Raw genomic sequence first — 72089 nt, forward strand, 5'->3', positions numbered from 1 at the left:
CTGCCCAGCCTAACCTGGGGCTTTCCCTGAGCCCTACTCATCGCCCAGGACCCCATTTCAAGCCCCACCCAGGCCCTCTGTCCCTGACGGAGCCATTCTGTGGGCATGCTGTGCTCTGCCTGCCTCTGCCTTATTTCCTGGCTAGGTTTTGGACCCATTTTGCCAGACACTTCTCTCCAGCCCTGCCTCACAAACAGGCACAGCTCATAAATAAAACCGGGGAGGGGGATTTTCCCCCTTGACCTTGCAGCAGGGCACCGACGGGCAGGGCAGGCGCCGGCCTTACTGCTGCCTCTACGGGGGATGCTCCCGGGATGCGCCCTCTGCCCGCCTCTCCCCGCGGAGAGCCGCGGAGGCAGAGCGGGGGGCGGGACGGGCCTCGGCTCCTCGGGGAGCAGCTGCCCCCCACTCCCCGACAGCCGAAACATATCGGTGTGCTCCCTCCCCCTCTCCCTCTTTATTTTTTTCCTCGATTACGCAATTTAACGGTAAACGCTGCTTGCTTCACCCGTGCGGTGCAGCCGCCACTCAGCTGCCCGTTATCGTGAGATGCCGCGGGCGGAGGTGTGTGGGGGGGTCCCGCCTGCCCGCCCGCCCTCTCTCCCTCCCCCAGCTGCGGCAGGGCGCAGCCAGCCCCGCACCGCGCCTGAGGGGGGGTGGGATGCTGCAGTTGGGCAGGTGTGGCATGGCGAGCTGTTGCGCCCCGCAGCTGCGGAGCGAGGGTTAAACCACCGGGGAAAAAAAAAAAAAACCAACCAAAAAAAAAACAAAAAAAAAAAACCCCAAAACCCCAACACCAAAAACCCCAAGAAGATGTGGAGGAGAATTAAGGCGGGGGGGGAAGGGAAGGGAAAAAAAAAAAAAAGGAAAAGGCTGAAGCGTAGGCTGGCATGTGAAGGTTTGCACGAAAATCTGGGGAGTTGTCCCTGCAGTCACCATCGGAACTCGCCGTGGCCGTGCTCGCTCCCTCCCTCCCTGCCCGCCGGGGAGTCTGTGTGACTGCGGGGGGACACCGGGGGCTCCCGTCGCGGTGCCCGCCCGTGCCTCAGCCCCGCGTCTCCCCCGGCGGCTCGGGCCGACTCGCCCCCTCGCCCCGGCAGCGGCCGGGATGCTCGGCGCGGCCACAGGCTGCAGCGTGCGGTGCGTGGAACGCATAACCCCCTAACGCATTTTATGTCCCCATCGCTTTCCCATGTGGGAATGTGCGGGAAGCGGGACTCCTCGCCTCGCACATCGCACCGCACATCAGGTCCCTGCAGCAAAACATCCTTGCCGCCGCCTCCCCCACCCTCGCCACATGTCCTGCGCCCTTTTCGGTCCCTCTGTACCGAAAACGCAGACGGGAATTATCCGTATCACGGGCCAGCTATGCGTCTCTCTCTCGGCTCTTGTCCCCACATGAACGGGAAACAGGTTTCATTGTCCCTGATGGAAGATGGTGCTGCCGGCTTTGAAGCCGCGGCGTAGTCGGATCGCTACCGTTCGCGCCCCTCGGCCGGAGTGTCCCCGAGGAGATGTCGCCACCGCAGGTCGCGGCTCCCAGGGGGGCCACTTCGTTCCACAGGACTTCCCAGGCAGCGGGACCACTGGGGGCGGTCACCCGCCCGGGAACCAGCGCCCTGCCCGCCAGCCTCGGCCCGCCAGCCGATCGGGGAGCAGAGGGCGCCCCAGCTCCGCGCATCAGCCGCCACCACCGCCACCGCCGGGCTCCCGCAGCGCGGAGCGGGCGCGGAGAGGCGGGCAGGGCGCGCCCGGCTCCGCCGCAGCCGAGCCGTACCCGGCGGCGTGGTTTTAAAAAGAGGGCGGTGGGCAGGTGCGGGCAGTGCCCTTAGTCGTGGCGGAGGGTGCAAAGGTGCCGTGGCGGCCCCAGGGACGCTTTTGAACAGGGGTAGAGCTGGAGGGATATGCCAGACCTGAAGCCCCAGAGACGTTCGGGCCAGCTCTTCAGCTGCGGGAGCGCCCGGGAGAGAGGAATTCTCCTGAGAAATGGGTTGCTTTCCTCTATATCTTTTTTTTTGTCTTTTGTGTTTAACGTGCAGAATGTCTCCTTAAGCCTGCCAAAAGCATAAACGCCCGGTATTTTTCAATCTCTTCCGCCCGTGCCGCCCCTCTCCGCCGGGGGAGCGGGCTTCCGCGCTCCCCGAAAGGGCTGCACCTGTGGGCGGGCAGCCCGACTTGCCCGCTCCCTCCGCCGCGCAGCTTCCCAGCTCCGCCGGGGCCGGACCCGCCGGCACAGCCATCCCTGCCACGGCGCGGGTGCGGAGGGCGGCGGAGCTCCCCGCACCTCGGCGTGGTGTGCCGCCCCGCGCCGCGCCCGCTCTCCTTGGAGCACGAAGGCTTCTCCTTTCCCCGTCCCCTCCTCGACGGGATCCTCCCTGAGATAAATTTTTTTTTGGGGAGGGGGTAAGGTTGCGAGGTGCGTTTGCGGACCCCCGAGCAACATCCCCCCCCCCGCCCCGTAGCCCGCAAGGCTAATATTTAAAACCTTGGGTCTGTGCGCCCCCTAAGCGTGAACGTCGCGCAGCGCATCTCCCGTCTGCAAGCGCGCAAAAATAAATAAATAAGTGCGTGTGGCTTTTGAACTGCCCACAGACTGTCACAGAGAAGGGGGGGTGGGGTGGGGGGGGAGGGAGGGAAAGAGGGAGGGGGAGAGAGTGAGAAATGCAGAGGCAGCAGCCGCGGTAGCGGCGGCATTGCTCCAGCAGGCACTAGTCACTCCGGTCCCGGCGAGCGAGCAGGGGAGAGCCACAGCACTCAGATCAAGCCGAGCGGGCTCTGGGCTACCTGGGACTCTCTTTGTGACACCCCAGCACACAAACACACAGAGGGGGAGAGAGGAAAAACATAAAAAGGTAAGAAGCTGTATATCTCACTTATGCCATTTACCTAGCAGACCCCGAGAGCTTTGCATTTTATATATATATATATATATCTATCTTATTCCCCCACCACCACCCTTCCCCGTGGTGTCTCAGATGCGGGGAAAGAAGATGTGCGTTTGAATCGGAAAGAGTGGGGAGAGCGGAGCGGACTGGGAGCCGCCTCCCTGGGCACATTTTGGGAGTATCGCTGCGAGGAGCTCGATTCCTCGAGAGGGAGAGCGCCTAGGAGAGGCATCGAGGCAAAAAAAAAAAAAAAAAAAAAGACTGAAGGCTACTCCGTGAAATTTAAATACCCGATATAAGGCTTTCTGGGGGGAGGATGGCGGGGGGGAGGGGGGAGTAAAGGATGGGTGTGGTGGGGAAAACAGTGGTTTATGCCCCATTTCTTTTTGCTGCCTTGAGTCTGTTTCCAAAGGGAGGCTGCTTAAAGAAAATAATAAGAATTTTATTTTATTTTTTTTTTTTTTTTAAAATGATTTCCCAAAGCTCTCTACGAAATGAAGCGCTCGGAGAAGAAAACGCACCACGCTGGGAAGATGGCAGGGAGGGGTGGGGGGGGCGGTGGTGGTGCAGGGAGGTGCCGGGGGGCCCCCCGGCCCCCCGGCACCTCCCTGCACCACCACCGCCCCCCCCACCCCTCCCCTCCCCCCTTGCCATCTTCCCAGCCTGATGCTTGCCCGGGGGGCTCGGCGGGGCGGCGCGTGCCCATTGTGGCGGGCAACAATGGGATTGTTCTCGGCGAGGCAGTGAAGGAGCGGTGCTGCCTTCCCGGTCACGCGTGCGTGGATTGTCATCCCTGCTCTTGGCGGGGCGTTATGACAAGGGCTTGTGGCTTTTTTTTTTTTTGGGGGGGGGGGGGGGGGGGGGGGGGGGGGGCTCGGCTGACCGAGTCCTGCCTGGGAAAGGGGCTATGGACCGGTCGTCAAAATAGGCAGGGGACCGCCGCTTGCCGTCCCCCCCAACGCCCCCCCCCCGTGCTGCTCCGCTCACAGCTCCCGGCGCCCCGATGCGCTGATTTCATGAATATTCATCGAATGCCGCCCCCCTCTTTCCCACAGATCCCCCCTTCCCCCCCCGCTTTTTTCCGTTTCCCCCCCCCAAAGCAAGCTACACCTCCCTACCACCTTTTTTTTTTTTTTCTTTCTCCTCGCGACCCGCCTAGCTGTGTCGCCTCTCCCCACGCACACGCGTGTCTTTCAAACGCGCTTCCCGCAAGGAACTTTCCCCCCGTGTCTCAGCTGGGCGTGGCGGCTCACGCAGCGGGGGGACGACACACGCAGGCGGGGGACCCACCCTCCCGCCATGCCGGGTGGGCTCCCCACGGGGGCGCGGTGCCGCGGGTGGGGGGGGATTGAATGAAGCCCCACCGCCTCTGCCCGCGCCTTTGTCTCTGCCCGGCGCATGCGCGGAGGCGGGGATGGGGCTGGGGCCGGCGGCGGAACAAAGGCGCCGCGATGAGACCCCCGGACCGCCCCCCCCCCCGGCCTTGCCGGGGCTTCACCCGCGGCGGCGAATGGCGGCAGCGCCGACACCCTTCACTCCCGCACTGCGCCCGGCTTCGCTTTGGCATCTTGGTACGGTGCGCGGTTGCGGAGCGGACCCGTGTGTCGTGTGTGCCCGTCCCACCCGCCCCGCGCACCCCCTCACCCCGCCGAGACAAAATCCGGCATTTGGGAAGGGGGAAAGGGAAGGCGGTGCTGCCCTCGCCCCCTGCCCGCAGCAGATTTCGGGTGTCCGCAGAGCTCCCCCGCCCCAGGCTCCATTCCCCACCCGTTTGGGGCGGGTGGCGCAGAAAAGGGGGAGCAGGGGGGTCCTCGACAGCAGGGCGGGTGCAGCGGGGCCATCTGTGGGTCCCTTTGGGTGCCGCAGCTGGATGCCCTGTGGAGCGGCCACGCCGCGGGGACGTGCTCCCTCCCCGGGGAGACACTCGTGCTCTGCGTGTCCGGGCGGTCTCCTGAAGCATCCCCCGCAGCCGAGGGGAAGCCAGCTTTCAAGAGGAAGATTGGGCCTTTTTTTTTTTCTTTTTTTTTTTTTTTTTCCCCTTTTTATGTGTGTGTGTGTGTGTGTGTGTGTGTGTGTGTGTTAGTGCGACATCTTGAAATCTCTTTTGTTCGAATTGTTGCATCCCGATGCTGGCATCGGTGCTCGTTCCTCCTCCGCCCCTTTTCCTCCTCAGAGGATGCTCTTGTCCAAAATTAGGAGATGGGTTTCTCTTTGGGGTGAGCGTGCTTAAGCCTGTTGGAAATGGATAATTCTGTAGCTGATGACTGTTGGTTTCTGAGCAGACAACTGGTGTATTTGTTAAGCTGGAGTTGAAGAAGACAAAATAATATTGCAAGTGGGCTCCTAAACAGAGGATGGCAGTGGGTTTTATTGCTTCCCCTTTAGGGTGATGAGCATTTGCTGGAAAGCCTACACCCCAACGCCCCTCTCATGGTGATTACTTGGTATTTCAAGTGTTTTCAATTAAGGCCCCTTCTGAAGAAGCGCTGACATCAGAGCCCTAAAGTCTGCCTTGCTGTCACCTCTCTGCTTGCCAGATGCTTGTCAGGCACCACCTAGACCTGTGGCCAGGCTTCAAACACTGAGGTTTTTTTTTTTTTTTCCCGGCATAGCTGCTCCCCATTAAGCACAGGAACAGTGAGAGCCTGGGGTGGGTAGTGCCATACCAGGGGAAGATGCGGCATCTGCTGCTACGGCTGTCTCCAGTGGAGATACCTTGACCCTCACAATCCTTTTGTCTTCAGGGGGTTTCTGAGAAATTTAGGCAGACCTGCCAAGCTTTGTGGGGGAAGGGAAGAACTAAGGGCATGACCAAAGGTTTTTTTGCTTGTTGTCTCACAGAACTTCATATGAGGGAGAAGCTTTGTTCTGTGATCTTCCTACCAACTGGATTGTACGCAGTGAATATTTTCTTTATGTCTGGCTGTTGTAGTTTCACTGGAGAGCGCCAGCTCTGGTCTGTGGATGGAATAAACCCAGAGCGTAGGGAAATTCATGGTGGCTCTGTCTATTCTTGTATGCTTCATGTATGAAATAGCTGATTGTGTAATTCAGGGAAATTGTACATAGCTGCCAAAAAGCAATCATGCAGCAGTTTTTTCTGTTGATATGAACCTCCAAGCATACCTAATCCATTTAAAATAAAATCAGCCTTAAAAGGTAAAACTGGTAAAATTACTGTTCCGGTTATTGCACGAAGAAATGATCATGCTTTTTTTTTTTTTCTTCTTCTTCTTCTATTTTTTCTTTTCTTGCCTCTCTTTCCATGCTTCTTTGCATTCAAAATGCAACATCCACTGAAACAACCTGGTAATAAAGGATTGATTTATTCCGGAAAGTGGCATACCTTTGGAGCATACCTTTTCTCTGAGACTATAGGGTGTGCATACTCTATCTCTAGTCCTTAAGTACTTGTGTATTTTGGTCTTTTCATATTAAGTCTGTGGAATAAATTGTGTTTTCCAAGTGAAGCTTCTTGTGTTTGTGCTGTGTTCCACTGGTAGCTTTGCCCCATGCAGTGAACCATGAAGTCCTTCAGCAGAGCCTCCTGTGTACAGGACAGCTTCCATCTGAACAATGCTAAATTCTTCCCTTGTGCAGGCGTCTGCCCAGGCCCCAATGGGATACACTGAGGGACAGAAGCTCATTGCAGGGCAGGAACAGGCCTTCCCGTGAAATCTTGAGAGAGTTCTGTGTGGCTACATTTTCAAGCATTCAGCTACCATTGAGCTACTAAATATTTGGAAACTGGCCTTTGAAAGTTGATTTTTCACTAATTTTGAAAGCAAGAATTTCCAAGTATTTCTTTTTGTCCCCTCCATCTGCAAGAAGAGGATGCTACATTTGTATCTACACATTTATGCGCAAAACTCTGGTCTTGATTTAGGTCTGTAGGTGCAAATGTCGTGTCCTTGGCCTCACTGTAAATTTAATGGTTAAAATCTGAGTTCTTTGACTAAGAAAACTGGATGCTATTCAAATATAATGAAGAGTTACCAACTGATATTCAAGGCCCTACCTTCTTTCCTACAAGGGTAGTAAAAGTAGGCCATTTTGACGTACTGTACAGGTGTATTGAGACAGCTTCAAAACTAAAGAAAGAAAACAGAGGAGGGGCTTGAGTTGCTTCTTCAGTATCAATCAGGAATGACAAGAATGAGGTAACAACTAGAGAAATCAAAGAAATTCCTGAAAGCATTAAAGACTTGAAAATAGAAACCATATGCAGCATAATAGAGGTTTCATACATTAGTAAGAAACACTTTGAAGATTAAAAAAATGCAGGGGGACGAAGGGGGGAAACACCTCATGCTGAATGGAAAGGACTTTAAAGTCTTCTCTACGGCATCTTGTATCTCCCAGCTGTCTGTCTTAAAAGTGTGATGCCGGCTAAGCTTCTTACTTCAAGATGGAGAAACACGGTTAGTATAAAAATGTGGCTATTGGTTGTTTGATATGAAAATTCATAAGTTTAAAATAGAAACTGATTGATAGCAATGTGATTCCTCAAACATGAAAGATTACTGACTTGCCAGAATCTGAAAATAAGATCCTTTGACTTTCTTCGGCACACCAATAAATGTAAAGAGATACTGATTTGTAACACATGTGGAACGGTCAGGTTTTGCCTGGGAGCAAGATGTGTAGTAATTCCCTCTTAAGTATGGTTAATGGAATTTAACTCTGAGGAAACAGTTTTATTAATAAAAACCTTCTGTCTTAGGATATAAATCAGAGGCCGATCTCTTTTGATGTGTTTGGTATTGTGTTCTGCAGAATAAAAATTAAATAGGCTGTAGAGTTGATCTCACTTGCGGGTTATAGACTGCCAAGTACCTCACCAGTGCTGCAGTGTTGGGAAAGCCACATGCTTTTTAGTCACATGTTGCATAGTTTAGATTTTAGCCTGGTAAGTAGTGCCACATATGATTATGATCTGCTGATCCAGGGATTTATTTATTTTTTTTTTTACCCTGTAGGAATTTGAATGTCTTCTCAAAAGATTTAATTTTATGTACACTGCCCTATCAGTTGTTCAGAGCAGCATGCACTTGGTGCTTAATGTAAACCATAGGACTGATGGTAGGAGCTTCATTTTGATTAGAGACTTGCTGTCCTTACGAAGGATACAACACTGAACGTGTAATCAAATTGGGCCTTAACTACCTACCTTTTGCTACTTATAAAGGTATGTTGATGGCTGCTTGCTAATGAAGTCATGATGGTGGTTGTAGAGCTGACGCATTGGCACGAAGAGGATGTGAATGCAATGTTGAAGCATAACCTTTTACTCCAGGCAAAAGCCTAGTAACTGTAACAGCAAAGCTTCCCATAAGACTAATTCTAACGGCAGAAATCTATGCCGTCACGACTTTACATGACAAATGGAAGCCACTTCTGTACAAGTAGTAAAATCAGGGGGCTACTAGCCATCTCCTGTTTCAATAGTCCTTAAATACTCAGTTTATTTTCTGCTATTACTGTTTTCCTTATGCGATCAGTTGGTGAAGGAGGGGCTCATATTCAAAATTACAGCTTGATGTTATTAACTGTTTAAGGATGAAGTAGAAGATGATCACATAGCAGGATGTTGTAGGTGTGCATCTGCTAGACAAATTTAAGATGATTGCTGAACTATGGAGAAGAAATGAAGCAAAGTTAGACAAAACAAAGAATAGATCAACAATAGCAGAACTGATACATGTCCCTCTCATCTACCTACTTTAGAAAAGCAAACACAAAACAAGTGCAAATGAGGATGCAAAAAATGGTGAAAACCCAGTTGCAAACATGTAATCAACATGGGAGAGTAAAACCATGAGAAACCCTTTGGTACATCTGTTTGTCCAAGATAGACTGGAGCCCGAGAATTGTTACATCAGCTTCCTGCAATCATCCTTCCTCAAAGCGGTGGAGTGCGTCATTCCGGGAGAAAGAAAACAAAAACAAAACCCAAAACAGGCTAGAGGTGGTATAAAACTAGGAGTCTGGAAAAGGATAGGGTGAAACCTGTCACCACTAGATGTAGTGCTCAGATGGTTTCAGCATTTCCCATTCATACGCAAAGTTTCCTGTCGCTTGTATTTTGGCCAGCACTGGTAGATGCATGATTGACTTCTGCTACTAATTGTGCTGAGCTGGTGGGAGGAAGCAAATTCAGTGAGCTCTGAGGTGGTGAAAACAGCTTTTCGGGGTTTCTTGCTGTCGCCACAAAAGCTGAGGCAAACGGGGAAGATGTGCTCGCTGCTCTAACCAACAGGTTTCCGAACCAGATGGGCTGAGAGAGTGGGGCTCGTTCTCCTCCAGCAGTGTTGCTCAGCCCTGTCTGCAAACTCTGCACCAGCGAACGTACAACCCGCGCTGGGAATAGCTGGTCTCACTGAAGAGTGGGTGAAAGCTGCCTGTTCATTCTTGCTTTCCTTTTCAGATCTGCAAGCCCTGCGAAGCAAGGGAGACAACAGCTTCCCAGAGCGTAAAAATGAAAGTCTGGCCACGTTTTCCAGGCTTTTCCACTCCATACTTTGCTTGAGATGGAGTAGAACGTGCTGTTGGTTTGTAACTTTGTTTCGCTAGAAGCTTTCACTAGGAGCATGTGAGGCCTCTGTAGTGTATCCGAGTGCTCAGGATAGCCCCGCCGCCTATTAATTCAAGTGCAGAAATTAGCAGACTAAAGCAAATATGGAAACGTGGAAACTCTTTCCCTATTTGCAGTCCATACGTGCTCTGCATAACTCAAACATTAATAGCGAAGAGCATCCTGATGCCTCTAGAAAGCTACATATGGATTATGAGATTTCAAGGAGAGTGACAAGTTGTCCATGCAGACAGCTTTTTCTGATGGATCTGGTGTCATTGGCAGGAAAGAATTTTGGCAAGACGGATATATCCATTCTCTGTTATTGTATGCTGTTCCCTTTTCTAATTTCCTAACCTCAGAGATCTCCACTTTGAAGAAAACCATCCCACAGTGCGGAGGTAACAGCAGAACCCCTTTTAAGCTGCTTTTGACCATCTGACATTCCACCAGTATTGTACATTTTAATGATTTCCTCAGTGCTAATTTCCCTAGGTGATATTTAGAGGAACATTCAGCTTTCTGCGTAGTGGCCCATGCTTTGCATCCAGTTGCCTTGAACTGATGACATTGCCTTAATGAATGGTACTTTTAGAACTAAGTAAGAGCTGCCATGTGCACTGAAAAATAATAGCTCACCCGAGTGTACTATTTTCCTGTGCATGCAATATTGAATAAAAGCTTCAACAGAGCTCAAGAAAACTAATATCACAGTATTTTTTTATAAGCACTAGAATAATTATTAGGCCACTGAAAGTTCAGCTGTTATCCTCTTCTGTGCATGAATCAGTGACTGACAGATTCATGAACAAATTATTGGTGGGGATGGCAAGAGCAATGTAGCACTCCTCATGGTGTCTCAATCCTGACTGAACAATACACTGTATTGGCAATCTGCTGCAACACAAAATGTCTTGAAAGTGGACTTCAGTGTTGAGGTGGCTTCTGTTACCAAGGGTTCAAACTGTACTGCAATTCACCTACAGGTGTTTTTGTAAACATCTCTTGAAACAATGCTGTCACCAAGGCATTGTGGAGAAAAGCAAACAGTAAACAAATGACAAATATAATGGATCCCCTGTGCTTGAAGCAGGATAAATATTGTGTCTTCAAATACTTGCCGTCTCTATTCTAACTTGGAGTTGACACATGGAGGATGGTGTTGAGGGAAAAAGACTGGCTCTGCACACTCTCCCACAGCTATTGACCGTGTGAGGCAAGAGACTGAACATCCAAGTCCTTCACCATCTGCCACACAGAGGTGATAGGGAGTGAAGGAAGTTCTGCACTGACAGATTTGTGGTTCAGAAAAACAGTCTGTCCAGGAGTTTGCTGTGAAACACTGGCAGTAAATTTACAGTCTGAGAATAGAAATATTTATCTCGGCAGCTTTTTTTTTCCTTTCTACTTCAACCCAAAATTTCTTTGGCATGCTCGCTCGTGGTTAAAGAAGCCATTCAACACACTTCTTGATATAAACTTTGTATTCTAACATGTTCGGATATACCTTATTATCTCTGTGCATATTTGTAAATACGTCACAGCAAAAAAAAAAATATCTGGTGTCTTCAAGCTAGTCCTTACTCATTTTTCAGCCAACTCTGACTCTGTATCCTTCCTTGCCATGCCACACCTCTGTAGGTCATTTATCTTTACTTCAATTAAATTATCACAACTGGTTATATTGCCGTTCCCCTTGGTTATACTCTCTAGAAGTTTGTATTTTTTAGCTGTGAACTAACTCAACCTATTTCAGAAAACACCTTATTAATCACACATTAACATGTACTATGTGCATTAGAAAGTATTCAGCACACAGTAAGATTTATGTCCTAAGCTTAAATGTGTACTATCATTCCTGTGTAATACAAAGCAGGGATATCAAAACAGAATCATTTATTGCAAAACTTTGATTCAAAACTCTGAAATTAGTGTTACGAGACCCCAACTGTTTGCACGGATGTGGCTCCCAAATCTAGATGTTTACTAAAGTGAGATCATATCAACATGAGAACTTGATCTTAAGCAAAGTTTTATGCAAATCCTGTAACAATATGGAAATCTTGGAGCTCTGGCAGCCAAAAACATTCAACACTTTTACCTTCTTGAAGAAATATTAATGTGATTTCTCCTGCTGCTGACTGAAAGGGAACAGAATTTTTTCCTTTTTACATGGTGTTTCAGATTTAAGTAAAACTGACACTTGTCTAAATGAAAAAAACCAACCCCAAGCCTGTATGTGATAGCTTGTATTGTCAGTCTTACTTTCAGGAAGAACTAGATGTGTTTGATTCCTGTAGGACATTAAACAAATTGCTGTAAGATCATAATTAAACTACATTAGCAAGTTGCAAAACCTTCAAAAACACACTTTAAGGGGAAACATTTGCTATTATAATAGACAAAGCTTGTCTGTCTAGCTGTGGCTTTGCTGGGCTGCATATACTGGCTGCATAAAGGCCGGTAGCTGTCACAGTCATACTGGCCTGAGCTGCTCTCATAGAGAAACACTTCTCTGGATCCACTTCTAATTGCTTGAGATTTTCATTGTGACCAAATAAAGCACAACATCTATAAATGATGGAGAAAACAACGTGTTTGCTGTGCAAATTCATTATGAATGCCATCAAAATGAGTGCCATGTTCAGGCCAAATGAGTTCATGATGGCAAATATATATGCCACTTTTTTCTGAAGTACAAGTTTGTAACTACAGATAGAATGAAGACACAAAATAGCCTTTGGTCACTGTGGAGTGTCCCCAGAAACTGACATGGATTGATTTAGATCATCTCTGGTACATTGAGGTCCCAAATAAGACCAAAAAACTCAAAGGAAATGATTTTCATTAGAATTACAACTAGTCATCTCAGTTAGTTAACTCCTTAAATAGAGAAAACTTACAGTGCTGAGAGAATCAAAATAATAGATAAAAGCTTTATTCACAGCATGATCTCTGCCCTTGAGACCTTGCAATTTTCAAATACTAATGTTGGTTTCAAGTAAGCAGTGGTTTTCTGCATTGCAGCAAATTTCCACTATCCTCCCTGGTCCCAAACTTCCTTTTCAACACCTTTGGGGTCTGACTGTGGGTCTGCTACATGCTCCTTGCAGCAATTTTTCATTTTTCTTCCTGAGCTGCAGGTTCCCAGCTTGAATCTCTCGCCTGTCTCACCCTGCTGTTCTCCAGAAACCTTCTCTCCTCTGAGCAGCCTCAGGGACTCCTCCAGGGAAGGAGCTCCTCTGGCCATTCGGTCTTCTTAAAACAAACAAAGAAACTGAGACCATCCAAGGAGCCTTCTGTGCTGTCTTGCAAGCACAATAGCTTTGGTGGGACTGCATCCACGGGGCGTACACGATGGGAAGTGCCAGTCATTGGCTGCTGTGCTAACGATGTTTGTTGACTCCTTGCACTGGAAAGGAGACCAAATAGCTAACTTAATTATTACAAGTGCCCTGTTTTATCTTAATTAATCTAGCCATATGATTCTGGTTCCCTGATCTAATTAGCTAGGGAGATAGTTAAATATAACTTCATGCATCTAGGCGCATTTTGCTATTCGTGGTTAAATCTGCTCGTGGCTCCTAAGAGACTATATTTCAAAGTTATGGAGTCACAGCTGGGAATACCTCCCAGCTGCCCTTCATTTGAAATAGAAAATACAGAGTTCATCTTAATTAACATAGTGGAATAATCTTTTATGTTAACAATACACCTCATAATTTACAATTATGTTAAAGCCTTTAATGGAAACAAGGAGTCGTCTTTCTCTGTTCTGCCACTAAGGACTAGCAGGTAACTGTGTTGTACACAAGAAATGGGACTTCCGCTGTTCAAGTAGATAAATGTAACTTTAGATTGTATGTGGGAAATACTTGCCCTTTGCTCTGTAACAGATGGAAGATGGCTGGTAACCTGAGTTAAAATAATTGGAATAATTTGAAATGGATAAATCATAGTAAAAATTCCTTGTTCATGAAGGCATTTGTAATAAAGACCGTATGTGGTAACCATAAAGAACATATGATCAGAATTATAATAAAGAAGACTTTGTTGGCCAGAGAGGGACAACAAGAGTAACAGAGATTCACTTCTTAGTTGTGCTAAACATCTGCTGCCAAAATAAATTGCTTTTTAACTGGCCTAAACTGGACATCTATGAATTTCCTTTCATGTACAATGCATTGAACGTTGAAAGATATTTCTTGCATGGGTCATATGCCACATAAAAGAGAGATACCGTTCAAGTGGATGCCCATGTAAACAATAGTGATCAAACAGGACCTGTGAAAGGGAAAAAGAAGCACATTGGCTTTGTGCAGTGTAAAGAAGAGAATGATTATTTTACGAAGAGGTAAGACAATAACCAGTGAGAGATCACTTAAATGTAACTCATTCTGCCTTGGGGAAAGAAGAGGGACTATCTAGGCTTCTCTTGAGGTCCTTTCCACTCTACGGTTTTTGAGACTTGGCACATGGGAAACCTTTGGAGCAAGCTTGTTCTTGAGTCCAGAGAAATTAGTTCAGTTGAAACAAAATCATTCCCAAGCGTACTAATTTATTGGTAGTATGTCTGAGCTCTGTTAAAATAGAGATCAAAAGATAAACCCTCTGCTAAGATGCTTTATGGACATGATATATACCAGAAAGAAATATACAAATAAGGCTTTTCTAGAGCTGGCAAGAGGACATTTAATTCATTGATGGTGAATAGCATAGGCTATTTCTCACAGATTTCTCACGGCACTTTTGACTTTCATTCCTGAAATGTGTTGCAAGTTTGAGGCTATTCTTCAAATAGGTGCTGATGTGCAAGAAGGGGAGTAAAACTTAAAAAGATGATTGAGGCTTTTCAGTTCCTAAATTTTATTTCAAGACAGGGGTATGTAGTCACATGGGTATGTTTGAAAATTGTACTCTGTAAGCCCAGGATGAAATTTTGTGGCTGCATCTGAGGACAGCTGTGTAATTCTGCTTGATATGACACTAGGATGTCTTTTGTTCCTTAATCTATAAGCTGCAGAGATGTTTGCTGGGTTGTTCCACAGATGAGTGGAGAAGCTAACTGCATAACAAAGGCTTTACACACGTTTTCAACACATGGTTGCTCAAACTTAATGGCATAATAACAATAGCTTTGAAGGTTAAGCCTGAAATAAATTAGGCTCATTTCTAAAGAAATCCTTGGTGTGTATTCATAAATGGTTTTGAATAGACTTAATGTTTAGCTGAACAAACATCTCTATGTAATCTATCTTTTGTGCGCAGGTGGGCAGCTGCCATTGAAGTTCCTGGTTCAATCCCAGGGGCTGTCCATGCTGTGGCTACTTTGGACTACATGTTTGAAATTAGTTGACCTTTCTGTACCTGATGTCAACCTGAGATTTATTTAGTTTTCATTTATGTTTACTGGAACTCGTGTTGTGCTTTTAAGAAGCACTTGCAGGATTTGTATGTATTTTTCTGTTTAATGAACCAGATTCTTGGCTAGCTGCCCGTATCTTGGTGTTATTAGAGATGAGGAAATGCTCACCTTCGTTTATCTGCTAATTGTTAGATTATTCAGCAATGTATGGATTTTGAGCCGTGCACAACAGTATATTGGCATTCTCTGAAGCAAACCTCTCAATGAGGGAGGCATGTTTGGGAGCAGAACTAGAGCTGTGGGCTTGATTCTGATTTTATTTACATTGTTGATCAGGCATTATTTGTTTTGAATCTAGTTGAGTTGTGTTAATAAAGGCAGAGCTGTGAGCAGCTAGAATTCCACGGTAATTTGGATGGTTGGATGGGCAGCACTGATTGGGTCTCATGCTCTTATGTGATATAACAGTGCTTGTGTTTGCAGTCATAATACATAAGCATTTGCCAAAACATTAAATCCTGGTGTTCTGTCACCTGTTTGCTTTTCTTCCCGTTTTCCTCTTTGATTCCTTTAAGAAACTAATGGTAGGTTAATTTGGATAGTATCGATGTTGAAGGCGAGTTTTCTACTGCCTGAAGAGGAAGAAGGATTATATTTTTACTCTGTGGAAGGTAAGTGTGTGCAGCAGTGCAGTTTTCATGTTGAGTAGATAGGTCAGAAAAAAATACGCCTTAGGTTAGGATTATTTTGGTCAGAGAGAAAATCCCTGGCATCAGGTTTTATTAATATTAATAAGCTCCTATGAACTGGCAGAAAGGGCTGCAGAATAGTCTGTAGAGCAGAGAATTTTTTTCCTGTGCATGGGCCTGTACATGAGAAAGAGCAGACCTGGTAATTACAGCAACGGGGGAAGCAAGTGCATACTACTATGCAGTGGTACATACTTGGGTAGGTAGGGAGCATATACGAGTGTATACACGGGCAGTGCTCTCTTACGTCTCTGTGTGGGAGCTATTGAATGAGGGTGGTGGGTTGGGGCTTGTGCTGGGTTTGAGTCAACATCCTGCATTGGAGCTGGCTTCAGCTGTGCCTTGGTGGGGAATCCGTTTTCGGTAAAACTGTTCACAAGTGATCCAACCAAGCCTGTGTCATCAGCTGCCGTACGGAGCCCTGCAGTGCAAGAAATAGGTAAGCAAGATGAAGTGCTGAAAATGGCCATGTTGGAACTTCATTCAAGGGTTGATGTGCCCTAGAAAGTAGCTTTTATCTTCAAGTATTATATGCATGCCAATGTTTAAACTCTGGAGCTGGGTTGGTTTGTCATAGAGAAATATCTGACATGTATAAACCAGATATGGCTGGCATAGTCTGCTTCTACAAAAACCTTTTCTACTTAAGAGGCAGGCTAAGGAAAATAAACATGAACTTTAAAAATCAACCCTCAAGTTTGTATTTCAGGATTAGAATGTGCTTTTGAGACTATTATCTGCAACAGTAGGATAGTAAAAACATTTCCATTTTCTACCATAAGGTAACTAACCACTTAATAAAGAGTACAGTTCTTAGAGTTTTGAGATTTAAGACCTAAGTCATGCAATAGCATACAAAGCCTATGGACTAATGAGTGTTAATTAAAGAAAGGTATATATCACATGCCTATTGGTAAAGCACCCTGAGGATGTGCAGCAATAAGAGAACTTGTTACAAAAACTGTAATGTCAATTATTTGAAATTTGATTATATTTTAATAGATTTTGTAGCTTCCCGTGTAGTAACATATCCTTTGCATTTTTTTCACCAAATGGGAAGTGTAATACTGACGGGAGGAAAGTTTAAGCGAAATCCTATCAACAGTTTCTAGTCAAGTGAATAGTACTTTTGACTTTATAATTTTTGTTTTCTTTTACTTTTGTAGAAAGATTGTGATAAAAAGGTTTGAGATTTCGCCATGACATTTGGAGCTGGCTGGGAATCTTTCAATGAAATTTTTTCTACTGGAAAATGTTTGAGTTCTTGCAGCTTAAATTCTGTAGGAATAATCATATGGATTTTTATTTCCAGCTGAAAAAAAGGACAGGCTTACCCACTATGTGCTAGCTAATCATTTAATGCATAAGAAAGCCATGTGGACAGCCAGGATTCAAATGTTTACTCTTTATGATTATAGCTGGGGGGTTAGACTTGTTTCCTGTAAAGCAAGTAAGTAACATATTCTGCAGGCTGTTGTCCAGTTTTGGTTGGGATGGAGTTGGCTACTCCATCATATATAAACTACCAACTGGCAAGAAAACACCTCTGGTCAGAGTACTCACTGAGGTGTTGAAAGCTGAGGTTCAGTTCTGAACTGGACAAAGAGTGAGAACATGCTCTTTTATATATAAAGCAACTTTCTTTAAGTGAAGAATTTAAACCTGTGTCTAACTTTTTGCCTGCAGGACTGTGAAAGCTCATATAAAAATGCCATAAATACCAATCTTTTGGGAGACTGGATAGCTTTTTACCATACAGCTCTAGTATAAAGCCAGTGACTTTGTTTGGATTCATAAATTAAATATCTACCACTTCTGCCATTTTGCGGTAGTTTATTTGTAGGAGTTTCTGGGAAGATGTTCAAGTCCCCAACTGCCAATTAAATGCCTGGCACGACTCTTAATCACGGAGCTGGTCATGCTACTTTATGTTAGAGGCAAACTACATTGTGCAAAAATGTTAAATTTATGTTGCAATGTGTGGGATTTTTTCCTTATTTGAGAACTAATCCCACCTATGGTGTTAGGTCCTTTCACCTCATGGGTGCCGGTAGGACAGCTGAACTGAATCAGCAGCTCCTTGGGGTGGGCTGGCTGCATGCTCTCCCGTTTGCTTTGTGTTTTCTGGCTGGGCTCCTTTTCCCCCAGCTCAGTGAGCTGAATCGCCTCACCCAGGGCTCAGCTAAGAGCCAATCCAGCTGCAAGGGAAGGGGAGCGGGCAGTGGGCCCATCCCACTTGAAACAGCAAGCTATTTAATTTGGCTTAGCTGTGTCACCTAACTACACCTTCATTTCAAGATTTTAATGATTTTTTTAAATGTTATTCCTCTAAGCGTATTTTTCACCTAAACCCACGTGTTTAAGACTATCCATCTTATGGCTAGAACATGGAAACATCACATTATGGAATTTTCAAAAAAAAGCTTTGCGGATTAAAACCAATTGTGAAATCTTCCAAAAAAATGCTTTTTGGTTTAAAATCTAGTAAGTGAATTACCTCAGTGCCAAAGGACTAAATCTACCCAGAGATCACTGTATGTCTGAATTGACAAGGGAGTTCCAGTGCAGGAAATCAGTTGTGAGTTAACTCAGGCTGTGACCTCTGATGACCATCTAGATCTCTTACATCCCTATCCATTTTGTGTAAATGAAGACTGACTCAAATCTTAAGCTTCCTTTTTTTTTCTTTGGTCTTTTTAAGTTGCTTCTATTCTTGTAAAATAAGCAATAGCCGTTATGGTTTATGATGTGGTCCTTTTGTTTACACCTGAATGGAGATTGATGTATATATCTCAGGTGTGAGTAAAGTGGTACGGTGAGTAAAGGGATGCCTCGCAGCGTCTGATGTTTCTGTGCCTTGGGCAGGAGCCAGACTTCTCAAGGAATATTGTGATCCTGGCACTGCAAGAGAGCTGCAGGAGGCTCACTAAATTCTTACTTTAATGTTGTCCTTTGATTTGAATATTAAAAATAGTGAGTAGGCTGTTATGATAAAACTATTAGACTGGACTGGAAACTTGGGTTCATACTTTCAAGTGTTTCTTAATGTTCGTTTAATGCTGACGGGGTGGGGAGTTGGGGGATTTCCATCAGTTTTAATCAAGGGGGACTACATTTTAACTCCTAATACATATTTATAATCTCTTCAAAGGAGTGCTTATTTTTTTTCTGTTAGTATGAGAGTCACTCATAGTTTGCTTCAAAAGATAAGGGATACTTTAACTTGTCTGTTTCATCTGTTATTCCTGATTCCCACTACAAAACAGTTCGTTGAGACTAGAGGTTATACTCCTTGATAGAATTAGATCAGTAAAGCAGCAATCAAAATGTGTTGCACATAACAAATTGCTACACTGGTGCTGGTTTAAGAAATCCTTTATATTGTGAAGAGGAATTAGCACTTTTTAGGAAATGTCTTATCCCGTAGATAGCTGCTCGGCATAATTTATGAATATGTGTCATTCTCTCACTTAGTGTACTTACGAGTTGTTTATAAAACTGAGCTTCATTTTGTACATTTTTTTTTTGTATTTTTGTCTACTATGTCAGCCATTTGGCTGCAGGAAAACACCACCACTTGCTCGTGGGAGGGGAAGTTAGGACTGTTAGCCAAACATGAGACAGTTTGTCAGGTTTGCAAGGTAAGTGTGCTACTCTTGTGTAAAGCTGTATTTTATGAGGTGAGCCCAGCTATCATACTGTCTTTTCATGCAGTAACTCATCGGGTACTTCCCGCCTACCGAAACTGCCTGAGAAGTCTTTTCCTGAGGCAATGCAGTAAAAAGAAAGGACTATTGATGGGAGTTTTGAGAAACCAACTGCAAGTAGATTTCTTTTCTGATTTTATCTGGAAGCGGAGAACAGTTGGACCAGTCCTAACCCACCAGATCTACAGCTATAGATCCACAATTTTCTGCTAGTTTATATTGCAGCCATAAAAGTGGGAATATGTAGTGCATTTGGTAGCTTTAGAAGTGCCGGAGTTAGCTCTGTTCCCAACAGCGCCATAGCCATGTTCATACGGAAGTTCTGTGAGGGCTAATTTTATCCTTCTGAGAATGTTTAGCCACCTCTTGTAGAATTTCACATGTATTTTACCCTACTAGTTCCACTAACGTGCAACAGTACGTTATACTGCTCTGTGTCCCATAGTTCTGCTTTCTGAGTGTTTCAGTACTAGTTTCAGTGCTGCATTGCCTAAAGTAAGTATCCTTGTTCCATTCTTTTCAATTTAATTAAATCATATAAAATAACATGTAAAAAAAAAAAAACCTGTGTTAAATATAACAGTTTTATCTTTCATTATAAAGCTTTTTTGGGTACATAGCTCTTCAGAAATGCTTGTAAAATCTAACAGTCCCTCTTCACTTCAACCTTAAATAATTGAGTAAGTATAATTACAAAATGGTAACATAGATGACAGTAATAATGGAGATCTCACTACCTCACATTTGCACACTTCTACAATTGAATGGCACTATAGATACTGAATCTATCACACAAACATTAATGGGTCCAGCATCAGTCCTTCAGCACAGATAGTCAGCATAAATGTTGTTTATAGCAGACCAGTGTTACCTCTGCTACAGGGAACAGGACGCGGACCCCTGTTTTCTAGTGGTTTTACTTCTGTAAAACAAACTCACATTGAACGAAGGAATTTAAGCTGGTAAAAAATGTGATGTAACCTATCCTCAGATAACAAATATATGGCTAGCATACCATCCCTGATATAAATGCTAAGAGCCATCAAGGAGAACAGGCTGAAAAAATTACTTTGTGCTTTGGAGTGAAGTTGTGAAGCTTTCTGGCCTGACTACCCCTGGGTGATGCCAGGTGCCTTCTTGATGAGAGACCTATGGCCCAGTGCAGGGGACAGGCTTACCCCCTGTCCTTGCCAGGCAAGTTGCACAACTCTGCTACCTTCTCCTTCGGCCTGGGAATTTTAAGGCACATTGTTATGGTTTGAGAAACCCACAACAATTTATTGTCATTTAGACAATTATTCTATCATCTGATGACCCCTCCCCACCCAGGAAGGGAATCGGGAAAAAGTAAGGAAACCCAAGCATGAAATACAAACAGATTTAATAGAATAAGTCTAGATAATTAATATTAATAACATTCAAGAACCAATATTTATACCAACCTGGTCTAGTGGAGGTGTCCCTGCCCATGGCAGGGGGGTTGGAACTAAATGATCTTTAAGGTCCCTTCCAACTCTAACCATTCTATGATTCTATGATTCTATAAAATATACAAGAATTATACTCGGCCAATTCTGGCAGTAGGAAGCTGTGTGCTCTCAGCAGTGGACAGCAAATGTGGGACACTACAAGTGCTATGGCTTTGGGAGGAAGGGAAGGGCTCAGGACTCCAGCACCAGGGCAAGAAGTTCTCTGGACTGCCACCATCAAGGCAGAGAGAGCACCGTGCAGCAAACTTTCTAATTTGTATTGAATGTGACATTTATGGTATGAAATAACCCTGTTGGCCAGCTTGGGTCAAGTGCCCAGGTCTTGCTCCTCCTCATCCCTGCACCTGGTTAACTTGAAAACACTGAGACCTTGAAACCTGCATACCATAGCTGGCTATAAAGTAAATACTATAAAGTAAATATTTTCACAAGTTCAAACACCAGAGTCTTCTAAAAGTGCAGTTTTCCCAAGCATTAGAAGAGAAATTAGTCCTGTGTCACACAAACCAGGACACATGTCTACGCTGTTGGTGCTGCTGTGGTGGCTCTGTGATGCACCACTAGTTTTGATTTAGCTCAAGGCATGTGCTGAAGTTGCATGGCAGCATGGAGATCAGCAATCTGCAGAAGCCATGCAAGCGGCAGTGTGGAAACACAAATAGCTAGTCCACACTGCGCTTTGGGGTAGCCGCATGACTAGCAGCACCTGGCACAGTTGGTGTCAAAGCCAGGCTGTGTGCATCTGTGCTGCAGATGGTCTTGTACAAACCTACACCTGGTGAGGTGTTGGAGCACTCCAGCTTCTCACCTAATGCAGGTCTGACTCAAAATCCATTTGTTAAAAGGACTCCAGTGTCTAGCACTGCCTCTAAGCAGAAGAAAGGTGACTCCTTGAGACAAACGTCTTGAGAGAGGGAAGAAACTGTATTAATTTTGAGCTGAAACTCAAGTGCTAATCACACCTAATCACTGCAGAAATCTAATCTGAATATTAACAGCCCCCCATGCTCTTTTACAAGGGCAGACATTTCTTTCTAAATCTCAACAAAGTAAGCTTCTAATGTGGGTCAAATGGAAATCCTGTTTATTAAAAAACTGCTAAAGACAACTAGATTTTTAATTTCAATGGAAGAGGCTTCTCTGTGACCCTTGAAGTCATGCCAGTGGACTCTTCCAGCACATGCCTCAGTAAACAACAAATGAATCACTGAGGTGCTCTAACAAGGACTGATGTGTCCACCCAATTAGAGGGATATAAAGAGCAGTCCCTTGAAATTCTGGGTTCATTTGGGTTGCTCTGCTATTTCCGCAATCTAGAGCTGAAGCATTGCTTCAGGGGTATTGTTGGCCTTAACAACTGGCTTGTGTGTGTTGTCCTAGCTAACAAGTACAAGTTTTGTACAAATATTTCTCCTATGAAGTACTCAAACATCAAAATAAAAAAAAACAGCTCTGAATATCACAGTCAAATCAGTCACTGGTGTCTGTTTAAGGTAAGAGCAAGATATCCAGACTTAGCGCTGCTACAAGCGTGATTGATAAGACTTTTTAAACACGTGTTTTCAGGGGCTTATAATTTCTCATTTTTACATGGATTTAATTTTCTCATGCCTAAAACATGCAGTTTTGGGAGGTGAGAAGGTGTAATGCATCTTGTATGGTGTGATTAACGCAACTCGTCAGATGGAGCAGTGCATGGAAAATTCATTAAGTATTTTGAGACTGTTTCCTCTTTCTCTTGGAATAATGTTTCTATTTTCCATTTTAACTTTACATGTAACTTGCACTGCTTCAGAAAGAATTTCCTCATGTCATCTTAGAAGAAAATTTAAAATTAGATCATTTTCTCACTGTACAGAATATTTCTGTTCCAAGACAAATAGTCCAATTGTTTGCACAGAACAACAGATAGAATAGCCAAAAGGGGGACATCATGCAGATCAACAATAAAGAAAAGATCAGAGTATGTTTTGTTTTTCAACCAGCTGCTGCCTCAACAATCGTGGAGTACTTCAAGACTTCAGAGAGTATCTTGCAGGTACTATTTAAGGGCTCACTCTAACAAAGTGTCATGGCAATTTGAAATTCCCTGACCATGCTTCCAGGAAAACTGTGTCATGTTGTTATGTCTCAAGATAGTGAGATAATGGCATTTGAAATTTTATTTCCTGGACTACAAATGAAACCTCGACTTTTTTTAGCAAATTGCCTAGGCCAAGCAATAAATCATGACATAACGCTGATTAGGATATTCTGCTATACTGTTACAGATAATACTTTAACTCCTCCCCTCTTTTTATCCCTTTAGTGTGACCTGGATCTTAGTAGGGGATTGTAACTTAACTGTGGTTGGCAGCTGTTTGAATTCAGGTACAATTACATGCCTGGGTTATATGGTGTTTTGAAACTTTAATTCATCATGTGTGAAGGTCATTACAACGAAGGGCTAGTAGTGCTCTGAAACACATCATTATCATGTAAAAGAAGATTTTTGATCTATTCTGTAGGTTTTATAAAAATTAAAAACCTAGCATTGCAATTCTCAGTTTAAGGAGCGTTTAAGGAACAAAGTTAAATGCCCAGAATAAAAGCCTTGACATCTACCATTGGTGGAGAAAGCCAAGCTTCTCAGTGCTCCTAATTATCCACTGAAGATAATTAGCTGACCATACTTGGACATGGTTATCATACCTCAGATACCACAGAGATGAAAGCAATCTGAGTATTTCTTTGAAGCAAAGTGGAGAAGTGTAATTTAGAAACAGGTTCTGTAAGGCACTGCCTTTCCTCTTCGTATGGACAGAATCCTGATATGCCACAGGTTCAGTGAAGCCGTGCATGATATTTCAAAAAGTTGTAGATACTGAAGATTCATTTAAGCCAAATTTACTGGAGCCAGTAACTTTCAACTCGGGTCTGTGCAGTTTTTAAACCAGGAAACTTTCCCAGCTTTTCTTTTTCCAATTCTTGATTTTTTATACCCAACAAGACTTTGTTTTATTAATAGATCGGCTGTGTTGGGGATGATTTGATCTCTTGTTTCCATTGTTTATATAATGGAGTCACTGACCCACTGTGGAAATTCAGGAGCATGCAGCTGTGATACAGAGTGTATGTGCCTTATGTCACTGGCCTTCGTGTCCATAAACTTAAAAGCTGCTGCCTGACCATGATTCTGCTTGCCAAATCTGCCTGCTTGCCAAGTCCTTGAGGACATAAAAGAATCAATGTGTTTTCTTAAAATTGAGGTGTTTTTTTCTTTTTTTGGGTGAGGCTTTCTCATTAGAGTGGAAAAAAAGAAAAAAAAAAGCAGCACAGCAAAAATATTCTGGAATTACTTCAAAAAATGTCCCACTACAGCAGTAAGACCTCTGTATTTAAAAGTACCTTAATAGAGTTAAATACTAGGGTGAATAGAAAAACAGATGAACCCTGTGCTTGTATTTAATCCACTGCTGTCTGCCAATGTGTGTGTTTTTTTTCAGTACTGGGGACTGTTTCACCTCTCCTCCTCTTGGGCAACTGCTTCGGGGCTGGACAGCATAATGGACAATTCTTCATTAGCTCAGATAATGGGAAAGGAAAAAAACACAGAGGAGGAAGCCTTGGTAGAGAAAAGTTTGATTGTACAGAAGTCCTCAATTTTAACTCCTGGTCAGTGCCAGATCTATCTAGCTGCCCTTGAGCCCCCCTGAATCTTGACCCAACCTGTGTCAGCTCTGTGGGAAGCGGACCGCAGGCACCCACACTCTTGCTTACTATGGAAATGGAACAAAGACCGAAATCTGGCTGTATGAATTAAGGATTGCCTTGCTGCCTTGAACAACCTCGTTCCCCATTTATCTTCCTCCCCCCTGAGCCCTTCCGCCCCCCAAACCCCAAACCAAAATGAGGTAGCAAGGATTGTTTCCAGCCAGGGCTCTCAAACTAGGCCGTAATCTCTTCCAGTCCCCAACAGGGTGATATTTCCCCTGTCTAGCACTTCTCTGTTCCGTTCCTGCTCTGGGGATGTTGCTCTTGCATTTTGGCACGATTGTCCTACCCCTTATCACAGCAGCGGCCTCTTTCAAAGATGTTGATTTAATGTGCAGAGCCCTCTCTAGTTAATTATTGGCACAGACATCTCTACCATTAGGAATCCCTCTTGTGCAGTTTCCTCATCCTTTTCCCACATCCTTCATGTCTTTGGATCTTAGGTCTTTGCTTGCAGTCTGTTCCCATCCCAGTTCTACTTCTTGGTGCGAGGTAGTCCCAGACCCCTGCCTGACCGTAGGTTCCGCTTCGCCCTTAGCTCTTCTCCTTCACCCCTCTCCCTGGGTTCCCTCCTGCCTGTGCGCAGCGCAGATGAGAGCCTGCCTGGTGCTGCCAGGGCTCACGGGAAATCCACTTCCAACAGACACTGCAAAACTTGCCAAAACCTTGCGCCAGGGCACAGGATCATTTGTGCTGGCAGGCTATCTATCTGCCCCACAGTCCGCCAGCTGGCAATGATTCTTTTGTGTACTTGTAGCATCTCCAAAAATACTGGTCCTTCCTTATTTTGAGTTTATTTTAAATTTCTCGCTTACATGACCTAAATTTTATCGCATCTTTTTTTTTTTTCATTGAGGGCTATAGAAATGAATGTAGCCTGGTAGGCATGCACTAAGTGCTGTAACAAGTGCAGTACATACATCCTTGAGCACGGAGCTTCTTTTGTTCGTTTACCATTAACCACTTCTTCAGTTGCATGGAGTTGAAATTCTCTCATGGGTTAAGAAATTCTCTGAGATAGTTCATTCCCTCCCCCCCCCCCCCCCCCCCCCCCCGACAGTTGGGTGTTTTGCAAATGAATACCTCAAAGCAGAAGTCTCACTCTCTGAATTACCTCCTTTGCTGGAGAAAATAATTAATTTTAACTGGCAAACATTTTCATTTAAATACTTAGAAAATTTCCTATGTGCTTGGTATGTTGGAAGTAATGAATAATTGAGGTATGTAAAATAGAAAGACCTTACATAACAGAGTTTCCCAGGCCTGTGGGGAGACCTGAATTTGCTCAGTCCTGCTCCACTGCATGAAGCTCTGAAGTTTTTACCTTGCAAATACAGATGAAAACTTAAAAATTGTATCAGACCAGTCATCTCTTGGCAGATTCTAGATCTGTTACAGACTTTCCCCACTGTCATTTCTTAGGGCATTTTTCACTCTTAAACCAATATTTTCAGCTATCACTTTTGCATCTTGCCTTTTGGGATACATTCTTAGAAATGAATGACTTCACCCATATCAGGAACTCCTAATTCTTTTCTTTCCCTTTCCTGGGTCACCTCACTGCTACCACTGTCAATGTTGAGCAATAATGAGTTTTCCAGCAGTCACTTCATACCACTCACTGTAAACAGCTTCTATTTGCATCCATTTGACTCTTTAAGGACTTTCTATTGTAATCTCTTAGTGCACACAAAGAAAAAGAATTTTAAAAATGGAGCTGTCTGAATAAAGTTCTTTTTCATCGTGATGGCATGGTTGATTCCTCCAAAATAACACTGATTAAGTATTGTCCACATCACTGTTTTGTTTTTTTAAATTTTATTTTTATTGAAGACAATAAAGCCTAATCACTTACAATTGCAAACTTCTTTAAAGCTATGTCACAGCTACTGAGATGAGTATTTCTGGGATGTCTCTCCCATTTGCAGATTCCTTGCCAGAATACCAGTTAAGAAGTTTTACTGGATAGGTGCAGACCACCTGCTGTTTATACTTGAATTTTCAGTGCCATTCATTACCATTATGTAAGCTTCATTTTTGATACAGTGATCAGAGGGTAACAGTTGTCTGCTTGAGAAGCTCTGGATATATTTATCAACTAATACCGAGGCACTGATGTCCTTGCACATAAAACACCTTCTTTCTCCTCACGCAGATGGACGAGAATAAGTTACTGCACTTCTTACAATAGATGCAGGATGGAAGTCATAAGGTTGACTCTGTCTGTGAAGTGTTACTCTCTTTCTCTTTCAGATTGTTGTGCTGAGTCTCTGTTGCTGCAATTAGAGTCCATTGCATTACTGGGAGAAAGCACTGCTTACTCTGAACACACCAGAATGCGTAATTCAAATGGGCAGGAGGCCCTATTCAAGTTATGCCAGGGATCAGAGTGTAAAACTTAAGGAGTAAATTTAATGAAGAACAGAGGAAATGTAATCCTGGATCTGGCATTTTTATTGTGTACAGTGGAGTAAACACCATAACTGTTTCTAATAATAAGACTGGTGCCTCTATGACAGAGTGGCGGTTTATTTTAAATTCTCTAGAATTTGGAGGACTTATTTTTCTAAATATGTTTTACGTTTCACAAAACTAATATCTTGGAAATGTTGGATTTTGAAGATACAGTTTATGATTTATTCCCTATCGCTAGTCTTCAGACTACCTTTCCGGTATTGGAATCCAATTCACCAAGGTGATTTCTATCTCTCCTTTAGGAAGAAGTAGCAATGGCACTCCTTTCTCTTAGCATGCCTGGGGCAATCTCACAGCAAACTATTTTCCAGCTTTGTACTTTACTTTTACAGGGTTCATCACTAATATTGAAACGCCTGTACTCATTTGGAGTTCCTGTCTTCATCCCTTTGCAATGGGCAGCATGCAGGAAGGAAGCTGAGGTTTCTCTGGAACCGTGGCTTGTTTTCTGTCATATGGGGACTCTTTGTTTCAAAGTCTTTTCAAGTCAATAGAGCAAGCTAAATCCAGATGAGGTAGATAAATCCAGATGAGTTATAACATTTAGTTGTTGGTTTCACACAGTGGACACAGCTTGAAGAAGAGGCAGTCCTGGACCCCAAGTCAATCATTCATTCTTACAGAAGCCGACATTAAAACTGAGGTGTGAACCAATTTGTGTTTAGGTCTGGAAGAAACAGAGTACACACATGCCCTCTGAATCCTCTTTTCTCCTTGCTTAGGCTTGTACCAGACATGTTTCACACTACCCTGGTATGCAGGTGGAATCTCATATGTTGAAAGATAAAATTTTGATGATCTACTCTTATTATTTTTGGCCTCAGAACTGTTACTTGCAGGGCGATGGCAAAAATTTTCTGTGCAACCCTGGGGAAGGCTTTCATGGTTCTGACTGAAATTCCAAAGATTCCTGTGTGGCTGCTGTATGGAGCAGCCTATCTCCTTTTCTGCTGTTAATTCATCCAGAGCCTACAGTCATCCCAAATTTGCAGATTTTGAGGACTCCAGCAGCACAACCTGATAGCTAGCCTTAGATGTTTAAATGAGTTCTGCTGCAGTACTTCAAAGGTATTACAACACCGAGGTTAATGATGACCTGCTGACCTACCAGACTCTTGTTTTGTTAGATTGCCCAGAGCTGATACTGGTTTTTAGACAAAAATGAGACTATTTGTAAATTTGCTTTAAAAAACTTAATACACATGAAATATCAACCTGTTTGGGTAACCTGTGAAACGATTTAAATTAGAAAGGTCCAGATTAAAAAAAAAAGTTCTTTACTATGCATTTTTCTGTCTCTCACTACATTGCATGAACTTTGTCGACTCTGCTTTTCTTCCACTTTTCAGCTAGTTTGTATCTATATTCAGCTCTGTATTTGAAAACTTGTGAACTTACAGTAGTTTCACTTCCTGCACAATTTCTGTCGTCCCAGGCTGGTGTGCGGTACGCACGCCTGCTCTGCCGATGCCATGTTGTGAAACTTTCCTCTTTCAGAAGCTATGCCCCAGGGAGTGGGAAAGGTATGTTGTAATGCCAGGAGGGGGAAAAAAACCAAACCAGCCTCATCTCTGAAATAGTAATTTCTCATAACCTGAGCGGTCATCTTCTCCTCTGAAAAAGATGAAACCTGGGCTGGGTTTATATTCTTTTTTTTCACTTATTTTTTTAGTGGAAAATAGTTGACTAATGGCACTTGCTGAAGGAGTAACTTTCCATACGTGCTACCTGTGCTGTACCTTTCCCGGACAGGAAAAAAAATAACCCCGACATTAACCGAATGTCTCTGCAAGTCTCAGCAATTTTGACCTGACAGAAAGACGGGGTCTGGAAAAACAGTTCTCTGCAGTATTTACTTGAGCCTTCCTTCTGTCCACACAAGCCAAAATTAGCTATGTCAGTGAAGATGTTGGGTAGTTGTGCCACACACAGATTTATGAGCTTGCATAAACATCTTGTTATTAAAACTTTAAATATTTACACTGAGATTCTGCTGCCTTCTGGACTCTTAGATTATTTCAGAGCACTGAGGTTGGGATTTTTTAATTTAGAATATTCTAGGATTGACTTTTTAACATAAAACTGCTTCAGTATTTTTCTAATCAGTGGTTAGAGATTAATTTGCACTGTATCAGGGTTTAGGTTTTGCTTAATCCTTTTATAGTTCTAGCAAAGACTGACCATTTGAGCAAGATAATGTAACTATAAAAAATGTAGCTTTAAATAGGACATTGAAGCAAAATTACGGAGAGTTCAGGGTGCAGACTTTTGCTGGTAGGCAATGATAGGGAGTATTTCTGCATATGGCCTTTAGGAAATCAAGGCTTGTGCTGACTGTTCAACTTAAGGACCCCGTATAAATCCCCCTGAGACTCCTATTGATTTTGGTGAGATTTGAATTGAGGCGTTAAAGCAGAAATCATTGTAGTAGGTTAAACTTTAAACTCTTTTCTGTTTAGCTGTATATACATATAACAAAACATGCCCTTGGCTTGCCAAACATTATCCAGTTGGCAATCACATGACAAACAACATGCTGAAGATTAAAAGACTCTGTGGTTTAAGCAGCACTTTCCATGCTTGATGCAATATTCCCTTTTAATTATGTAGGGAGCTAGCACTGTTAAGTGGAGGCAAATTATTGCTATGAAAATTTTCAGATTTTCTGAGTAGAAGTATTTCTTCAAAATAGTAGTGGGATATAAATGGTGGGTGGTGGGAGTTAAGAAACAACCGAGTACACTTGATGGAAGGGCTGGCTTTTAAATGACTAGGTGTTGCACTGGAATATGGTGGGATCTGGAGGAGCTGCAGATTGCCAAACATCACTCATTGATTAATGCAGGGACAGCTGTCTTTTTAATAAAAAGCAATGGCTTTTTATTAAATGGATTTTTATTATGGTCAGTGTGGAGAGGGAAATCATGGGATGAGGCAATTTGTGCCTGTTGTCTGCAGTGGATCTTTTAATTTTAATATTTTTAGCATAATTTTAATTCATTCAAAGAACAAGCTAACCCTAATTTTTTCCTCTTTTAGAAGTTTGGAGGGAGGTAAAAGAAGGATTAAGTAATGACTTAGGAATTTTGCAGTGAAATGGATGTTGGCTTTCTGTTGCTGTAGCTACATCATCCATCTCAACATACAGTAGCTATGGGAACAGAGCTATTGGACCTTGCAAAAGGAATGCAAACATTTCACTGCTGGTTTGCCATTTGTCAGAATCCTTTTCTCAGAAGCCTTAACATAATTTCTATTCTAGTCTTCACTCGTTCAAGCCTAAAACTCTAACTGTGGCATCTCTCTCCTACAGAGTCAGTCTCAAGGCAAACAGGTCTTTCTCCATATTTTTACAAGTCTTTCTATCAAATTATACTTGTTGACACAGTTTTCTTGAGGTTTCTTCCTCCTTGATTGAGCAAGGGCACAGAGTAAAATAAAGCGGTAGACAACAGAGGTAACCAAACGGTCACAGAATAGCCACTCTAGCATCACAAATAGCTTCACTGCTTAGGACACACCTGCAGTTGGACAGCCACAGAATCCCATGGGCATTGCAAGAACAAATGCTCTGTTTATCCTGGATCTCAGGGAATATGGTGGTGGTGAACAATATAAAATTCCTTTATAGAATAGCTTATTAAAATAAATAGTAATAAAAAATTTACTGTATTTCAGAAAATGTAGCAATCACCTGCAAGGAATAAGGGGCATTAAACAGCTGATCCAAGGAGAAACTTTGTAAACAAGAGGTGCTCATACTCGGTAGAACCTTTATATGCATACAAATTCTTAAAAAGAATGCAATTTAAATATAGATACAAATGAAAGTTGTAACTGTTTAGTGCTCTTTTCCACACAGTATCCTGACATGCTGCAAAATTCCTGTCCTTTCCTGGCTGAAGAATTGACAAAATTAGGTATATGTATGTTAGGCTACTTTACCTGAGAACTATTAAAAATTGGTGGGCTTGGGGAGGAACAGAAGTACCATAAATATTGCTCTTTCAGAAAGCTACAGCAAAAGAAGCAGGGCAGTTGCAGTAAGATACTTATGTTGATGAAATTAATGTTCACAGTGTGACTCTGTCAAAACATGGCTTAATACATTATAAGCAATTTACCAAAGAGAACTGGTGTATTTAAGATAAAGACAGCCACAGTGTCCTGGTTTCTGAAAGCAGAATACAGTTGAGTTTGAATCTCAAGAACTTGATCCAGGCTTACAAATTTTGGCTTCAAATCAAACCAGTAACATCCTACTTCCTAGGAGATGAACTAAAATAAATTACCCGTGAAGCCTGATTCTGTTTCTTGCTTCTATCTATTCTACTGCAAGTAAGATTTCTTATTAAAATCACCATGGATACATGATCCTTATAATCCTGTGAGTCTTTTTCTGATTGTCTGCTTATCTGCAGAAAGTTAACTAACACTGCGCCCAAGAGCAATTAGCTGCTACCCCTCTCCCAAAATCCCTAATGAAAGCAGCTCACTTTTGGATCAACTGCAGGCATTTTGACCCAGTTCCACCATGGCAGATGCATTTGATAGTGCTCCACGTCCATCCCAATGGGATCTGGGGTATGTGCTCTGTGCTGTGTGGTGTTTTGCAGTAGCAGAGAAATAAAACATGATACAGAAAGTTGCTTAGGCATCTTTGGAAAGAGTGGAGTAGCAGTTCAGAGCAATTGCCCTGACACAGAGCTCTTTTGCAGAGGCCTGTGCATACTTCAGCAAAAATAAAAAGCCTTTATTCAACAATCACTATGATCGCTATGGACCAGTTGGTTATCACTGGTAAACTGGTAAAATCAGTACTCTGATTTGTATCAGCGTGTCCCTGCTGTGAAAATATGGATGTGTAGTCTCTGATTTTCTACCCTGTTGCTTATAGGCATGAAATCAAGTCCCTTACACTCAGGTGACATACAGTACATTGGGCTGGACATACAGCATACAGTACGTTGTTGAGAGCATCTCCTGGGCTGTCCACAGCTGGCTGCTGGGCAGGCAGTGATCAAAAAGGAAGGGCAAGGACTGAGCATCCTGATTTAAGTAACTGGAACAATATTTTGTACATCACTGTACTGCTGTCATTACCTTCTCCTGGTATGGGCTTTCAGTAAAAGGTGACACAAATGACTTATGCTGTATGTGTCCTTTCTGGTTTCCTCCTTAGCAGCACAGATGTGGTGTCATTACGTGCTTCTCAGTGAAAGAAGCTACATTAAAAATGACTTCTGTTACTGTTTAATGTACTGCAGCAAATGCTGCGTAGATCTGTAAATCAAGACATTTGTTCTTCATTTTTAGCAATGCCCTTTCCCTGAACTCGTTTAATGAGACAGAGTTGTAAGATGTTTGTATGTTATCCAGCTGGACTGGGCGCACGATTCTTGAACTCTGACTCTTACTACATTCTCATTTTAAAAGTGTCCTGTGTCAATAGACAGTGGCAGCTATACTCTTAAGGCAGCCTTGTTTCACATAACACCGCCCTAATGTTGTAAGCAGTGTAATAGACAGGGAAATGCCTGAGACTGGGAGAATTTGGGAATTTCTTTGTTACTGAAGTCCTTGACAGCTGTGTTTCATAAAAGTGAAGGGGCACTGTAAGTGAAGGGGGAGAGTAATTTATGAACCAAAATGTGACATACAGCAGAAGGTGATGGTAGAGAAGACTGTGGGATTTATTATCCCTGTTTGTCACAGGAAACATGCCCAGAAATCAGTTCGCGCATATAAATGCACTTTATGTAGTTATAGGAATATAAACAGTTATAAAAGTACTTATAGAGGCGTAGATTATTGCCTCTAATTTCAAATATCTGTTAAAATAATAAAAAATATGTTGCTGATTAACCAAACTATTGCCTATCTGCTCTAGATTAAACTCAATGTGAGAATTTTTTCAACCTGTTCAGTGATTTTTATACCCTTTTTGTGTTGAATGTCGTGGCAAATGTAGATTTCTCAGATTCCCAGGTCAGCTATGCATCTCAACCCAACTACACTGAAGAGTCATCTATGGAGAATGAGTTAAATATATTGTTTTTTTCTGTATTCTTTGCTGTAAAATTTCATTTGATGTCTTGCAGGACCTAGTCTTGTGCAGTCAGACTGTGCCACTGCCTTGGTGACAGCAGGCACTTTGGGCAAGCCAGGCTTGTGTCCAAACAGATGCTGAGCTCCGGTGCTGGAGTTGCTGCTCCTGGTCTGAGAGAGCTTTTGTTGTTTGCTGTTTTGCTGCTTTGCTGCTTTGTTTTGATGTTTTGCTAATGCTGTACCTTTCTTATCTAGTCCAGGAGAACATCTTACACCTGTGTACAAGAGCTTGTGTAATGGGTCATTATCAGACTTAAAGCTGTGGGTGGGGAGTACTCTTTGTTTGCAAGGACCCCATGGAAAAGGAGGTGAAGGCTGGTCTTGAGGCAGCATATTTTTGCTCTTTTTGAACATGAGAAAGATAGATTTCCTATATATCCTTTTACCTAGTTTTCTGTTTTCCCCTCCCTGACAGTGTTAAAGTGAATCTCCTCCTCTGTGTGTTTTCATCTAGTGACTCTATCGTGGGGTCTTTTGCTTCACGCCAGTGCAGCGGAAGCAGGCAGATGATACTAACTGATGGCAGGAATGGGAGAAAGGGGAACTTTCAATGCTGAACCGGCATAGCAAAGCTTGGAGCTGGGACGTTCTGTCATGGTAACAGAGAACTAAGCAGCAATATGGACCATACTGACCCTGTATATAAGTTGCTTTGGTTTCTTGGTTGGAACAGAGGATGCCTTGCCTTCTCTGTGTGATGGTCCACGCTACCCTGCATGCTAGTATAATTTACTGGATATTCCTTCAATGAGCAACATTGTTAAAAATTGGAGAAAAAAACAGTATGAGGGAGGTGATCTGCCATATTCCAGTATCCAGTAGAAGCAGAGAAGAGACACACTTTCTTCAGAAATGTTCTAAAGGGAAAATGTTGCCCTTTCGTCCTTTCCTCTTTTCTTGCAACCTCTGTTGGACATAGAGGCGCTTTCACTCTTAAACATTTACACAGATTGACCTCAGAAATACTCAGTGGCATCCTAAAATGACTGCTAATGCTGGGGGTTGCAAAGATGCCTACCACTTGTCAGATACTTACACAACATTTGAATAATCAGAAAAGCATAAAGACCAATTTGGTAACCTTTTCCTGGCATTGCTTGTTACACGTTTGCTGTCAGACCATTCTCAGTATGGACAATGGCAGCGAGTAATGTAGTTTTCTGAATTACAATAATTCCTAGCACTTCAGTAGCTCATGTTCTGGCTAGTGGTCTTAGTTTAAATCTTAGTTTTAACTTTCCTCGGTTCCTTCAACTCTCAGATTCTACACATGAGCTTTTCTTGGCAGCTGTGCTTATAATGTCCAGGTTGGTTCCCTAATGCCTTGATTTTTTTGAGATATAAAATACTGCTGTGGAAAAGCATAAAAGCATAGCCTAGGATGAAATAACTATTTAACAATTTTTATGCCTCTTTTCCATGGAATGTATTAGCAAGTATAGATTGTTCAGACTCCTAGGTCTGCTATGCACTGTGACCCTATGATACCAAATAGTTACAGCTGAGATGCAAAATTCTGTAGCTTTTCAGGGAAAAAAGAAACAAAAACAGGTAGGATTGCTTGCATTTTTAAATTTTATTTATTTTTGCACTTAAAATAGAGTTTAAACTTTACATCTTGGAAGGATTTAGGTGGACAGGAATAATAACCTCCATGGACTTATTGTACCAAATTTATGTTAGTATCTGATAGGAGTCTTATTAGTGCTATAGAAACCTTCCAGCAAAATCATGCTCCAAGAACAAAAGTACTGCTTGGAGGTGTTCATACAATAGTTGTATGGAAGTGTCTTCATCTAGATGTCAGTGTTTCAGGCTGTGACTGTTTGTTCAGCCTACAGTGCCTATAAATCTCCATGGTGCCCTTGAGCACTGGTGGTCTCTTAAATCTTAGCAAGATCAGCAATGGAGCATGGAGCCTTTCAGAGTTGCAAGATTGCTGATCTTTCCAGGTGGGGTATTGAATGGAAAATAAATAGCTCTGTGATGCATTCCTATTTTCTGGGGATAACTATTGATTGAAAATGAGCACAGAGTGGCAGGCTCAATGAAGTACCCACATCTGAATGGGAATGCAGACTGACATTTACTCTTCTTTTTTTTCTTTTTTTTTTTTTTTTTCCTATGCCTTTCTAGTACAAAATAAGTGGAAAGAGTACCCTTTTCTTAGATCTTATTACCTCTTTTACGGACTCCAGACTTTGTTTCCTGGTCAATGTAATTGTATTCATGATTTAATGTCTCTCTTTTTAACACAAGAATGTGTACATCCACAAAGTTCTCGTTACTCCCTGTTGTTGTAGTCAAATATTTAACTAATCGTTGCATGTTTTTGCAGCTGAACATTAAGACTTTTGTTCCACATGCTTAATCACATGCGTCGAATCTTCATAAGCCCGGTGGTGCATTCTGCTCCACAGCATTGTGCTGAGGTGCTAGCCAAGGGGAGGCTGTAAATCTCAGCTATTTACAGCGGGGAAATGCTATTGTACCTTGCGAATATAAAGAATGTGCTTTTTCGATAGGATTCTAAGCAATCTTTTAAAGTCATTAAAGCACCCTCTGATAAGAGTGACGCTCAGTTCAGAAGAGAGTTAATCACTCTCGATCTCTATAGGCAGGTGGCCACGTACAACTGTAATACTACTTTTCTCTGGCTATTAGCTTGCAGATACTGATATCCATCCAGGTTTACCACTGATAGTAATGTTTTCCAGCTGCTGCTCACTAGTATGCACATATTTCTGGTAACTGAGGATCATATTTGAGTAACTGTAGATGTCATACAGTTGGGCTGCATATGAAACACTCGGTTTTCGAAAAAAAAATGTTGAATGTGAGGCTCAACAAAGCCAACTGGCTTCAGGGCCTCTAGTTCAGTATTCTTTGATCCAGCTTCTAACTTTATTTGTTGAGCTAGCAAACAGTGCTGGAGTCTTTCTGTCTCTCTTTTTCTTGTTTTTTATTGAAAGAGAGTTGTACTGGCAAATGCTAGAGATGTGATCAAAGATCCCAACTAAATTTCACTCTCCTAAACATAAAACTTAGTGTTTTAATACTAATTTGAAAGTACTGAATTACAGACTGTCATTGCAGATAATCTTTTGTTTAACATTTCTAAGCATTACCTTGTAGTTGTTTGAGTGAAACTGCAAAAATATTCTTAATGATGGTGGCATTTTGTAAAGACTGAGTTCTTGTTTTGTGCTGTTATTTATAGTTATCTTTGAGGGAAGGATCATAAGGAAAAAACTCTCAAGAACACTTAACTGAATTTTGAAAATGTAACTCATGAAAATAAAATTTGGAATTTAAAAAGAAGTGAGGAAACTCTTATCTCTTCAGCAATACTGAAATTGCACATTGATTTGTATCTGAATTACTTGGTATAGCAGATAATATCAGCACATTGCTCCAAACAAGTTTTAGAACTGCTTTTATTTTAATCTAGCCTGATAGCAAATAGTTATTTGCCAATCACTAAAAATAGGAATGAGACAAGAAAAAAGATGGTCAAAGATACCCAGGCAAAACAGTTGAAATGGCCCAACAGGCAGACAATTTCAAATTCCTGTGTTTTCATTTTTAATTCTATGCTATAAATAAAATAAATAAAATCAAATGATTGTCATAGTGCTCCAGGTGGAAAACCACTCAGAGCACCAAAAATATCAGTTAAGTGCAAATGAGCAAAGGAATTTATGTCAAAACACTCCAGAAGCTCAGTAGATGGAGAGCTTAATAGCATGGATCATCTTGCAGTGATACACTGTAGCTAGCTTGTAGACAACAACATTGTTCTTGACTTTTTCATTTTAAAGTTATTTTAATTTTTTAGGACAATTTTGGATTTTCCACGTAGGTTTTAAATGGAAAAATTGTTAGGAGTGCCTCCTTTCTCTACCTGTGTACAGATTTTGACAGACCCCCATCTCTGCACTCCTGTCATACCAGTTACCAGAAAGTCAGTTCTTTTCCATCCACAATTCTTCTGTCTTCCCTGTGGCCTTGCTGTACAGTACTTTGTCAGAATTATTTGAAATGGTGCTAGATGTCTTGACTCCTGAATATGTAAGGTTAACTTGTCAGAACAAAGCATGCTAAGGAGAAACGCTCACACAAATTTTAAAATAAATTTAAAGAACTCTTGTGTTTCTTGAATTTATCTGAATACTAGGCTAACAGGTATGACTGAAATGAATTGACATTCATTTTTTAATGAATATTTCAGATACCTTTCTGTCCTTTCAGGAATGCAGTGTTACCAGCCTTAAGCATTTAAAATTAATGATGTTGTAAGAAACCATAAGACAAAAAATGCCCTCTGAATTTAGGAAACTTTCAGGACTGTTTTTGCTAAAACGAGGATTACACATGAAATATTAGATTATTTTTGTAATAAATAAATACTAGAGTTAATGCTTTAAAAAAATTCCAAATACTCTGAGGTTATGACAAAATTATGAGCTGACAACTTACAAATACAAGAGTTCATAGAAACTGAGTTCATTTGAAACTAAGTGTCATATGTTTATGATCCCATATTATTTAGTTACTTTAACCTCACTTCTTTCTCAGGCTAGGATCTTTATGAATTTTTGGCACACATAACATTTTTCCTGACTGGCCTTTGACAAATAAGATAATGAAAGTAGTTTTCTTTTAGTTTAAAAGAAAATAAACCCTATTAATATATTTTTTTTCCCTTCTTCTGTAACAGTTATTGAACTTCTTTCATGGAAATTATGCTTTTTTGAAATTAATAAAAAACATTTTTTATTTTTAAGATGATACATTTATTTTTCAACCAGTGACTACAAAATAGGTTGTGAACCTGCTCAACAGGCACTGATATGAGATTTTTTGAAAAGCCTCGTGTTTACACAATTGCCACGATGTAACCTTCATGGGAGCAGAAGTCTGCAACAACATGTGTATGCCCTTCCTCTACTCATAATGAAAAAACAATTACATCAAAACGTACATTAAAAAAATTACATGTAAGTCAATGGGTACAAAGTTAGAGGCGTAGTCCATTGCAGCCTCTTGCCCCTTCGTGCCCCAAATTTGCACTGCTGATCTTAATTTACTTACCAAAGCTTCTGAAACTCCAGAATACAGACTAGTTTGAGTAGGCAGTGTGAAAATGCTGCTATTGAGGGGAATTTACCTAAACTTGTCACTCCTCAAATCCCTAATTCCTGCCATTCCTTGCAGATGATCCTTTCATACCCTGCTCTGTTGAGCATCATTTCCAGCAGTGCCGTGTTGCTACGTCTGGTTGATATTTAATCGCACATTAAAGGAAAACACTTCCAATTTTCATGACTTTTCATGACTGTTATGATGTAGTCGCTACAGCTCAGGTAGGAAAGGCAGCTTCTGCAGTATGTGACAAATATAACTCAGAATTTTCAAACATATAATCTTTAAAAAGGTCTTGGAAAGTTAGTGAACCAGTTTAGAGCTTCCTTTTGCATCTGCTCAAATTTGAATAATTACTCCTAAAAAGGATATTCTTTTAACAAAAACATACATCTAGTTAATAAACATAGCACTGACCATGATGTGTCACTGCAACACCTGAAAACCTAATGAAAGCAGATTAAAAGGCGTTTATCATAGTTTTTCAAGCATTCACAATGTTCTGTTTAAGCAAAATTACTTTGTTGTCATACATCTGTCTTTAATAAAGCACTAAGATGGCTGCCAAGCAGTAGCTTCATCTTTATCCAGCTGGATACACCTAAGCTTTCTTAGCTTGAGAAAAAATCCTTCTCATCAAGTGAACCGAAACTGAGCGAAATGTGCATATTTGGAACTATAAATCAAAATGTCCATGTGCAGATGTTCTCAGCCTAGAGGCATAAATGCAAAGGAGCTTGGTTCCAGAAGGAGCTTTCAGCAATACCTGAAAATGTTCAGAGATGCTTTACAGCTCCATATTACAATATGAGCACTGTACTGTAACATCTAGATGAGTGACTTGCTCATTATGCTATTCTAATATGTGTGATATAATGGCAAGCTTCGAACACTGTGATTTAGTATGGCAGCAATAAGCAGAAAACCAGCCTTCTATAACAGAGATTTGGGGTGGAGAGGTCATATGGAATGAGCTTGCTTTTCAAAGCAAGCAAAAATATCACCAACCCTTTATAGCACTTGTTGGCATCAAGCAGAGCTTTTCTGAGGATGAAAACTGATATTATCCCATTTTGCAAACAGGGAAGTTGGGCTACAAATGAGGTGGCCTTCTACCAAATAGCAACAGGAATAGACTGAGTAGGTTTTGGGCTCTTGCCTCTGACCCCAGACTGGTGTGGACCCCTGAAAACAGGGAGAGATATTCTTGCGATTTTGTGCTGTGTTACAGCTCTATTACAGTAATATGTGTCTGCATTTGGGCTTTGGAAGGGAAGATCTCATCTGTCATTTTTACCATGGTACGCTTTGTACTCTGATGGGTCCCAGAAGTTTAAACCAAGGGATATTTCTTCACTGCTCTAGGGTGGCAATTTCACCTTGAGACGACTCCTATGCCAAATGAGCGTGTTGTGATTTTAGGGATATGGAGTTGGTTCTTTAGACTTGCAGAAAGTTGCAGAGCTGGTACAGGCTTCACACATGAAACCAAGTGTGAATGGCAGGATATGACAAAATGTAATGGTGTGAGATTAGTTTTGCAAGATTTATCTAAGTTGTCTTGAATAAAGAGAATAATTCCTTCTGTATTTGATTTCTGTGTTTGAATGAAGTGGCTCATGTCAGATTTTGTCTGAAGTCTGTGACATGAGAGAAGTTTGCAGTCACTGGCAATTAGCATAAGAAGATCCCTCTTTTTAGTCCTGTATATTACACAAAAGAAACTTTGAAAATAAACCATTTCTAAATCATTCCTTTACAAAAGCTAAGAAACACTTAAATAGAAGACTTGCCCTTTTATAGTGAAGAATTGCTGAACCAAATGTGGGCAGTGAAATTGGCCATTTATGGAAAAAGATTTTTATTCTGTTTGATGTATAAATCATAGAGTAAGCTTGACTGTGGCATTGCTTACCAGTTACCTGTAATGAGAAATAGAAAAAATATAAGGGAGCAAGAAATTGTGGTAGGTGAGACTTAAATGAAGACCTGGGGTTGGAAATACTCTTAAAATAGTTACGTGTTTCTTGAGACATATTTCTTGATACCGGCTCACTTAGCATTTTCTGAAATAGCATGAGACCTTTGAAAGAAATATTTCCAAAAATGGATATGAGGCTTTTATGCACTTGAATCATAGTGAGACCCAGCCCCCTTCTTTGGGATGTGCGAATTTGGTGCTCAACTTGTGTGTGGGGGGGGATTACCCAGAAAACTGCAGCGAGCAGAGCTGTGTACATGATTTCTGCAGAGTTGAACGCCTCTTGGCTTGTGACAGCCAACATCTTAAAGTTTATGAAGCACAGCTCCTTTTCCCCAACTCCCAAGCAAATGGATTGCCAAACTCTGGGGGTTGGAGCTGAGACAGCAGGCCAGAGGCACTGGCTCGGTCCCCATTCCTTGACGAGATCCCACAGGCGCATGCAGGGACCCCGTCCCACCAGCTGACCTGCTAGCGCAGGAAGGGAATACCCGAACCGAAGTGCTGCTCAGTCTGAGCATTGCTACCTCACCAGCCAGGAGAACTGATTGCAAAAAATCTCTGGAAAAGACAGTTGTTGTCAGGAGTTTTGGCAGCTGTGTTTTGTTAAGGGCATTAAAATTAATTGATATCCTCTTACACCTAAAGCGTGGACATCCTGGCGCATGGATGGATTCCATGGATGTGCTAATATGTGGGACAGCGAAATGGGACCCCAGCACTGGCTTGAAACATGGGCTGCTACTGAAATGTATTAATGCTGAAAGAGCTAACAGAACCTTTCTAGCAGTATTTTTATTTATGGCTCTGTCTTGAAAAATGAAAACCAATCTTCCATACTTCTCAAGCTTCCATTGCTTTGATAGACTTCTCCCATTTTAATCCTGAAATAGCTCATTTATACTTTATAGTGATGTCTGTCTGCCTTCTTTGGTTAGAATAAATAATTTTTCAAATAGCCATGGACTGAAATCTCTCTAAACTGAAGGAGTGACTCTAAGAGTTCTCTATAAATAACTTTCTGTACAGCATGTGGGCCTCGGAAAGTAAGCTCTTTTCTGTTGTCTGGTCTGAGTTGACCAAAATTGCAAATTGGCATACATACAGCCTTGATGGAGGGCTAGTCTGCACCAAGAGTAATATAATCTAAAGCACCTGATATGCATTCTGAACTGCAGAAATTGAATTGTGGCCATATTAGGTATTAATTACATTCGTTGTCACAAAACGCAAGTCAGTGCTTAAGTGAGGGGGAGGGAAAGGGACTACATCCAACTCCACAGCTAACCCTGCAAAGTTGTTTTTCTTTTGCTTTCATTTAGTGAGTTTAAATTTGATAGCTCTAAGATCGACAGATTTCCTACTGGTACTTAAATGGAAAAGAAAAACAAGCTATTTTATTGAAAGGAGATATGCACCTGATCACCTTTCCTGACTTCTAGTTTTCATTTCATTCCTGCTGCATTGTTTGCTCTTCTCCTTTTCGGGTAGCTGATAGCGTGGAATGGTTCTGGCTGAGTAATTATGAAATTGGATTTCTGCCTTGCCTGGTTTGAACATAAATCTCTCAGTGCAATTTGCGGATTGCACTAGCTGCTCACTTTACATCTTGCCAAATGGACTTTCTAGCCTCCAGTCCTATGTAACCTTCCCTCTAGCAGAGCTGATCAGCCATCCCAATATAACTAGAACCAAAACCAAGTAAAAGAAAAGAGAAAGAACAGGCAGTGAAGATGTCAGAAAGAAACATAGGCAATAAGTCTAGATCTGGGAGTCTTGAATCCAAGGCGACATATCTAACAGCTTAACACATAGCATGGTATGACTTATTGCCTGGCATAGCTCTTACTTTGGGATTATTTTGAGCACTTTACATTTTCAAAGTGGATTTCTCAAAGAAAACCATTATCATGTTGGGGCACAAGACAAAACTCTCTAATAGAGATGATTGGTTTTATTCTCCTCTATCATCTTGTGCTACTTAAGCCTCAAAGGAAACTACCTCTTTCCTCCCAACCATCTGTGGCACACTCTGAATATGCCTTAGCTTATTACCAAAGTGTGGCACGGAAGGAGTGTAATAGGCTCCACATGACAACATCTGTTGATGTGTACCTATGGTTCTTTATCTGGGTCAAGAAATACAGCTCTCATGTCTCGAGTTTTGGAGAATATTGCCAGTCTTAATAAAAGAATGCCTAAGATGTCTTGGTATCTTGAACAGCCATTAGAGGAGTGTAAATGAGTAGTGGTGAAAAAGATGGAGAGAGATATTTGTAAGACACAAATAGAAATCAGTGGCTTAATGCTCTTTGCTTGCCAGTGATTGTTGTGTTCCATGTTATTTTGATAATCCTCCCCCAGTGACTAAAGTGAAACTGGCAAGCCTGGTAGTTTGAATGTAATGCCTTGTTTAAAAAATGGAGGAGGGAAGGGAAAAAAGTCAAAATCCAGTATAAACATGCATTCTAAATAAGATCAAAAAAAAAAGTCGGGAACATGAGGTTTTCTTTTGTGTTAAATGTATGTTGTTTTAAAAACCCACATATTGTGCTCGTGTGAGAACCAGGAAGTGAGAATGACCAAAGTGACAAACAATATAATAGACCAAGCTATAGCCTGGTAGAAAACGTATATGGCACAAATGAGTGTCTGGGAACATGCATGTAATAAGTTTTCCAAAGCATTGATCATTCAGGCTTGCATTTCTCTCATTTCTTTTGAGCATGTCTTTACTACAAAACATTATTACAACAGAGCTGTGAGAAGCTGAGAGCTGATAAGGTGCTGACACTGATACTGTGGTCACGAGGAGTTCTTTCTTAACAACATGAAAAATACTTGTAATTCAGCCCAAAGTCTTGCAGCCTTTAATTATAGGTAGTTTTGATGTTATGCAAAACATGACTTGACTTGTAGACATTGACTTCAGTACAGAGTTTTTTGCTTAAAATGAAACTTTGTACACTAGACTAAAAGTCATAAGTTGTTATTCCAGGGAGAAATGCACCAGCTCTTCAGGAATTCAGTGTAAAACACCCTGTAAGTGCTGCTGAGGTGGTAAGTAGGTTTCGTGTTGTTTGCTTGCAGGAGGTTAAATTCCACCAGAAGCGTGATATGTAATACTGTCCTAAAAGACGTAAGTGTACTCAGCTTTCTAATGCAATGTTAAACTTGCAGTTATTTTCAGAATAACGTTCCAATTACTAATTTAACTAGCGTTAGCAGTTGTGTATTAGCTGGAGGGCAAAATTGGTTTAATCCCGTGACTTGCATATACCTTCATTTCTGAGGAATGCCGTTGCGATGTTCAGGGCTGAGGTTATCGGGAAGGTGGACACATCACAAGTAACTGAAGCAGCTGCATGTTCTGTGATGAAGATCTGGGAGAAGAGAACTGTGGGTGTTTTTTCAAAATCAACCAACTTCTTCTAATGTCTAAACCTGAAGCTGTGGTACCTCCTGGAGCATCAAGTGGATGTGCAATCATTTCCCTTTGAGGAAAAATAGAGAAAAGCCAAAACAGATAAAAGCAGATAGAGAATGTGTTAACTAGATCCTAAATCTTAAAATACTTTAATACTTAGGTAATGGAATAAAGGAGTCAACAATAAATACTTAATTTAAATTGCTAATCCTTTTTTTTGCTGAGTAAACTAGATACTTGTGTATTTTGGAAGGAAGTGCTTGCGATGTTCTCATGAACACCACGACATGCACCGCAGGGGAGAGGACTGCTTTAGGAGGATGGCAGCTGGTCTTGCTTCCCTGTTTTCCTCCTTTCTGTGGTGCAATTGTGGAATCATGTGCTGCAGTCAGAGATGGTGTGCTGCATTCCATGTGGCTTATATTTAAAAAGGAAAAACAAAATTGAGAGTAGGATTTGGTTCGTAATTATAAACATGGTTTCATTGCCTGTAGTGAGGGTGTCATGCAAACAGAAGAAGCAAAATACATAGTCTAAGGATTGCCATGATTTACCATAGGTCTGAGTTGTCTGTTAAGACAGCTATAGCTTCCTAACTATAGGATGTTTGCTTACAGCCAGGGCATGCACCCAGTGCTTTTTCCAGTGAGTAGCACTGTGAGCAGCCTAGAGAAGGGAAAGAAAAATGCTGAAGAATTTAGCAGTCACTTGGAGAATCCATTTTCAAAGTAAAACTAGTACTTCCAAGATTTCAAAGTTAATATATCCATTTCTTATAACATACTGTAATTTGTATTCTAAGGACTGTCTCAAGTTTGATTAAAACTAGTTTGACCAGTTAAATGGGCATTAAAGTAATACAGGGTTTTTAAAGTGTGGAATGTTAAGTAGATAAAATGTAAATGTAGATCCCCATAAATAATTGTCTCCAGTGACAGTTCCCTAATTAAATACCCTCAGGCCTTTTACAAAAAGTGAGCATGGCTCTCCGTGTCCTTGTTAAGCAAATGGTGGTTAAGTTTACTATTTATGCAAACAGTAACCAAGAACCTTTGCTATTGAAGAAAACATGTAAATGAGGATTGCACAGTAGTTTCTTTTTTTGCTGTAGAAAGTACGAATTTGAAAGCTCTTCATGTGCCTTGTATTGTATGTACTTTGTTTAGGATGAGGCTAGAGAAATACAAGCTAGAGGCGTTAAGCTTGAAAAAAATCCCTTTCCCAGTGTGTAGTCTCTCCAGGAATGAGGTTTTCCCACATCTGCTCTTCACTAGGATTGTAGCATGGAGGAGGCTAATATTTTCGTTGCTTACTAGCATCTGACTGTTACATTTTTGGAGTGTGTCTTCTGGAGGCACGCAAAACAGTTCAGGGATCTGCAAACCAAGTGTATGTGTGGTACTGGGATCCATGATAGAGATAGCGCTGGAGGGACAAAATTGAAGCAAAATGCGAATTAGAAGGAAATCATCTCATTATCTAGGCTTTTATCACCTTGCGTGTTTTTGTAATTAGACATGGTGGTGGTGTCTTCAGTATTTGAGGGAGGCAAAAAGTGGTTGGCCATAATTGGAATAATATGTGTGGAATCTTGCCTCTTCCCTTGGCTGTGCATGTTCCTGGAACCTGAGCAGTTTGAAAGACGTGGGTAATAACCACTGAAATTTGCACCATTTCCTATTTAGGAACTTAATTCTAGAATACAGATTAGAAAGCTTTGGCTAATGTAAAATATTTATTCAACTGCTTCCTGGGGAGTCATGCACAAACCCCAAAGTGACGTGGCAACTTTAGAAAGAATAAGGAGGAGGCACAGGCTTATATTTTTGGCTTAGTCTTTCAGGTTATCTTGAAGCCTGCAAACTGTTTCTACAAGAGGCTTTCTTGTAAAATTAATCTCAGCCTCTGCAAAACAGGTGTTTACAGCAGAGTTTCCCCTTCCAACCGTGTGCCTAACAATAGTGTGATTAAGATCTAAGACTGGGGCAGGCTGACTTTTGGCTGCATGTATGTACCTGCATGAGCATGTCTGGAAGCTGCTTTTATTGTTCAACAAAAAGAACACATGCAGTTAATCTGAATAGAGGAGAAATGCTTTGAACATGAGCTGGGTCTCAAGTCTGTAGGAAGGCTGCTAGACTGAATGGGGCAGATGAGGCAAACAGAAATTGATGGCAGCATTTTTCATTTAAGCAATCAGAGCATTGGATGAACTGAACACAAGGCTGAGTAACACATAAACCACACTGTAAAAATGGCCTATTTTATGGTTCTTCTGTGTTGCTCAGTTTTTAATATGGCTTGTATTTCTGTTATAAACAATGCAAAAGAGCCTTGTGGCAGCTGCCAGGGATGAAACTGGAGGCACTGACAGTTGTATCTATGCTGCTGGGCAATGTAGCGTTGTGTTGGATTGCTGAAAAAAAACCCAGTTGTAGCAAAACAGTGTGATTCTGATTTGAAACCAGCAATAGGAAATTATCAAATAATGCTAACACCCAAACGGATCAGCTGTAGACAATTGTCTAAGGAGAAGAGGGGTGATGTTATTTCTACCTGTATTTGCTGGTCTAATAAAAGATGTTTTCTCTGCCTACAAAGCACAGCCTCACCTGGGGTGGGTGGGGAGTTCTCACACAGCAGAGCCTTTCTTCCATGCCCCTTGTTGACTGGTCCATGTTCTTCTCATGCTTTCTGCAAGATGGCTTTGTAACAGGAGAAGCTAAGGGTGTATTCGGCTTAAAGAAATGAGGTGTATTCCATTTGGGAGCATGCTCCTACAGTGCAGCTCTGCAGCACACAGGTCAGTACTTCACTAAAGTGGCTTTAATAGAGGGTGACACACGTGTAGGCTGCAGAAGGCAGTACGTTGATGTGTTTGTTCCCGCAGACTCTCCTACAGCTGAAGTACTTCTGGTGCTGACCAGAGTCAGGCTGGGTAGTGGATCTTCCATCACTATGTGTCCCCAGGTTCCTCAGCTGTACAGTCCTCCAAGTCAGAAAGACACAAGTCCAAAGTCTTCGATAGTTGCTTTCAATGTAACGCACAAAATCTTCACTCTTTGATCAAATAATGGATAAAATTTATTTTTTATTCAGAAATTCTGACTAGCTAACGAGATTTTTTCTGCACAGGGTGCAAAGATGAATTACAGGTGTGAAGTACTTATAGTTTCAGGTTGATGCTAATTGATAATTTTGGCAAAACCTTTGCCTGTAATAAAACTGCTGGTCTTCATTCCTGTTCTATTCTTGGAAAAATAGGTTCCTATTTGATGAATTAATACATACCTCAGAGCTCAAGTATTTCATGTGAACCTTAGTAATATCTTAGTAATATTTGAATTTGCTCTCAAAATAATTGTCATGTGATTATTAACTTTTCTGATAACTTACTCTATTATTAGCAATTATGCTTCTCAAATGAAAGTTACTCACGTACAAGTTCTGAAACAGCCAGACACAATTTTCTATCAGCCTGCAGTGTGCTTAAAGTGTTATAACTCTCATAATTGGAGTCTATTATCAATGATCATAATTTAGATATATTAATGACAAATGGCTCATATTAAAAAAGCACACCATCCCTCCCATTATTGTGTGGTGTACATGTCCCCAGGAACTTTAAAATAATATAAAAATTGAAGTTCCTCCTTTTTCTCTTTTTTTTTTTTTTTTCTAAAGAAATTTGCATCAAATATATTCTGCTTCTCACCAGAGGAAAACAGAACTGAAATCTGTCTGAGAGTTGAATCCTTAGACTTGGCAATATGACTTATTAGAATTCCTTTATTGGCTGCATATTAAAAGAAAACAAGACAGTACCAAAATTGGAATTTGCTCCTTTTAAAAGATCAAGGTTAGAAAATCAAGTGAGCACAATTTCTGTGCTTTAAGCATTCACTGTTCTTTTATTCTATAGTCCTTTACTAAATCTTGAGATCCATGAGGTTAAGGGACTGTGAACATGCTGAGGGAAGGAGAAAAATTATCTGTGGTCCATGAAGAAGACAGCATAAGTGCCAAGCCGAGATGTTTCCAGTTTATTATCATGTGTCTCACAGCAATAAATACACTGAATTGATCAGCGTCCAGGACTCGGCTTGAACAACCAGGGCATGTGGAGACCACAGGCCATGTTCGTTGTGTGCATCTAATAAAGTAGCATCTTCTTACCCTCGGATACATGTAACTGCCATGTGAAGGCAGTGTGCTGCTCACAGCCCTGCAGGTGCGGCATGGCATGAGGGCACAGCTGTGTGCCACCCCTAGCTATCTCTTGTCTTTGGAAGGGAGAGCAGGTGGTCAAGTGTGTGTTTCCTGCTGCTTCCCTCCCTTGCACCAACACCACAACCCACCTGACTGTAGGAGAGATGGTTCCCATCACTGCCCTGAAACATAAGGAGCACAGAACAAGAGGGGAGGGTAGGAAAAAAGGAAAGAAGAAAAGAAAAGAAAAGAAAAGAAAAGAAAAGAAAAGAAAAGAAAAGAAAAGAAAAGAAAAGAAAAGAAAAGAAAAGAAAAGAAAAGAAAAGAAAAGAAAAGAAAAGAAAAGAAAAGAAAAGAAAAGAAAAGAAAAGAAAAGAAAAGAAAAGGAGTCACTACTACATAGGTGTGAAAAGCCTTGAACCTGAGGGAGACCTAGGATTTCTGTTCTGCTAATTCCAAGTAACATCAGAGGAAAAGGAAGGTGTGTGAGGATAATTGAGAAAGATCAGAAAAACATGGCTTTATTGCTAAAAGACAAGGCTAGCAAGTCTAATTCTATCTAGGGGTATGCTACAGACATTTTCCTAACATTAGCCTGGTAAACTGATTGACCTGGGCTAGGGAGATAGGAGTATCTCTGAGAGTCTGTTTGTGTGTACATGCACAACGGAAAGCATGACATTGTACCGGATATTTTGAGAAGTAGTAACTTCTTTTTTGTTTCTTTCATAAATGTTTCAGAAAATCTTTCGAAACTTGTGTATGGAAATTCCTTGTTTCCTTAAGTTCCTATATATGTCCATGTGTAAAAACTTGCCTTTTTTTTTTTTTAAAGTGGGGTGTAGGTGAATCAATGAGGTACGGAGAAGTAATGATTTCTTCAAGACCTTTTTATTTATTTCGAGCAGCTGGGGGGTGGGGCAGTTTATTGGATCCATATTTCCTTTGATTTGGAGTGTTGAAACCCTGCTTTGGGAAGGATGTACATTTTACAGCTCTTGTCTGCAGGCAATGTGAGATAACTCATGCCTGGGAACAGGTTGGTGCAAGGGCTACTTTGGCCTGACCCACCGCAAGTGCCTACATTGTGCTGAAGGCAGTGGGACTTCAGAAGATACCTATTGTCTTCCTGAACTGTTTTTTCTGGAGGTGGACTGAGCTCCCCACACTTTGCGTGAAGTTGTACAAGAGCTTTGGAAGTGTAGCTTTGGCAACCAGACTATGGTAATATACAGGTGATGTCTGTGTTTTTGTCCTTTCCTCATGTGCTGTTCTCTGTACTGAGAATAAGGGTGATAGCAAATAATGTAATAGCCAGACCCTTTTGTGGGATGATAAGCGTATGCTAAATGAAATGTTTAGAAATTTATAAGCACATAAGAAATCAAATTGGGCAGACAAATCTTAACTGACAAAAGAGAGAGATGGTAAGAGTCTAATTCTAGGGACTTTTTCAATATAGAAGCACAAGTTGAAATATAAAACTTTGAAATAATATTTCTTCTCCCAAATTGTACAAACATATGCTGCCTGTGTTCCAGGTGTTCATCTCCATCAGATCAGCTCAGTCTTCAGATGTAAAATCTGAAATGTTCTGTGAGTTGTTCCTGCTGTATTAATGGCCACTAACTCTCTTTTTGACACTGTTATCCCAGGAAATCCTGATTATCATGAGTATTTAATTTTCAAAGCACTTAACATGCTCTAGGTCACCTGTAGACATGGTATTTTGTAATACAAATATAGTCAGATTATTTCTTCAATACAATAAGAAAGATACCTGTGCAAGCTCTCCAGTTCTCTTCCTGCTTTCTGCAGGAGAATGGAAACTTCAGGATGGGCATAACGAAGAGCAGCTCTTAGAAACTGAAGATATCCTTCTTCCTGTTGTAGAAGTCCTCCACAGTGGTCCCTGGATTTGTTTCTTCTTCCATGACAAGAGCAATACAGTGAAAGAATACCGAGCACGCTGAGAAGCAGCTGAAGTCTATCGTAACTTCAAAGTGGTGTATTTAACCTGGCCCTTCTGAAGACTGGTCTGTCAACTGGTGCATCAAAGTTCCCTGAAAATAACTGATATATTGCAACTTCTTATATAAATTCTGCTTCTAGACTGTCTCTCTCTAGACCCTTTTCTATTCAGTAGTGAAGAGGGACAGCATCAAATGTTGTGCCATTTTATGGGAATGGTGCTCAGCACCAAAATTTTCAAAGATTTTCCTTTTGGACATGCTTGCTACACAGTGCTTCACACTCAGCTGGGAGCTGCTAGAGCTAGTTCAAAACTGCTACATGTAAATGGTAGTGTAAATAACCGAAGCCATACTGGGTTTGAGCCTATATGGTAAATAGGTGCAGTCAATTTTCTTTTTCTGGGTCTATCATTCACAAGGTGGATGCAGTGATCATGGGGACTAGGGAGAGGCAGGGGAAGTGGGAGAGGCTGAGCAATAGAGCCAGGGCCATCAGTCTCACTGGGACAGACAGGTTACCTCCTTTTTGTTGACTTTAGTCCTTTTAGGGTCAAGGGGGAGCAAAAAGGTCTGTACTCTTGCAAGTGTTAATATGTAGGTAGCAATGCAGAGTGGATTTAACACTGTATGAATACCTACCTTAATGACTTAAGGCACTTGACTGCCTGTTTTACTTGTGAGACATTTCACTGAGATTCACTTTCATGTGGCAGCAGACAGGATTATCCCTGCAAGAATGTCCAGCACAGTCACAGAGTGGCTTGACCTACATGCTCCTTTTCTTCCAGGTATAGCTGGTTGTAATTTTAAAATATTTTTTAAGGTCTGCTTTGTGTCTGCTGCACCCTGAGACTCTTTGCAGTGGATGGTTCAGAACTATGCTTCAGTCACAGATAAGGTGGGACAAGGACTAGATGAGCATCTGTTTGAAGCAGTGAAGCACGTGGAGGGTTGTTTCTGGAGAACGTGACAGGGGAGCCCAGATATGTTATCAGGAGGGTGGGGGAAGGAGGAGGAGTATTTGTAATTCAGATATAGGAGGAAAGGAACATCATAACATTGCTACCTGCAGGGCTGGGCGATGACCCTGATGATTGCTGTCCTTTTGCATGATAGCCCGGCATAGCTATTACGATGATGATCCAGTTGGCTTTTAGATAAGGAGATGTGAGATTCAGTGTCACAAAGAGTGAATCTATTCTGTTATAAAGTAGTTGAAACTATGCTGGAAGGTGGCAGTCCATTTCTAACTGTAAATATTTACTAATAGAGCATAATGATAGTCTCTGAACCTCTTCCCCATCTTCTGCTCCAGTATCTTGAGCCAGCTGGCTGTGATGCAAATTGAGACACAGCGATTTCACAGCATACCTCCCAGAAAAGACAGTGCATGTTTCTTTTCATAGTTTGGGAGCACATTTCTCGTATGCATGCTTCTCTGCTTATTAAAAGTCTTTTGGCATACGCATTCTGTAGCCAGCTGTATCAGGGGTTAAAAGCTTTTTGTGGATGAAAATATAAATTGTGGTGAGTTACTACTAGCCATGAAATAGCAAAATCTGGAAAAATACAGAAGATGCAGCAAATGAAATCAGGCTTACAGTACCCGTGCTATACCAGGGGAAAAAATATAGGTTTAATTAGGGATTGCAAATTGGGATACACACATGACTTCAGTGTAAATATCTGATCCTGCTGACTTGCAAAAGCCCTTTCAAAGTATTTGGTTGTAACTGTACATAAACAATAAGCTGGAGCAATATTTATGGTGTATCAAGAAGCCTGTAAATTTGTCAGATAACCAACCAACGTCCGTAGCCTGTCCTAAATAACTAAAAAGCTGGTATCTCTGCCACGAAGGCAGAGATTAGATTGCTCAACTATGGCTCTGTGGAAGTTAATCCTTTTATTGCTATTCTCCATAAAATGTCAGAGTAGTGTTTCAGTACCGTTACATTACCATTTTGCAGGGCTGTGTTCTAACCCTTCAACAGTATTTGCAAACTGTTGTTCTTTTTGAGAGCATAATTCAGAAAGGTCTCTGCTGACTGTAATACCTCATTGTTGCCCAAGACACATGGGAAGTCTGTTGTTGGGCTGTGCCTGGGCCTTGTATCTGTTGTTAGCAGAAAATCTACTGAAAGACAGCTAGTTCTTAATGGTATTTAAAATTATTTAATATTCAGCCTTCTGTGAGCACTCCTATGAATTTTTACTGGTTTGTATTCACAATTTTGGCAAGTGTGTGAAAAATGTAGGGCCTATAAGTCTATCTACCTTTGCAAAACAGAAAATTAGAATGTTTCATCTTTCCTGGAAAAGCGCTTAAATTAAATATTTTTTTTGACAGTACTTTGAAAAAAATACCTTCACCCATTTTCAAATAGTACGAAACTAGGAAATATTTTATTCTTAATCATTCATTGAGTACGAATGATATATTTGTTTTAATACCAGAAGTGTATTTAGTTAGCAATCATAGAGGTTTTCATGTTCATTAATGACCCAATGTATCTGCAAGTGTCTCCTTCTGTTTTAATAGACAAAGTTTGAAGTACTGTGAAAGACTTTATATATTTGTAGTTGACTCTCACATGGAGGTTATGTAAATACTGATATGGTTACACACGTGCTCGACTTCTTTTAAACAACTGAACTGTGCACCTTGTCTCTTGTCATGCTTGGAAACTGTGAGCAGAGGCTACAAAGCATGCACCCCTCTTCCCCCAGTCCCCAATTTTTTATTGCGTCATGCCACGTGCCACATGTAAGCTTGTAGTCAGAGGTACCCATATTTGCTTCTGTTGTCCTACTGGGTGGTCACAGGCTTGCTGTGTTTCAGGCTCTGTGTTTTCCATCCTGCTGTGTGGACATGTGAGGTGCTGCTGTGTGCGGGAATGCAGAGCTTGTGGTGGGCGATTCCTGTGGGAGCTGCGAGGTTAGAAGGGGGCTCTGTGCGAGGGGACATACCTGCTCGGGAGCTGCTCCCGCTTCCATGGTGCCTGCAGCCCTCTGGGGGAGGGAGGCACACGCTCCTGGCCTTCGGGTACCATCAACCCTGCAGATAGGCCGCAGCTGGCTGTGCGGGTAGAGGCGGTGAGAGCAGAGTGAGCAGATGCAGTCTTCTGTCTTATGGAGAACATCAGCCTTCTCACTGAGTCTAGACTTGATTTTATTTTTCCAGGCCTTAATGAAAAGCTTGTTCATATCCTTTGCTAGAATGATAGTGGAGGCAGATGCCGAGATTGATAGTCAAATTCAGTTTGTGCCCAACCTGAGTATAAATATGGCTCTTTTCTACTTCCACCCTTTATATCCCTTTCTCAGGACACAAGAGACCGTGATAAATGTTAGTCGTCCATCACCTTGTTCCGTCCTCCCCTCCCTCTCCCCTGAAAAGTACCCAGGGTTAGAGGGTTTCACAGAAGGACTGAACCCTCATTCACAGGGGCATGTGGCAGAAGGGGGTTTGCTGACTGAAATGCTGCAGGGCTGAGTGGGGTGTAAGCTCAGTGGTAGAAGTGCTCAGCAGTGTCAGTGCGTTCAGCTGATAACTTCTGACCAACCCTGTTGTAGTCTCCTTTTCAAGGAGCCAGTATCAGTTTTTCTCTTGCACCTCAGCTGATCTGATTTTGATTCTCTTAGTGATAAATGCTGGCCTTTGCGTAACCACCTCCTTCTCTATTCTGTTACAGAGCTCCAACATGGGAGGCAAACTGAGCAAGAAGAAGAAGGGGTACAGTGTCAATGATGAAAAAGCTAAAGACAAAGACAAGAAGGCTGAAGGAGCAGCAACTGAGGAAGAGGAGACTCCAAAGGAGGCTGGGGATGCCCAGCAGACCACAGAGACCACAGAAGTGAAGGAGAACAACAAGGAGGAGAAGGGCGAAAAGGATACTCAGGTCGCTGCCAATAAGACAGAAGAAAAAGAAGGGGAGAAGGAGAAAACAGTGACCCAGGAAGAAACCCAGAAACCAGAACCAGAGAAGTCAGAGTCTGTTGTTGATGCGAAAGTAGAGCCACAGAAGAGCAACGAACAGGCACCTAAGCAAGAGGAGCCAACTGCAGCCTCAGCTCCCGCTGCCAGTAGCGAAGCACCCAAAACTTCTGAGCCTAGCAACGATGCAAAAGCTTCCCAGCCTTCAGAAGCCACAGCTCCCAGTAAAGCAGATGACAAGAGCAAAGAGGAAGGGGAAGCCAAAAAGACTGAGGCTCCCGCAACACCTGCAGCCCAAGAAACTAAAAGTGAAGTGGCCCCAGCTTCAGACTCAAAACCTAGCAGCAGCGAGGCTGCGCCTTCTTCCAAGGAGACGGCGGCAACAGCAGCACCTAGTTCCACTGCTAAGGCCTCGGACCCTGCAGCCCCACCAGAGGAAGCGAAACCTTCTGAAGTTCCAGCGGCTAATTCGGATCAAACCATAGCAGTGCAAGATTAAATTGGACAGCCTGTTGAAACAACCACTTAAAACAACCTGTGTCTTTTTTTTATTTTTTCAGCTATACTAACTCGTTTCAGATCTGAAATAACAAATATGTATTGCCCAGAAAGAAAAGGAGAAAAAAAAAAGAGAAAAAATGAAAAGGATGTCCCATCAAGTTGGGAGGGAGGGAGGGGGGAGAATCCAAATAGTATTTTTGTGGGGAAATATCTAATATACTTTCTGCCAGCTTGACACAAGTCCTGGATTAAAAAAAAAGTAAAATAAATGGATGTCTGAAAGTACAGCACATCTTTTGTATCTGAACTGCTGTAAATGCACTCCACCAATGTATCAAAATCTTCTTTTTGTTCTGTAATGGGGTTTGGGAGTGATGCGTTTGATTCTGCCCACTGGGTTTGTGCCAAGGCAATCAGATCTTTATGAAAGCAGTATTTTCTGTGGTTTTTTTATTTACAGCCTTTCTTATTTTGATATTTTTTTTATGCAGTGGAAGAATGCCAACTTTCAGACAAAAACCCACTTAGCTGTCCACATATTTCTCAATGCCAATCCTCCAATTCTTCCTCTCCAAATATTTTTTGGGAGTAAAAAGCATTCTCATCCTACTTAGCCTACCTAGATTTCTCATGACGAGTTAATGCATGTCCGTGGTTGGGTGCACCTGTAGTTCTGTTTATTGGTCAGTGGAAATGAAAAAGTCTGCGTTCATTGCAGTTCCAGTTTCTCTTCCATTCTGTGTCACAGACACCAACACACACTCATTGGAAAACAAATGAAAAAAAAAAAAACAAAATGTACAATGGATGCATTGAAATTATATGTAATTGTATAAATGGTGCAACAGTAATAAAAGTTAAATAATTTAAAAAATATAAAAGTGTAAAGACTGATTAAATCTTTGCTTTTACCCCTTGGGAACTAGGCGAAGGAGATTCTTACACTTAGAGAAGAAGTGTTACATCTGGGGCTGTTTATTCACCTACTTATAGTGAAGTAGAGGCAAAGAAAGAACCATCAACCTCATGATCCTAGAAACGTGCTGCCATAAACTCCTACTTCAACAGCCACAAGCATTCAGAGGTGAGGTTGGAAGAAGTGGTGGATGAACAGCGCCTCTCGTATATGTTTTATCCCAGGCAAAGTAAAAATGGCTTTTGCCTGCCTTAACATGTGAAAGAAATGCTCTCTTGCTATTTTAAAGAGCCAGAGGCATGCTGACTGTGTTTTAACTGGGAGTAAGACAGTGGATTTGATAAACTGATCTTTTAAAGCGAGGCAATTATATTTAATCCTAGTCCTATTAACATATTCCTAGTGCTGATACATTTTGTTCTTTTCCCCTTTGCCATTGCGCAGGAGATGAACCGCAGCTGCCACAAAAGGCCAGTTCTGTGTATTTCAAATATGAGTAACCTTGTGTAGCTGAGCAGAGTTTAGCCTAGCACAAATAACATTTTTCAATAGTTTTACCTCTTTGCCCTATTTTTATTCAGCAGAACTGCCGAATAATTGCAGTTCTGCTGAGTGGTGTCATTGCTGGATACAGACAATGATTTCAGTTCAGAGCCCAGGATTCGCAAAACTGGTAAAAGAAGCATATTTGGTCTGCCCGTCAATAAGCTCTTAGGCTGAGCAGAAGTTCTGAAAGAAGCGGGCAATGGTAAACAGAAACACAGCTTGTACACATACTAAAGGGATGAGTGGACTTGTATTTAGTAAATAAGGGAAATGGTATTTTTAAATTATATAAATTATTTAACTTTCTCTCTCTGCATTCAGGGAGGATGATTCACTCTACAGACTTCCATAATTCTTATCCTTTATTTTATTCAGAAATACAGGATTCCTATACCTTGCTGGGGATGCTGATGTGCAGTTGTGCACCCATGGAAAGCTTACTGGAACAGGCAAGAATAGTTCTGTTGTGTTTAGATCAGGTCCTTCATTTAGATCAATATTGCACCACCATGAAGCTTTTGCATCCTTAATGTGAAGGAGTCAATTTCATGCATAATATGTCAAAATAAAGTGGATTCTTTTGCACAGAGGGAGGTCAGCTAAATACTCTGGCTTAAAAAGAAAGCAGGCTTTTTTAGCTTAAATAGCTGAAGCACTGCAAGGGGGCCAGGCAGACAACATATTTGCAGTAGTTTACCAAGTTTTGCGCATATATAGCCGTCACAATTTACAGCATCTTTGTGTGGCCAAGTTTGCAGCTTTCCTGCAAATCTATAAGAGCCCTCTGCCATCATTTCCCAGTGTAGATGTGTCCTGGAAAGGAAGAGCTTCAGTTCACCACTCCCCCATGACTTTTCATGAGGCAAGTCCAGAACTGAGAGGAGGAGTACGGGGATCTGCAGTGCTTCACGGTGATGTAGTACTGAATCGACCCGAAGCTGACGGGACTAAATTTATGCTCTGCCTTTGGGCTGGAAGTGGCTGCCAATGGAAAATAGGTATGTAACTTGTTTACTGGGGTGGTTTGTGAATGTGCCTACTAACAATATTGCACCTTGGCTGGTAGCACACCCATTCACTTTCAATAAATGTTCAAAATAGTGCTTAATCTCTAAAAATCGTTTGACAATCAACACATGCCTCAGTTTTCCCTTGAACTTTCTTCAGCTGGCATACTTAAAGCTGATGAGAAGATCTTGAATCTGACTTTCTTTGAAGCAATTAAAATACCCCTGTGCTCCACAGCTGTATCCAAACCCAGCAGCCCCTGCAGGAGTCGACAGCAAACCCTTAACACACATGCTGCAGTTCTCACAACGTGCTTGCTGATGGTAGCTTCTTCCTGACAGTGTTGATGGTGCAAGGGAATGTTATGGCCCGTGTTGCTGGAAATCACTAGCCTATGGGCAAAGAAATATTCACTTGTGTTTGGGAAGCCGAGAGACAGTGCAGCCAAAGATCGATTTACTTAAGTAAGTGCTCAGTATTCTCAAAAAATAAAAAGGAAAGTTGACATATAATGTTTTTAATTCTTTTATTAATAAAGGGGGCTGCAAAATTAGCCTTGTCATAGTAGTTAAAATTCTTACTGTGCTAACCGGCAGTGCCAAGGCATTCTATCTTGGGTCATTGTTCTACAGCACTGCTATTCTATACCTATATATGCAAGGAAAGAAATCATCTCAGTTCAAAGAGCTTATGAACTAAGTGTATATGGTTAATAGAAATGTGAAGCACTTTGCTTGCCTGAAGTAGCATGAGAAGAGGTTAGAGCCTAGAGCTCTGCTTTTCTTCACCTCAGTTCGGTATCTCATCTCCAAGATCCTCTTTTTCTGAGTAATAGTCACTCTTTAATAACAGTAAAAGTATGCAAAGGGTACAGAGCTAACAGGCATGTTAATGCTTTGAGCGTAAGCACATTGGAGATAACCTCAAAAGACCCAGCCCTTTTGTGAAAGCTGCCAAAGGAATAGAGAAATTCAACCCTGGGAAAGAACCTTTGCTATTGTTTAGAGCCCCTACAGAGAGATGTTTGCAAGGTCTCCCGTGTTTTGCCTTGGAGACTGTCAAGAATCTGTTGCTCTCCCTTTGACAATAGGAAGGTCAGTGCCATTGGCTTTGCTCACACTTTCACAGCAAGGAGAAATGCAGCAGCTGTTAAGTGTAAATGCACAGCAACTTAACCTTTCTTGTTGTTTTTGTTTTTGTTTTTTTTTTTTTTACTGTACTTGAAATGTACCTGCAGATATTTTTATAATGACATATAATTATAATTTTGAGATGGAAAAATAACTAAAGTTATGTTAAAATATTCATTTGAAATAGCTTCCTAGGAGCAATATTTACCACTCGCCCTGTAGCTGTACACTTATTTATGTGTCTGTACAGGGTAGACACTTCCATGATAAAGAGTAAAATAAAACATTATAGGATGTGTTGGTCTTCTGTGACAGCACTTCTAGGCATGTGACTGTGTGACTCCCAAATTTCTGCTGGAGCAGAAGGAGGTCTATCTGTTCTCTGCCTCACCTAACAATTGTCTTCTCCAGATCAGCTTGAACTGCAGCTTGGTTCTAGTGTACTGAAATGAGCCTGAAGCAGTGGGCAAATCAAGCCCTCAGTTTTGCTTCAGGAGCTTCTTATCATTAGATTGCATATCTGTGCATTTATCCTTATTTAGCCAAACTGGGGAGTGTGTCAAAGAAATACCTCAGACTTGTTGCCAGTGCTGCGGAAGGCATTTTCTCACAGTACATTTCTTCAGTACATCTACTGCTATACTTTCATTGTCGTCTCCTTGCACTGAATTCATAGTCTTGAAGGCTCTTTTTAAAGACCTTTAAAATGCTAATCACCTGGTTTGCTCTTTCTTTTTTTTTTTGGTCGCATATTTTTTTCTGCACTAAACACTCCACATTTATTCTCAGTCTGATTAGGTTGACTTTCTGCCTTTTGTTTACTGTTTTTTTGGTTTTATTTTTTTACATTCTGTTTATATTTAACCTCCCCACCGTATTTCATGTAATATGAATGCATATCAGCTGTTAAGCAGTCAGATTTGGAACTATGGCTCTCCAGTCACGCGACAAACACAGCACAAGGAACAGCAGCATACATGTGCTTTTTCCTTCACTGCTGTGAAAAAGAGTCTAATCCAGAACTGGCAGAGCTTTGCTTGCTGCATTTATCATGGTGGGCTCAAGGTCTGGCCACAGAGTCAGGTAAGCAGGAGGAGGTACTTTTAGTTTCTTTTTTTTTTTTTTTTACTGGGGGGAGAGAGGGAAGGAGTGGATATTTCAAAATATGGCCACAGGAGTTGGGACACAGGGCATATGACACAACCTTTTTGTTTCCTGGAGACAACACTATTGTATGTTAACTGGCCACTACAGGGTTACCAAGTTTCTCCAGCCAGTCAGGGTACTTGTCTCTCTTTTAGAATATTTGCTTGTGTAGGCAATAAATATTACTTACAGCTCTTACTCTTATGGTTGCTTAAACGTATTGCCTCCATCTTTACCTTGTCTTCCCTCCACAATTTAGGTCTTAGAACTCTGAGAGTCTCCTGTTGCATCAGGAGGCTGACTGAGCTTCTTGATGGCTTGGCTCGATCAAGATGACTCTTTTTGAGATTGTTCAGTCAAGTGAGGTGCAGATTTGATTGAGTTACAACTTTATATCACTTACTAAGCAAAAGTTCAAAGGCTTTACATGATGTTCCTGCTGAGGGTAAGGTGAAATCTTCCTACAAGCCCTACCAGTCGTTTATCTGGAATGTAATCAGGTTGCTGCAAAATTAATAACTTGCTAAACATCACTGCTGGTTCAGCTGGTCAGTAATTTTAGATTAATATTAGGTAAAGTTTGACATACAATCTCACTTGAGAATTAAACAAATTGTATGGGGCTCAATACAAGAACAAAATAGAGCTGTTCACATTAGGAGGTGGAAAAGTAATAGAATTCAATTTTTTTTTTCATCCACTCAGCTCCATCCAGTTCAGAAAAACAGTGTGAAACAGGAGTCTGTCCCTAGATGGTCTTTTCACTTTGAGAAAAGGGCAGAGTTCATAGCAGTCAGACTGTAAGTCATACTAGCCAGAAAATGGTCTTTAAAACTTAACAGTTAGTACTTTAAACCTTAAACCTGAATTGTAGGTGTTTAAATCACGGGCTACACAGACCCCTGAGAAGCTGGGCTACTAGAGATACCCAGTGTGGCAGGAATACAGCTGCTAGGCTTCTGTTCTATCTATTCCAGTGGCTCTTATTTTTAGAGCTGCTTTTCCACTATCCTTGTTTTATTGGCTTTCTACCAGTTTTAGGTTTATTATGTGTTAATGAGAATAGTGTGCTGTAATGACAGACCATACTGATGCTCCATTAATGGTGTTTTTCTGGCTTTTAATTTTTTTTAGTAAAGTTCTGGCATTACTTGCAGGATTCTGGACTGGGTCTGTAAAAACTTGTATGTTTACCAAGTAGAATATGAATTGATCTGGTGGAAAGGAGAAGCTGAAAAAATAATTATATCATTGGAAATTAGTGCAAGCCTGAAAGAGCAAGCTCTTTATTCTGCAATGGTCTGGGGTTCTGAAATGGCTCACTGTAAGCTAAAAGACCCTATGGAGATTTCAAAAGGTATCACGTGTCAGTATGCTGAATACATTGTTGGTTTAAGCTCTGCTGCTCTGTCCAATTATCTGAACTTTGTCAGCTGCACTTAATTTTTTATTTTTAAATAAAAGACAGCATTTCCAAGCTAGCATTTTTGTCTCAAAAGGAAAACAACAGTAGCTCATTATGAGTACATTGCAAAGGAAAATTTCAATCCCATTAAACCTTGAATAACCTTTCCCAGTAGAAGAAGTTCTAATGCTACTTGGGAATCTTTTCCAATATTTTATTTAAAAGCAAAAGTTTCCTGATAGCCAGTTTTTCAAGGACATTCATAAAAAAATACTTTTATAGCATAACTCTTGATGATAAGCTAAATGGACAATCTAATAGAGTCTGGCCACACATTGCAGGCTAAGGAAAGAAAACCTGAAACATGGGACGCCAGTTCATCAATTAGCAACATCATTGATTCAGGTCCAGTGAACTGTATGAAAATAATTTTATTTGGAGTTATTCCATATAGATCTGAAAAAATAAGAGTAGCAATAGAATATCACATTATACTAGGTAACATTGAGTGATTAGATATGAGACAATTAAGCTGTTAACTTTAGTGATAGTCTAATAATAGACAGATTTGGATTTGAATTGAAGTAGTGTATAAATACTAATCAGGAACATATTGTAAGTTCTGAAATAGTAAATTGAAAGGATTTATTCAAGACTTCAGGTAATCAGCTTTTATGAATGTTTCACTTACAATTCTGAGACCTAATTTAGATTACAAATATATTTTGATATACTCAAGAAATTACTTTTTGGTGTACTCAATGAAATTTTGCAACAGCATAAGCAAAACCTTTCTACAGTGGGCTGTAGGAGTGTAAGAGGAAATGAAGTGTGGTGTTGGTGAAGTACAAGTTCTTAACTAGCACCCTGAATACATACAATGTTTCTAATAAAAATGAGAGGATGGGATAAAAGCTCTGGTCACAGCTCTACACTGTGGTCAGAGTTAATTTTCAGTGAAAGAAAAGTCCTGTTTCAGTGATGGTATCATGAGATACCATCAAATCCAATGATACTATTAATCAGATGCAGTTGCAATCAATTGTAGTCATAATGCTTCAGCATAGATACGACTTTTTTGAAGGAGCAATGTTTATGTGAATGGCTGCTTCCATTGATTTTATAACCTTGCTGTCCAGCTTGAAAAATCCCAGAACTAGTTTGTTAGCATTGAAAGTAAGAATCAATCTATCTGTTGCGAGTCAGTGACAGAGTGGATTTAGCTAGAGAAGAAGACTAAAAGGGCATTGCAAGGTCAGAGAAGCATTTGGGCAGGAGTCATTCACAGGACAAATGTCAGGAGAAGACTGCATTCAGTGTGCAAGGCCAGGATAATGATTTTCAGGACACCATTTCAAATGGGTATGAAGACAAGACACAAGCTGAGAGTCTGGACTAGATAGAATGGGTTGCAGGGTAGAGACATTAAGCAAAAAGAAAGTATGGAGTTTTGCCTGTGTGTGAACTCACAAAGTCACACATAGCTATTCTTTTCTCTTTCATTCCAGCTCTCCCTCATTGATGTTTACTTCCTCCTGCAGGCATAACCTTTCCCTCAAGGATGTCTTTCTTGTCCCCAAGATATGCTTTAGTCAACAGGCAAGATTCTTCTAAAGTTGCTAAAGCACCTGTTTAAAAGGAACATGATGCATACCACGTCTTCCAGAGAACTCCTGTGCTTCTGGAGAGGCTTGATGTACAGCCTTGGCCTTCAAAGCATCTTGTACGAAACAAAGACATACTAGCTCACCTGGTATCTGAAGCCATCGCATGCCTTACCCTGTTACCACGTAGATTTTCTCCACTGTTTTATCACTATGCAGATACAGGCAGGTGTGTAATGTTTCAGCACTTGCCTGGAACAACAATGGTCCTGTTAACCCAGAGAGGTCATTTCATGAGCAACTTCTCCAGCTGCCTTGTGTGCTGCCAGGCCTGAACTGACCTCACGCGGGTGATGAGAGGTGTCCACCTTTAGCTCACAGCAGGACTGCCTGCAGTGGGCTGCCTCTCCCTGCCCACCAGCTGCTCCTCCGTCGCCCTGGGGCATATCTGCAGCAGTCTCCTGCTGAAGAGACTTGGCTTGAAGAACAATAAATCACCTGGCGAGGCCGTGGAAACACCTTGGGGCAGCTTAAGGATGGGGAGGAGAACTATTTGTCAAGAATTATGTGGATATGGTTGCATCTCCCTTAGGACAGGGGAATGGGAAGGCCGAAAAGACTTTGAAAGCCAAAGTCTTTCAAGTTTTCTATGGTTCTGCAATAACCAAAGATTGTCCTAGTGAGAACTGTTTTCCTTCACCTGAATAAGAGCTAGACTATATCTGCTTTCATGGAATAATAATTCACTCTACATTGCCTTCAGCAGGACTACAGGCAGTACAAGATACCATTCAGTCCTAAATAAGTCCCACAGTGTTGTACTTCAATAGCTGCAGACTCTTACTCTCAGATACCGAGTGTCCCCTTTTGGAATGGATTTTTGAAATGTTGTCTGAGTGCCCAGAAGGAAATATTTCTCAATTTTACTTTATTTTTTTTCCCTCTCTAACATGATTTTGTTCCAGCCATTCTTTTGTCAAGTAGGCCATCAATAGGCAAAACTGTTTACTTTTTCCTGTGTACATCAATCAAACCACAAATGAGAAACAATAGCATGTGTTTTGGTCACAACCTTCTCTTGGATATATGTTTGCTGCACTTCAGTTCATGTCTCAGCCTGCTATAGGCAAGGACCGTATTGCTATTTCAACTGGGCAAACTCATCAGTTGTCATAAATTGACTTGGGGATATGCAGATATCCAGCAGTGGTGAGAATTTTCTAATCTTCACATGCTCTATTTAAAAGTGTAATTCACAATGGATCTCTGATGAAAAATGCTAGTAACCCTGCAAACTCTTAGAGTGCTGCCTGCGCAAAACTGGATGAGGCTTTCTTTTAAGAAGTACTTCTGCTGATTTGGCAGAATTGGACCAGCAAATTGTAGTGATGAACTGGATAAAAATGACCTGGAAAATCCCTGCCTCATGTACAGTGCTGACTGCTGAGCAATCATTGCTGTTCTGTGCTTTCTCTTTTGTGCTGGCCTGTGCACAGACATACTAATACAGAGTTAAACCAGAGCTGGGATAGGCATAAGGGAAACCACAAAATTTTAAACTCCCTTTTTTTATTCTGAAGAGAAAATTATTTTCTAAGCCTTTCATTTTTGTTGTGGGGAGAGAGCAACGAGATTAGAAACTGAAGCTAGGTCAGACTTTCTCAAGTCCTTGGGCATCTCCACACAGCTACGTCCAGGCACTCGAAGCTGCTCAGAAGTGACTCAGCTGTATGTGTAATAGTAATTAGATCCATTTGAAACTCAGGAACTAACAATGTTGAGGATTCTTTCAAACTCCTTCCAGTTGGAAATTCCATGGGTTCATCTCCCTCTGTACTCTGTCTTGACTCCTGGCATCTATTAACACCTAAACCTCAGAGCAAAATATCTGCAAAAACTGCTGCATTTTATATCTAAAGTCTTGGAAACCACAGCAGCTTCCATGCTTCCCCCACCCCTCCTGTCTTAGTTTGTCCAAATTCATCCAATTGTCAGTGAACTTAAGGGCCAGACTCCACGTACAGCTTCCCATGATTTTAGCTGGATAATTATGCTGTTAAAATAACTATTAAAGCTATTAAAATTGAAGGAAAAAAGAAATGAAAGTTTGTTCAACTGGAGCAACTGCATGCAGTCAAGATGCTTAAGCATCTTTTCCATAATGAAAACTGGGACTGCTGAGTAATCAGCCATGCCCTTCCACAGAATCTGGACTGTTTATTCATGGGTGTTTCCCAAAGATTCAGCTCACCTAGTATCTGAAAACAATGTGTGTCTTACCCTGTTACCGTGTAGATTTTCTCCACTGTTTTATCACTATGCTGATACAGGTACACTACAGGTAGTGTTCTAGTACCTGCCTCTCTGTATTTATAATACTCTCACAAAGTCCCTAATCTTTATTGAACAGCTTTATCTTTTTCAAATAAGAAACATGAGTTTCTTAAAGAGTGTACAATTGGACCTGTCATAAGAAGTTACTGAATAACTAAGGGGAGAGCTGAGTTCCTTGAGCCATTGTATCAAACCTAAACACAGTAATAAAAAGAAGAGAACTCCTTTTTCTCTTTCTGATGTGGTTAACAAAGATCTAAGAGAGAAGAAATAGCAGTTCATTTTCCATTCTCATAGTTTTCTTTTAGGGAAATATTACAAACTTCTCCTACGAGTAAAATATTTGACATTACAATGATTGCAACTGCTCATAATACTCATTATATGCATTCATTGTGCAAAAGTGATACCATTTTAAATCATTAAATGAATGCAACTATGTAATACATACTTTGGCAACTTTTACTCATGGACTGTGAGGTATATTTGATTAGCTGATTTCAGTATGGAAGAAAAATAGCAGTATATACACTCCCATGATATATTGCTGTTACAGTGGGCCCAGTCATTTTTTATAGTGCATGCAAATGGAATCCAGTGGTGCCACATGGTAAGAGGTACCACTCCTGCTATGGTTGATAACCTAGACAATGATGGATGTCACTAATCTGTCATGAGTTTATGTTTAATGGGATATTTTTCCAACTTGGGACAAAGACAAAACAATTTTTTAAAACTTACCATCCTGGATTTGCTTAGTGTTAAAGCAATTGCCTAAGAGGATAACCAGAACAACTCCCAAGAGATGCTGGAGGGCTGAGGGCAGGGAGTGGAAAGTTAGGAAGAGAAAATATTCTTATTTTTTATTACTTGCTTATTACAAACATTTGGAAGTTTCTTTACTAACACTAACATATATTCTTTTTAGGAGATCACTTTTTAAGTTTTTAGAGTCTGAAGATTTTTTTAGATGTTCTTAAATGCATGATCTACTCTTAATGTAGGGAAAAATAATGTAGAAGGTTAAAAAAATGCCCTCAGTTCAAAACAAAGCTTCAAATTATTCTGAAACAGTCGCACCTAGTTCAGGTTTCAAGTGCATAAGCAGTAATGCAGCAGGTAGAGAAGCAGTATGCGTTACAGAGTGACAGTCTCATTCACTTGGGTTTTGGAAAGCCAAACTGAAAACAACACAGCCTTGTCCTGGGCAAGATATCTGTGCTGTTCATTATCAACTGCTGTTCTGAAATTACTCATGTGCTTGTTACCCATGTAGCCCACTCTTCCCCCCACCTTCCCTGTATGTGAAAGTCTAGAGGAGTTCTTGGTTGGCAGCCAAGCATCATAGTCTGGACCAGGCATTGTCATCTGAGGGAGAAAAAGTGCGATGTGGTTGGTCTGGCATAACCATTAGTATAGCTGCTGATAAAGCGAGGATAGAAATAATGCTGGTGAGATGGAAAGCTTAAAAGCTTATGTTTTTATATATTTGTAATAATACCAACTCTATTAAATTATCTGAAAGTATAAGGATTTATTAAACCTCTGTGTACAATGCTGTTCCAACTGGATATTTTGGTAAGCTGCCTTTATGTAGATATCTGTACAACATAAGTTAATGCTCCACTAAGAAAGAAAATGTTTGGGATTATCCTGGAACAAAGAGGAATTGTGTGAATTACAGTAGTATAAATTACTGTCTATTGATTTAATTAGTCTACAGGGTGTGTGTGTGTGTGTGTAGTTTGCCAGAAAAGCACCAGGGAAACAGACAGTGAAAGGATTTAAAAGCATTAGCTAAACTTAAGAAATCAGGGAAGCACAAAGAGTGGAGGCTTCCTTTCTCCTACTCATTTTATTTCTCCACTTGTAGACTCAGCAGTTTTTGGCACTTCTCCCCTTGTAATATTTCTGTATGATCCTCTGCTGGTGGACACCACTGACATATTTTAAGTATAGAGTCTCTGCTGTGCACCTTCTCTTTACTCTGTAGGTCTCCTGACGAGCAATTCTTTTCAAGAATCTATCAATCAAGTGTACTCTAAAAAACCTATCTACATTTTTCCTCTTACTTACCATCCTCCCACTTTCCTCCTGTTCCAAGTACTACAGTAGTGATCTCAGAGAGAGATGTCTCTGTTTTTTTCTTTGTTTTTAAGGCTCTCTTCTTTCTCTCTCTCTTTTTTTTTTTTTTTTCTTCTTCAAAATTTTGATGGAAAGAACATGACTGCTTTCTGTTTGGGGAACAAAGATCCCAATTAATCTGTTATTTTGCTCATGGAGTAAGAGAAGTCACTGAACTTCAATGCTCTACTTTGTCTACGTTTATCCTAGCAAGTGCTGTTTGACGTGGTTAAAAAAAAAAAAAAAAGGAAACGTATTCTAATCCTGTTCTGAATGAAATTGAGAGAAGTTTTGTTTTGACTGGTAATGATTGAAGAACAAGCTCCTTGCAAAACAAGGATCAGGCTGTGCACCACACTGAAGGAATTAAATATATCACCACTAATTTTAGTGTGGGAGAGGATAAGTTCAAAGTAGTATCAACTGATGATTTTTTCAAATAACCATTTTCTCTGATTTTCTCTTTGACTCAGAAAATCCACTGCTGTGAACAAGCAGGCAGACAGAGAAGATGGAGGAGGAAAACGTGCTTGAAGGAGATGACTGACAATGATTTGCATTTTTCTTTTCGCAGGGCAAACACAATTTGGGTCCTCGTTATGGTGAAAGGCCATCTAATCTGAACTGAAAATGTTTCTATTTTAAAATTTCCAACTGAACCCAAACTTATGAAAGTTATAATTCTGAAAAATAAAAATATTTTGCTATTTAAACCATTTGAAGGTTGCAAATATGTACAATAGTGTGTGTTTGCATTCTGTGTTTATACATGAGTATAGTATTTGTAATGAATGTCCTGAATATTTGTATAAAAATACTAACATCACCTCAAAATTATAAAGCTGCAATAACATTTATCAGCCCTAAAGTTATATATTAGACCTGAAACTATTTATTTTTATGTTTCTCTTAGGAAATGAATGGTTTTGACATGGTTCTGTTTTGACAATAGTGCATTTAAAACAGTGGTGAAAAACTTTTCCGACCTTTCAGGGAGACCTTAAAAATTTTATATTTCTCTGTTGAGAGGAAACAGTGTAAAAAAACCTAAAGAACACATGTCAGAGCAAGAACTGAAGTCTGGCAGGAGAAGTGTTGAACTTCACACACTCAATACCTCCCAGGAATCGGCTGGGAGCCCACTGAAGTCAATGGGAATTTTTCACTGGCTTCAATGTGCATTGGATCAGACCCAAAAGGTCTCTATTCAGCAGAATACTTAGGTGGATTTTACTTCAGGCATGAGCTTAATGGCACTTTAGCAGATACTTAAAAGTCATGCGCCCTTGCATTGTTTTGAAGGTATACTCAAATTTTTTGAATTCATTAAGATGTGTAAGTCGTTTCAATGTAATAATAAGAAAAAGCAGTGGTCTTTAGTTGTCTAAATACACAAAGAAATGAAAGTTCAAGAGGAGATTCTGGGCTACACTTCTCAAAGGAACCACAAAAAAGACAACTGTTTCAGAATGGGAAGTGAGAAAAAGCAGACATTATAACCAGGGGGTTTTCCAAGTTTTAAATATGAGGTCAAATTTACACTGTGGTAGGACTGAAAGATCAAAGCCAAAGGTGATGTAAATTGGCATATCAATCACTTAGATTAAAGGTTTGGTTCAGAGTGTCCCTGCCCTAGAAGGGAAAAGAAATGCGAAACAGCATTTAATAAAAAATTTTCACTTCTAGATTCTAGTCACTCCTGTGCCAGTGCCCGCTTCACCTACAGCAGAGCTATTTGTAAGTAAGAAACAGATTATGTTTTTTTATTTTTAAAATAGGAGTAGAAGAAATGTTTAAATACCTCTAGAAATTAAAATGCAGCTTAAAATGCAGCCCTACAGATTTCAGCAGCTAGGACATATTGAAATAAGATTGAAATTTTCCTAGAGAACATTTCCGTTTTTACATTAAAGAAAAAATATTCTTGGGGTGAGGGAGGGAAAAGTAGATATGAAGTTGATAATAAATCAGGATGGGTTAGAAGGTAAATCCCAAATTTGGATCTAGACAGGCTTCAGAATTCAAATCTCGTTGTATAGGCTGAAATCTGAGGTCTGAAGACACAATATTTGAGTAAGTTTGGATTTTTATTTAGGACTAGAAGTGATATTTTGAAAGGATATTTTTCTATTAGCTTTTAGTAAGGGTGATCCTTTCATGTCTCTCAATAAACTGGGCCCTTTAAGTTGGTATATTGTACTTCTGTTTATATTTTAGCCATTTTACAGTGATTCAGTTATGTGGACCCAACTTACTGTTCTGATGCAGGCACGTCTGACACGCAGTGCCCAGAGAAGCTGTCGATGCCCCATCCCTGGAGGTGTTCAAGACCAGGCTGGATGGGGCTTTGAGCAACCTGGTCTAGTGGGAGGTGTCCCTGCCCAGGGTAGGGGGGATGGAACTTGATGATCTTTAAGGTTCCTTCCAACTCTAACCGTTTTATGATTCTATGATAATCACAAATATATATACTAGGTTCTCTTAATACCACCTTAGAGAGTCCAGTAAGTATAGTCACCACGCTAGTGTACTGCTTATCTAGTAACCAAAACATTTCTGCAATTTTATCGCAGCACTCAGAATGAGTCACTGACCACCCCTGGGGGATGCTTCCATTAGACGCATTGTCATTTTCTGGAATGAGAGTCCAGCAGTGTGAAACCTGAGAAACAATAAACCCCTAATAAGGGTAATCAGAAAGCCCAGCCCTCGCAAGCCCATGTTCTGAGGTCAGGTGACTCATGTAAAAGCAATCCAGGCCGGTCATGAGACAAAGTATTTGTGGCCACATCAGCTTTCCAGCATTTACTGCAGCTCCCGAGTCTGCCTTGTGCTCATTGTGTTATTCAACAGATTTATTAAGGCATTGTTCTGAGTTTTAAATTACAGCCCTTAGTGATCGTGTTCATACAGATCTCCCAGTGGCAGACAGCAAAGAAGTCTTAGCAGCAGAAATGAGCGAATAGAGTCTCTGCTCTCTGCAGGACACTGCTCACTTAAAACAACTCTATTTTAAGATTAAAACTTTCTATGAAGTTAGCTAGTTTCTCCCTTTCATTTTCCATTTCACAAGCCCATGCTGCAGTTCTGGCTTGTGTCTTTTAACCTCAGGAAACAACCTGCCAGACCGCTGTGGGGATCGAGACATTCTTCAAGGCTGGGTTTCTGCCTTGCTTTCTTTCACCTCAAACCATTTCCTAAGTTTGAATGTTCTTGTTGAAAGGTTTAGCTCTAAAGCATGAGCTGAGCTATTTACCTCAGGGATTCCAAATCAGGAATTTTAATGACGTTGATTGTATCATATTTCATTTAGGAAGAGCACTGGATCTTACTTGTTGCTCCTGTATTTAACTGTAGCAGCTTAAGACATGACCGGCTTCATTCATCCATGCTTTCTCTCCACTCTCTCTTTTGTCCTCTTCTCCTGTTTGTGGTAGCAAGGGAAGCATTGCTGGTTGTGTGTTAGATGGTGACTTTACCACTCTCAATCACAGTCCTGTGCATTTAAATGGCTGAGGAAGTTGTGGTAAAATATGGGGCTGGGGAAGCTTGGCTTGGGCATGGATCTATAATTCCCCTGCTGGTCCTTTTCTAGGGGGCCACAGTGACTTCCAGTGCTGCAGGTGCCACTGCTGCTTGACACTCAGAACCCTTTGAGTTATATTTATTTAAAGAGGCTGAATAAAACTAAGGATATAAGTAGTTTCCCCAGAAAAAAAAAAAAAAAAAAAACCAACAACAAATAACTGGTATCTGTTCTTGTCCTTAGGTCGTACACATAAATCCAAACACTGGCAGTGGCAGTTCTGCACCAGATCAAGGGTGAGTGGCATGTGGACTCTTGTAGTGAAAATAAATTAATTTTCAGATGTCTGTTGATAACACAGGGTGATTTGGGCACAATTAGGACAGCTACTTCTCTGTCCTTTGGGTACAAGAGAACATGGCAGCCGCTGTCTCAGGGCGCAGTGACTGTAGCCATGGAACCAACCTCCCAGCTGCAGCTGGGCTTTCCAGAACAATCCTGAAGCACCAGGAGTGGGATACCAAGAGGTTTCCTGTCTTGTGCGAAAGGAGAAAGGGGATTTTTGTCTCTGGGACCATGGAGTGGCAAATTTTGAAAGCGCAGCAGTTACTAGTAATTTCTTTAATGAATAAATGAATAATGGTCAAAGAGAAGCAGGAGAGGAAGCAGCATTCATAGCTTAAGTGATGTGCTGTGTCTTTCAGATAGTCATCATGCTGGACTTCTACATCCCACAGAAATGTGCCTTGGAAACTTTACCAAACCTCCTAATTGGTGCACTTTTTGGGAAATAATACTTTAACTGGGCACAGCATAGAAAGAAGGAATGAGGAGGCTCTCAATGACAACTCTTCTAAAGAAAGTTTTGACTGGGTTTTACCAGTTTCATTCTCTCCGAGACATGAGGTACAGGAAAGTTTTCCATCTACTAGAAGCAGACTTTTTGTGATCAAGACATTTTCATTTCACATACTAAGTTTAAGATGTAAAAAATGGCACTGTTACAGATGGCCGTGTATTTACAAGGAGTGAGATGTGTTTTTAATTTAGGGACTAAACCTGGATCTGTTTTCCTTGGTCCATCTGTAGATTAAAATGCTTTTATATATCTGTGAGTGGTATCTTTTAGGGATTAGGTTTTGCATAGGAAAATAACATTTGGACTTGGAATGGAGGACTAAAGTCTGGATTTAGCTTAGGGGACACTAAATCAGTCACAAAATAATCATAGTCCCAAATAGTTAAAGTGTCCAAAACATTCGTTATTTTGGCTACTGTATGGGCTCTGAGGGCACTGTTACCCCTGACTGTCCCTGCCCAGACTACCCTGGGGCTTTCCCCATGCTGACAATAGCCCAGGACCCCATTTCACCTGCTTCCTGAGCTATGTCACAGCTGACCATTTCGAATTGTTTGGATTTCATGGGGTGATTCCTGACCTGACTCAGCTCATCCCCCTGCCTTCATTAGATGATCACTAGACTGTCAACATGACCTGTCTCTGTCACTAGCACAGCCTTGCTTAGGTGCCACAGGCTGGTTCCTCCTCGGCAAGGGCACAGCCAGTGTTGGGGACACCTGCAGCTCCTGGCTTGTCTCCCTATTCCTGCCGCCAGAAGGTCTCACTTTTTACTGACCCAAAGCCAGATGGTTTTCACAGACTTTTATGTGCTCACTGATACTCTCTATCAGTCTCCACAAAGCTGAGTGGGCCACAGGTTGAGATTTTGGTAAAAATGTCTTTATGATTATGGGCAGAAAGACATAGATTTTGTTTAAATCTACGTGGCTCACTGATATTTGTATCTTTTTAGCTCAAGAAGAAAACACAAATTAATGCAGAGTGTGCTCTCAAAAGCTGAATGTGAGTTTAGAACATGTCATTTCATATTAAGCACAGCATCTGTATCTATAAAATGACATTCAAGCACGCTTTCCAAGCACAGGAATATCTTTCCTCGTTATGGTGATTCTACAGTACCTTTTCAAAATCTGAAGCCAGCTTCAAAATGTCTCAGTCTTAGGAGTTTTGCACACACTTAGCGTGCAACTCTGAAAGGCACTTTCCTGC

General features: G+C 41.3%; 1 protein-coding gene across 1 annotated transcript; it reads left to right on the forward strand.

The window, feature by feature from the left end:
* Positions 1-2671: 2671 nt before the first annotated feature.
* On the forward strand, positions 2672-54386 carry BASP1 (brain abundant membrane attached signal protein 1). Its single transcript, XM_074146745.1, has 2 exons — positions 2672-2852; positions 53537-54386. Exon 2 carries the CDS (start codon positions 53546-53548, stop codon positions 54275-54277), a length of 732 nt encoding a protein of 243 aa, XP_074002846.1. The 5' UTR covers positions 2672-2852; positions 53537-53545; the 3' UTR covers positions 54278-54386.
* Positions 54387-72089: the final 17703 nt, after the last annotated feature.

The sequence above is a fragment of the Numenius arquata genome, chromosome 4, assembly GCF_964106895.1.
Source record: "Numenius arquata chromosome 4, bNumArq3.hap1.1, whole genome shotgun sequence".
In the NCBI taxonomy this organism is placed as follows: Eukaryota; Metazoa; Chordata; class Aves; order Charadriiformes; family Scolopacidae; genus Numenius; species Numenius arquata.

Bases quoted from the DNA above. Each gene is read 5' to 3' on its own strand.
- BASP1 (XM_074146745.1), top strand. From the start codon at position 53,546: ATGGGAGGCAAACTGAGCAAGAAGAAGAAGGGGTACAGTGTCAATGAT.